The sequence below is a fragment of the Macaca nemestrina genome, chromosome 12, assembly GCF_043159975.1.
Source record: "Macaca nemestrina isolate mMacNem1 chromosome 12, mMacNem.hap1, whole genome shotgun sequence".
In the NCBI taxonomy this organism is placed as follows: Eukaryota; Metazoa; Chordata; class Mammalia; order Primates; family Cercopithecidae; genus Macaca; species Macaca nemestrina.
Genome location: NC_092136.1, coordinates 102896179 through 102957126, shown reverse-complemented (window position 1 = coordinate 102957126; position 60948 = coordinate 102896179). Strand labels below are relative to the sequence as shown.

Here is a 60948-nt window from a genome sequence, read left to right as displayed (position 1 = left end):
AATGGAGTATTATATGACCATAAAAAATGAAGTACTGATACATTCCACAATATCAATGAGTCTTGAATACATTATATTGAAAAAGCAAGTCACCAAAGATCACATATTGTATGATTCTTTTTATATGAAATGTCCAGAATAAGCAAATCTGTGGAGACAAAAATACATCAATGTCACCAAATGAAGGGGTAGGTGCACCGGGGAATGACTGCTTAATGGTTTGGGTTTTTCTTTCTGGGATGATTAAAATATTTTAAAATCTGTTAATGTACTGGAAACCAATGAATGTTACATTTTAAAAGGGCAAGTTTTACAGTACATGAATTATATCCCAATAAAACTTTTTTTTTTTTTTTAAAAGAAAAGCAGAGCCTGTAGTTCAGGGATTCTTTGCTATTTTGTGCCATAAATTCCATTGGCAGCCTAGTGTTGAATCCCTTCTCGAATATTTTTAAATATGAAAATAAAATGCATAGGACTACTATCTTAGTTCGCTTTCTGTTGCTTATAACATAATACCTGAAACTGGGTCATTCATAAAGAAAAAGAATTTATTTCTTACAATGATGAAGGCTGAGAAGTCTGCAGTCCAGAGGCTGCATCTGGTGAGAGCATTCTTGGTGGGGACTTTCTGAAGAGCCCTGAGGCTGCACAGACTTTCACGCGGCGAGGGGGCTGAGCCTGCTGACATGCGGATGTGCTAACATGCTACGCCCAGGTCTCTTCTCCTCTACCTAAAAAAACACCGATTCCACTCCCATGAAAACCCATTAATCCATTAACCCTTGAATTCATTAATTTCTGAATAGATTAATCCATTTGTGAGAGCAGAACCTTCATGATCCAATCACCTTTTTAAGGCCCCACCTCTCAATGTGGCCAAATTGGGGATTAAATTTCAAGATGAATTTTGGAGGGGACATTTAAACCACAGCAACTACAAATGAAGGCAATGAACTGAAATACATTTCTATTTGCAGACTCTTCCTCCATTGGAAATATTGTCAAATCATTATCTTCAGTGTTACTGTTGATTTTGAACTCTAATGCAGAGCTTTGTATTTCTTTTTGTTTCATTTCGTCTTGATTTTTTTTTATCTCTACGAACTGTTAAGATCTTTATTATTACTGCTATTTTTATTCCACATATACCCCTTTTAACTTTGTTGGAGGTGTAATAAACATTCCTCCATTTTCTCCATCTGAATCATTGATGGGAATGTTGAAAAACATGTGGCTAGGTTCAAACATTATCGCCCTCACCTAAAAACTTTTTTACAGTTTAAATATGAATATAAATAAACCTACACACACTTCTAATAAAGTTGTTTACCGACAAACAACTAAAATCTCTGTTAGTCTACTTTAGACCACACACCAAAATTTTACTCTACAAAATGTAATTCATTTATCTATTGATAAATGATGCGCTAATTAAATGCCTGCCAAAAGCTAGAACATTTGCTAGATGATAGAACTATAATGGTAAAAATGACATATTCTCTACCCTCAATTTTAGTTATTTAGTTGGGGAGACAGATACATTCTGTTTGGCAAGGGGAGGTGTAGGAGACTTTAGGCTACCTCGGGGGCCAGATCACACAGAGCCTAACAAGGCAAACTAAACATGGCATATTTTCATATCCTAAGCGACTTCAGTGCCCTATGATATTTATGTGATCTTGAAGTTTAATAAACCTGTCAAAAAATTGAAGTGTCTGAATTTGGCATAACTTCTGTTTCTGAAGCATTTTTATCTTCCAGTCCACCTTTATTTCTTCCCAAGTGCTTAAAAGCCATAGCTTTAGTAACCTGTTAAATAATTTTGCAGGAATGTGACACATGGATTGAAGACCAGAATAAACTATGCACAACAAAAAAGCATACAGCCAACTCGGCCGGTCGTGGTGGCTCACGCCTGTAATCCCAGCACTTTGGGAGGCCGAAGCGGGCGGGTCACGAGGTCAGGAGATGGAGACCGTCCTGGCTAACACGGTGAAACCCCGTCTCTACTAAAAATACAAAAAATTAGCTGGGAGTGGTGGCGGGCACCTGTAGTCCCAGCTACTCGGGAGGCTGAGGCAGGAGAATGGCATGAACCCAGGAGGCGGAGCTTGCAGTGAGCTGAGATTGCGCCACTACACTCCAGCCTGGGCGTTGGGCGAAAGAGCAAGACTTCCTCTCAAAAGAAAAAGAAAAAAAAAAAAAAGAATACAGCCAATTCGCAAAGAGAAGACCAGGGAGAAAAGTACAAGTGAGACAGGCAGTGTTCAAAACTGAGTTTAAGTTGTTCATAAGTCATTCTTGGGCATCATGAGACACTGAGCTGTATGAATTCTTTTTCTTTCTTTCTTTCTTTCTTTCTTTCTTTCTTTCTTTCTTTCTTTCTTTCCTTCTTTTCTTTCTTTCTTTCTTTCCTTCTTTCCTTCTTTCCTTCTTTCCCTCTTTCTTTCTTTCTTTCTTTCTTTCTTTCTTTCTTTCTTTCTTTCCTTCCTTCCTTCCTTCCTTCCTTCCTTCCTTCCTTCCTTCCTTTCCTTCCTTCCTTCCTTCCTTCCTTCCTTCCTTCCTTCCTTCCTCTCTCTTTCTCTCTCCTTCCTTCCTCCCTTCCTTCCTTGAGTTGAGTTTTTGAGACTACTATTGAAAGACTTCTAGCTAATACCGATATATTGCCTTTTGTACTTTCCTGAGAATGTCTACCTTCTTAAAGTACAGTGTGAGCTCCCCTTCTATGAGCTCTGTTTCTTTCCAACAAGACATGTTTTTGTCTTCCATTGCTTTCTATCCATTTCTTTTTTTTTTTATATTGTTTGCTTCATCAGGAACACGTTCCTCTTCAAAATCTCAACCACCATTCAAGTCTCACATGAAATAACTAAACCACAAAGCCTTTCCTAAACCTAACCAATAAAATGTAACGTTCTTTGAACTCCCCTTGTATTTCATTTGTACTTCTGTTTTGACCTTCCTTTTAGAATTAAATGTTTTGAAGACCAAGCATTGTGCCTTCATTTCTTTTTTATCTGGTCTCACCTAGAACAGGCCAGGCTTAGTTCTTTGTCTATGTAATAGTACTTGCTCAGTGTATTTATCGTTAAATTGACAAATTAAAAATATGCTACCATATATCATTGTTTTGCAAATGGTAACAAATTGGCTAACAAAAGTTAAGTGATTAAGAAAAAACAGCTATTAAGGAGCAGGGATGAGACTAAAATGGTGCCTGGTGATTAGTAAACACACAGTGAAGATTGTTTAATAAAGTTTTTCATACCGTAACAATTTATTGAGTTCCTACCAGGCATCAAGCACTGTTCTAGGTACTAGAAATGTGTCAGTGAATAAAATAGAATATTCTCTAACAGTATGGAGCTCATATGCAAGTCAGAGAGATAGAGAATAGGTAAATAATATAGTTTTGTGGGGAAAATCTGGAAAGGATGGCTAGGATGCATGTGGGGAAGGGGATTACAATTTTAAAATAGGGTCATAAGAAAAGTCTTATTTAGCTGCTAACATTTGAGTAAGATCTGAAAGAGTTAAAGAAGCAAGCCATGCAGATATCTTGAAGAAGAATGTTCTAGGAAGAGGGAAAACCATGAGCAAAGGCCGTGAGGCAGAAGCATGACTGCTATTCTAGAAATTGAAGACCTTTGTGGCAAAGAGGAGAAATTATGGTGGGGAAAACTGCAGGATATTAGATCAACGAGCTGTCCATGGGTCAAATCAAGTACAGTCTTTTATGCCCTTAGGTGCTTTGGCTTTTACTCTGGCAATATGGAAAGCAAACCATTGGACAGTTTGAGTAGAAGAGTTTTATGATGTAAAATTTTAAAGATCTACCTGGGCTGCTGCATTGAGTGAATAAATTGAAAAGCAGACAAGGGCTAAATTTGGTAAATGAGTTAGAAACCTATCACAATCATCTAGGCAAGAGAGATGATGGAAGCATGGGTCAGGATAGAAGCAATGGCAGTGATAAGAAGGTATCTGATTCTGAATATCTATTTTAAGATTAATTGCCCCAATTGCTTACCCTAAGGTAGCAAATCAGCAAATTAGAAAGTTGAGTGGAATTGCTTCTAAGTAGCCCTTATAAATTATACTAATAATCTAAGAAATAATTTGTAACACCAAGGGATTTTAGTAACAGATAGGAACCCCTTTCCTTCTACCTGAGAAGCAAAATAGGGACAGTCAACAGTATGAGTCTACCGCTGGTAGAATGGACATAGGCTTTAGAGGTGGGTACGCTGGAGCTTCCATCCTTCTGCTTTCATTGACTAGCTGTGGGACTCAGGCAAGAAACTCAAGGGCTTTGTTTTCATGTGTCGGAGAGCCATGATGATTACATAAAATAACGTGCATAAAGTGTCCAGCATAGTGTCTGACAGAGAGCAAATATACACTCAAGTTAGTGCCCTCTGTTTTCTCCCTTTCCAATTCAGCCCTCCAGCTCTGCCTACGAACCTTTCCTATAAACTCAGTGGAAAATTTAAATCTTAGGTGTGCCTTTTGTCACTTTTATAAAGATGGAAAATGCATTTCAGAAACAGAATAGAAAATAAATATTTTCATGATGTGCTTTCTGAGAAAATCTGTTTGAATCTAATAAGAACTATGCTATTTAGTTTATTATCAAAGGTAACAATTTTCTTAAGGTTTTAAATGGAAATAGTCCTACTCTTTTCTAATGACTCAGAAGTAGAACTGTCTTCCAACAAATTTTATAGCGTTCATCAATTTTATTCGTCTTGGATAAATATCCCTTTCCTGAATACTAAGATTTCAGAAAGGTGAAACAAAGTTTAAGAAACTTGCAGTACATTTGAAAGTTAGGCTAGGTCATTTTACATTCTGGGAATAAATTAAGAAAATATGCCAGCCATCACTTCATCACTTTAAAAAAAGCCAACCCTATAACACACAGACCTCCACAATTTTCTCTTACATTTATGTACACACCACATTTAGATCTTAATCTCTCTCTCTCTCATACACACACACACACACACACACACACACACCCTAATAAGCATGCTTTGAGGAAGTGTAACTCTCATATCCCAAAACATTTTGTTTGGCTTAGGTGACTTTTAGAATGTCATGTCAGAATAACTTCCCTACTCCATACTTTTTTTTTTCTAATGCTTTTGTTAGGTAGCTTTAAAAGTTACTATTATACCTGGATAATAAATTAATGGATAAAAAATTAATTCACCTAGTCCTTTTTGTCTGAACAAACTAAAAAAACTTGTTAGTTTCCCCCACTTACTAATTTTTAGACATCTTCGCATTGCCTGCAAAATTGATCACCTGGTCCTTTCCTGACTAATGATACCCATTTCCTGCTGTGATGGCACCTCCCCCTGCAGCCAGGCAAAGCTGCTAGTTAGTTATGCGCATGACTCATCCACTCCTTCCTTTTAGTCATTTTCCTGACCATACCCTAGCCTGAATTTTTTCCTTATGTCTCTATCTCATGCCATTTCCTTTATTGTTTCAAAATACTCCTCAAAACTCCATGCGCCCTTCCCAGATGTCCTGCCTCTAACAATTCCAATAACCCCTTTGAATGTACGTGTCTATATTAAAAGTGATGCTACTAAGTGTCTTATCACATCAAGAAATAGGTGATATTTTCTAGCACAGAATCTGGGAGTGAAATACATCTTAGAGGTTATCTAGTTTAATTCCTTCGTTTTCTAGATTAAGAAAACAGGTCTAGAGATCTTAACTTTCTCAGGACCAAGACTCCAGTCTCCTGACTCCAAGTCCAGTGTACTTTCTACCACCCCACACTATTCCCTCTACTTTCCCCTGTCCAATTATTTTAATCTGGTTACTAGAACAACTCAACTAGTCCTGGGATAATGTTAAAGTTTCTGTCTTCCATCATTCCATCCAGCTGTTAATATCCAGAAGTTACTAAACCTCTCTTAGTCTCAGTTTCTTCATTTGTGAAATGGGGACATTGATAGTACCCATGTCATGGATTCACTTTGAGGCTTAACTGAAAAGATCCAGGTACCTGGAATATGTCAGATGCTCAGTAAATGTTAATGGTGGTATTGATTATGATGAATATAATGATGAATGTAAAATAATATTTGTAGTGGGTTGATTTTGTTTGTTCTTTCAATGGTCTCCTGGTTCTTCCACTATCTTTCTCAAACTTACACTCTTCCTTATAAGGCTCTCATAAAAATGATTTACATTCTTAGTTTCACTTATTGTATGAAGATCCAGAACAAAGGAAGCCATCAATATTAGGATCAGCCACAGAAGTAGGGAGTAGGTGTGGACCATCTGGCTGAGATGATAGAAAAATGAGTGACATTTGATTTTTGACTTCGGAGAACAAGAAATTTAGTTTGCAAGTCAGATTTAAAACCCCAGAAATGAAGTATAATTAACCACCCAATGCTGAAGTGACTTGAGGTGCAGTAGCTGGCTGGAGAAAGAAGATTTAAGCCTGGACTTGAGAAATCAGGGAAGACTCCTGGTGACAAAGCACTTGAGTCAAAGCCTCGGGTCTCAGGTGGTGTAGAGGAGAGAGCAGGTAATTCGGAGAGTGGATATGGGGCAGAATGTTCTGAGAAAGCTGTGGAAAGTAGCATGGCTGGAAACAATGGCATCGCTATTCAATGCTCCACTTACTATAGTGCAAAGCTTTGTTCTTAGACCCTCCCTTCTCTCAGATGTGCTGATCTGACAAACTGCTGAGCCCTATCCTTCAAAGTTTTTTTTTTTCTTTCTATTTCCACCACTATTTCCTGCATCCATGCTCTTGTATTCTTTTGCCTGAAGAGTTGGTAGAATATCCTCTGGTCAGTTTATCTCTAATTTCTCCTGGCGTCTGCCCACCCCTAGCACCACTATCAGATACATCTTCCTAAAACACAGCACTAATTATACTAACCAACAGTTACAATGCGTTGAGCACTTAATCTATAAATAAACCCAAAGAATATTTATCCCCTTTATCTAAGTAAAGGCTCAAACTTAGACATGTCAAATGATTGGGCCCAAGGTCCCAGTGAAAGTTGGACCAAGAATTGAAACCCACATCATTCTAACTCCAAAGTTCATGCCTTACCTCAAATTATATGGCCTATATTGCTTAAAATAAACCAAATACTGCAAATTCATGACAGTGCACTTCCTTATGATCTTCTCTGTCTCCAGTCCTGTACCCTCGTATGCTGTCTCTCTTGTGCCCCTCATCACTGAACATAAACCTGTGCCCTTTTCCCAGATTACACTCCACTTGTGCATGCATGCATACACATGCACACGCACACACACAAACACACAAATCCATTTGCACACAAACTGAGGATTTTATGAGCTTAATAATATTTGAGTTGTCAGCAAGAGTTTCACAGTGAACACCCGCATCCCTCTGCAGCTCCTGGCTTCCGTTTGTTCTCTTTCCTATTTCAATCATAAATGCTTACCCACTCCAATCTTAATTCTGGGATCAACAAGAAAACCTCTCCCTTGTCCTGCACAGAGCGGCACCACCCACACTCAGACCACAAAATGACTTATGCTTAGACCCCAAGAGGAATGTTAGTGAATAGCATTTTCTCCCTCTTCCTACATCGGGAAGAACAAACCACCCTACAACTCCAAGATCATTGTTTTATAGATAGAGTTACAAGTAGAAAAATAACATTAGACTTTGGTTTAAAATATAATTACTTCCTGTATTCTGAGACCCTTGTCTTTAAACTAGTTTACTTGAAAAGTTTAACAGGGAATATACTAGGAGATATAAAGATGAATAAGTTCCCATTCTGCCCTTAAACTGCTTAGTCTTGTGGGAGGAAATAGACACATCCACTTGTAATAACACTATGTTCTACATAGAAGTATGCGAAGAGAAGGTGTACTTTACCTTGGAGATCAGACTTCTTGTAAGAAATGGTACTCCAGTTGAGCTCGAAAGATACCTAGCAGTTAGCCATACATAGAACGATGGGGAATTACATTCAAGGCAGAGGGAACAGCATAAGTAAAGGCAAGGAAGAGTAAAAGAATAACAAGTTGTGTGTTGGAAAGGAATGATTAACTGCTCAGAAGTATAGGAAGACGTATTAGTCCATTCTTACACTATAAATTACCTGAGACTGAGTAATTTATGAAGAAAAGAGGTTTAATTGACTCAGTTCTGCAGGCTGTACAGGAAGTATGTCAGGGAGGCCTCAGGAAACTTACAATCATGGCAGAAGGTGAAGGGGAAACAAGCACATCTTCACATGTTGGAGCTGGAGAAAGAGAGAGAGAGCGAAGGGGGATGTGCTACATGCTTTCAAACAACCAGATCTCGTGAGAACTCTGTCACAAGAACAGCAAAGGGGAAATGACCATGATTCAGTCATTTCCCACCAAGCCCCTCATCCAATACTGCGAATTAGAATTCAACATGAGATTTGGGTGGGGACACAGAGCCAAACATTTCAGAATGCATGGCTGGAGAATTTGGAAGGTGTCAGATCTTAGGGGGCCTCATTTGTCATGCTCAAGGGTCTGGAAAATTCCCTCCAGTTAATGGAGAGACAGTGATGTGTTCTAAGCCAGGGAATGGATAGTCAGGTTTATAACTTTTGGTAGAACAGTTTCAGTCAGAGTCTCTGAAATGGAGAATAGATTTGAGAGGAGCAAGACTGGGCAGAGAGTTCTGGAGGACAATGCAATTGGGCAGGTTGAGATGGACTGGGACTAAAGCGTAAAACAGAGGAATGCCGAGGAGGTCAACCTGAGAGGTCTTGGTAATCAACTGAATGTGAGGGCTAATGGAGAAGGATAAGGTCAAGAAGACTCGAGGGACCCGTGTGTGCTGGTGCCTTTCACTGGGATTACAGGGTTCCCTGATTCTCATCACTGAGAACAAGAATAATCAATATAACTTTAAACATGCTGAGTTTTAGGTAACAGAGAAATATTAATTGTTCACTGTTTAACTTCCTTAAGGTCTTTACTGAAATGTCAACTTTTCAGTGAAGTCTTCTCTGCACACTACTCTCCCCAGCAATGACCATTCATCCCCTCCACCCCTCCATGCTTTTCCCATAGCACTTACCACCATCTAACATATTTATTATATTTTAGTTATCTGCCTTCCCTTACTAAAATGTAAGCTCCTTGAGGATGAGTGTCTTTTGGTCTATTATGTTTACTAGTATACCCCCAGTACCTAGAAGAATCTCTGGTTCATTGTAGGCACTCAAAAAATATTTGAGAAATGAATGAATGAATATCAGTGAATACAGGCAATTGATTTATGAGTTTTCCGGGCTTGCTGAACAGCTGCCTACAGATAGTGACTTCTTGGCAAGTATCACCTTTTATCTGCTTTGATATGTGCTTCTTCCTCCCCTTTCCTCTTAAAAAGAGCTCTTCATCTTGCTTTCCTATTTAGTTTCATAATTTTATAATGACAGTGGTTTTGATTCCCGGCAAAATCGAGACCTCTGAAAATCTAACCTATAGTTTTCTAAGTGTACAGACATCCTGGTTAACTCTTGTTTACTTTATCTTTCCACAGCGGGGCCATATTGGAGTTAAATAAATAAAAAAGTATGCTGTTTGTTTGGAATCTGAATAATTGGTCTGAATACTTGCCATTATAACCAGTGAGAGAGAAAAGCCTGTTGAATCAAAATGTGACAATGATTTTTAAAACATGAAAATATAAAAGGTAATATGATTATTTGTATCTTTACTTGTACTTATTTCTCTTGCCTGTCTCAGAAGAAGCATTCATTTTTCCAAAATGAGTGCTTCTACCTGTACACTTGATTCCATTTCCTCCTGGGCATTCCGTCATCCTGTGATCCCTTGCCTGGACTGTTGTATGTAATTGCTTTCTACCTGGACTCCTTGCCTCCAGGCTCTATTTACTGTCCACCCAGGGCTCACACTATTGCCAGAGGTATGTTTCTGACACACCACTCTGATTATATCATCCTATGTCTCTGTTTACTTATATGGAAATTATCTGTGTACCTGTTGCGCTTGACTAGAATATGAACTCTTAGAAGGCTAGTATCACTTTATACCAGTGACTAATATGGCACCTGTCACATAACTCTATTCAAAATCTTTTTTTTTCCATTTTCTAAATACTAACTCACTTAAATGTTATTCCAAGTGCTCTGTAATTTTACCCAACCTGCTTTTTCAGAAAATTACTATCTCCTTCTTTATGCCTTCCATACTACCCAGCGTATAAAGCAGGGTGTTCTGAACAAATCTGTATTCAGAATGGTTATGTCAGAATGTCACTCACTATTTTTAAATAACCGGGTAACCTGGACAACAGACATCCCTGCTCCCATGTTTGGCACTCATATCCTTAATTGTGTCTACCCTAGTCTTGAACTTTACCCCATCCTGAGCCATGATAAAGCACATTTGCACACTGCTTGACAATTTAAAAAGGTGAAAGTTGCTTGCCTTTTAAAGCAAGCTAAAAGTTCTCCAAATCCAACTGGTCGCATAAAATGACCTGTCTATACTGCAGAATACTTGCTGTTCCCTGAACTCACTGTGACTGCTCACACTGGTACCTTGAGCCATGTTTTTCCTGGTACCTTGCACTCCATTCCACCCCACTATTCCACTCCTTGTTAGAGCTTTTCTACTCATCCTTCACACCCAGGTAAACAGCTGCCTCTTCTATGCATATTTTACTGCTCTCACACTAGTGTTAATTCTTTCCTCTTTTGTGTCTCCAAATGGTGCTGTTTGTACACCCTTTAGAAAAGGTCTTACAGTCAGAGCTCTGTGTGTGTCCCACTGGGGGCAAATGTCGCTTTCCTGGCTTCCATGAGGAAGCATTTTCCCTTAACCTTCTTGTCTTCTTATTCCTCCTCCCTCTTCTCCCCACAGAGAAATCACCTGCTTGGTGGATGATAGCTTTTTGTCCATGTTTCTTAACTGCGTGGAATTAATCCTTTGGTGGTCATGAGATCACATATTTGGTCTCTTTTCTTGTTACCTTCCACTTTGACCAGTGGGAGGTAAGACCTGAGTTAAGTGTGTCTACTTTGAAAACTCCAGTCTTGCCCTCTGTTGGGCTGTTCCAAGGTCTAGACTGGGAATAGGAAACCCAATTTGGCTTTTACATGTTTATGCTTCAACCGAGTCTCTGTTGGTAATAAAGCTGATATATTACTTATCTATTTCTCTGTTTTATCTTACTTCTCAATTTGTCCAGAATTCTAATGGGGAAGATAATGCTAGTTTCCTAGGCCCCTTCAAACTTGTCTTCTCTACATTATCTATTAATATTTTAGGGTTGAGGCCATGTCAGATTCATCTTGTAGCTCAAGGACTAGCACATGGTAAATGTCTAATACATATTTTTTTTATCGAATTCAGAAAACGTTCAAATGAGAAGCTTCAAACTATGCTGAAACAGAGAAATGCTGGGTTGTCTTCCTGAACATATTAATAATGAGCACAAGCATTTCTTTGTGTAATTTCTTGTATGCGTCTGGCATTATTTACCGTTGAGTCAGAGAATTACTCTAAAGCGGTCCATGTGTGATAAACATGACAGAACCTTGAGGAGAATAGCAAAGGTCCCAGGGATGGCCAGGTGTCCACACTGACAGCTGAACTGTGCAGTTCTGTGGCCCTGAGGTCCCAAGTATAACCAGGTTGTGAGACAATAACAGGTCAAATTAACATTGCTATTTGAATCTCACCAGCACCTGGTCCCCACCTGATCACTTGGGATCCAGGCTCTTCATGTTATTTTGTGTGTTGTCCAGGTGGTTGAATATCACCTGTACTCAGGGATAAGCTCACTTTGTGTGCTTTTGATGTAGCCATCTCAAAGGCACCTGAACCACTTTCTCTGCTGCCACTGCTTTGCATGAAAACATTGGTGTTGAGACTGCTGACTCCTGATGTTCCCAAAACTCTCAATCCTGGAGTCGCCAAATGAATGCAGCAGTGTTTGGTCCTGTGCTGCATTTTGTCTTTATGGAGGTGGTATAAAGAACTGAGCCCAGAAGACTGTGGACATTGACAAATGGTTACACTCAGTGAAAGGGAGTAAGAAGAAAGGGGACGATGACCAGTGGGAGAGACCAAATGGATGAAAGTTTCCAGAATTGGTTTGGCAGGGAAGCTCAAACATACTTAAAACTAATTTTTATTTGCAATTTGTTTGTAAGGACATCTAGCCTCAGAGATCCTCACAGAGGTTTGTGCATATGGATGTTTACTCCAACAGTGTGTATATGAGTCACTTCCAGAGCACAGTTTTGGTCAAGTGGCAGTGGCAAAGCTCAGATCGCAGCCACAAGTGAGTGGTGAGAAAAGGAGGCAGTAAAATTGAGGAGAGAAATGGGACAGGACCATAAAGAGAATAGCAAAAGTCCCCACTTGGAAACTCAGGGAAGTCAATATGACAGGGCAGCATGGAAGACAGGGTGGGTGGAGAAGGCGCTGGGCAGGATTACCCAGGACATCTTCAGCCAGGGATGGGGGAGGAGTTTTATTTTGAATGAAGTGAGACATAATTGGAGGATTTTAGTGAGAGAGTGAGATTATCTGGTTTTCTATTGAAAAACATTTTCTGAGCTGGGCGTGATGGCTTATGCCTCTAATTCCAGCACTTTGGAGGGCCAAGGTTGGAGGATTGCTTGAGGCCAGGATTTTGACAGCAGCCTGGGCCCCCGTCTCAACAAAAAATAAAGTAAATTAGCCAGGCATGGTGGTGCACATCTACAGTCTCAGCTACTTGGGAGGCTGAGGTGGGAGGATTGCTTGAGCCCAGGAAATTGAGGCTGCAGTGACCCAAGATTGCACCATTGCACTCCAACCTGGGTGACAGAGTGAGACACTGTCTCAAAAAGAAGCAAACCAAAAAAAAAAAAAAAAAAAAAGGAAAGAAAAGAAAAACATTTTCATGTGCTACTTATTCTTACAAGAATAAATTTTATGGCAAAAAAGTGGAGTCAGTAGGGACCAGTTATCAGGCTACTACAAATGGTTGAAAAGACAACACCCAGCTCGAGTTTTACTACAACTGTATTTCTTCCTGATTACACAAATACAGCAATAAATATAGGAATGTGATTTTTCACATTTTAGGTTATTACCTTCAGAGAGAATTCCTGAATTAAACTAACTGAATTTCAAAAAATCACCATTTTTTTTCCCTTTAAATGTAGCCTATAATAGCGCTATTCACAGTAGCCAAAGCATGAAAACAACCTGGATATCTACCAAAAAATGAATGGACAAATAAATTTTAGTACAGGCACACAATGGAGTATTATTCAGCCATAAAAAGGAATGAAGTACTAATACATGCTATGAGATGATACACCTCCAAAACGTTATGCTAAGTGAAGAAAGCCAGATGCAAAAAAATCGCATCTTGTTTAATTTTATTTACATGAGCCACCCAGAATAGGTAAATCCATAGAGACAGAGAGCAGATTGCTGGTTATCAGGGACTGGTGGGAGGAAGCATGGGGAATGACACATTTTTTTGTGTGCGGTGAAGATTAAAAGGTTTTGGAATTCAATATACATGGTAATTCAGTATAGATGGTAAACATTGTAAATGCACTAAATGCCCCAGAACTTTAAAATGATTAATTTTATGTGAACTTCACCTCAATAAAAAAAGTGGGTTAAAGACATTCTGTACATTTCTTTACTTTGAGAAACCTTGTAGTGTGTTCACTTGGGCTTTGTAAAAGGAGGCAATTTATCCTAGTGCCAGCAAGGTACAAGAATTCCAGTTTTATTATATACCAACAGTATTCTTTGCAAATAACACTCCAGTTAAAAATTCATTGGTTATTTGTATCTCAGCCACATTTTCTCTTCTAAAAATTGTTTCTTTTTGTCTTTTACTTCTTTGTACTGAAGTCTGATGCTTCTCTTATAATTCCTTATGTCCTTTATAAAATAAATATAATATCTCTTTTTCTGTTCTCTTTGTTGCACATATTTTTCCTCAGTCTGTCTGCCTTTTTAAAAACTATGTATTTTTTTCATTTCTGTATCATCATGCCTACTTGTCTTTTTTCATTGTGATTTATTCTTTTACCTCTAAGCTGAGAGAGTCATCCTTTTCAGGAAGTCTAGTTAATATTTAATTGCTTTTTTTTCCTACCTTTTGTATGGTTTGATCCATCAGGAATTCATTTTTAATAGTTAAAAAATTATTTATAAGGTTTCCCCCGTTTTTTTTTTTTTTTGAGACTGAGTCTCACAAAAAAGACTCAGCCACCCGAGTTGCTGAGATTACAGGTGTGCACCACCATGCCCAACTAATTTTTGTAGTTTTAGTAGAGACAGAGTTTCGCCATGTTGGCCAGGTTGGTCTTGAACTCCTGGCCTCAAATGATCCATCCACCTCGGCTGCCCAAAGTGCTGGGATTACAGGCGTGAACCACCGTGCCCCACTCAAAAATTCTGTATAAGGTTTTCTATAGGCAGATGAGAAGTTCTAATTTCTTGTTTTTATGAGAACAATATCATTTTGAGCATAGTTTCTTAAAATTGAGCAATATGCTGACCCCTTTTTAAAAAAGAATATTGTAGGCCGGGCGCGGTGGCTCAAGCCTGTAATCCCAGCACTTTGGGAGGCCGAGACGGGCGGATCACGAGGTCAGGAGATCGAGACCATCCTGGCTGACACAGTGAAACCCCGTCTCTACTAAAAAAAATACAAAAAACTAGCCAGGCGAGGTGGCGGGCGCCTGTAGTCCCAGCTACTCGGGAGGCTGAGGCAGGAGAATGGCGTGAACCCGGGAGGCAGAGCTTGCAGTGAGCTGAGATCCGGCCACTGCACTCCAGCCTGGGCGACAGAGCGAGACTCCGTCTCAAAAAAAAAAAAAAAAAAAAAAAAAGAATATTGTAGTCTTCAATGATAAAAAAATTATTATGTAAATAAATTCCTGTTATGGGTTGAATTGTGTCTGCCCCCAATTTTTATGCTAAAGTCCTAACCCCCAGAATCTCCGAATGTGGTCTTGTTTAGATATATGGTCATTGCAGAGGCAATTAGTTAAGATGAGCTCACACCGGAATAGGCCTCTGATTCAATATGACTCACTGGTGTGCTTATAAAAGGGGAAATTTGGACACAGACATACGCACAGGGAGAATGCCATGTGAAGATTAGAGCTATGCTGCCACAACCAAGAAACTACCAGCATCCAGTAGAGAGGGCTGGAACAGATCCTTCCCTAGCTCCTCAGAGGATGCATGGCCCTGTCAATCTTGGACTTCTAGCCTATAAAACTGTGAGATAATAAATGTACATTGTTTAAGCCACCCTGTTTTTGGTACTTTGTTCTAGCTGCCCTAGCAAATTAATACACTTACATATGCACAAACTAATACTAGTTATACATGCCATGAACCTATAACTCTTTTACAGCATCAAAGCAAAGTACATTTACAAAATACATAAGGCCAAGTTGAAATGAACTCCATTAAGTTGACATGATGTTCAGTGCAATTTACTGAAACTAGATTATGGCTCCCAATATGAACATGTTTCTGACTTTCCTTATTCACGTATGGGTGTAATGCAATTCTCCCACCCTTTCTCTACCCCAGAATCTTCCTTCACACAGCGCTTATCACATCATTTAGTTTTTACTTTGCCTAGTCAGTTCTCTTCCGTTCTTTCTTCAGTCATCCTCAATAATTTTTAAACATAACAGTAATAAACAGGGACCCTGAAATTATGTCATAGTTCCTGGTTACAAGGTGGTCAGCCAGACAAGTTAGGTTATACGTATGTTGTTTACCTTTAGCTGATCATTAAAATGAAAATGTAAAATAAAAAATTATCATGGGAACACTGCAGACCCCTAAGAATACATGCACAAATTACCAAGCATTCAGAAACCTGGATTTGGGAAAAGTACAATCCTAAGAGATCCTTTTATTTGGTGAGGTTTACCCTGGGAACACTCTCTCTACTCTTCTTTTCAATAATCAACTGGATTATTGGGGCAGAGAGATTTCCTGCATGTTCTCACCCTGGTTTGCTTTTCTATGTTATGGTTGATGACTTGAAGTCCCACCTCCCTCTCAGAGAATTCTGAAGATGCTGTCATTGCTTCCTCAAAGCCAGCTTTTTTGCCACCACAAGGCAGTAAACACCTAAGCTGTGAATAGGGTTCAATACAGTGTTCTCATGACCTAATGCAAAGGCCTATTTAAAAATAAATAAATAAATATATTAACTTCAGGTCAGCCAAGAATGTGAGCTGAAAACAAACCAGTCAAAGACCAACAGGAAAAGATGAATTCATATAAGCATTTACTGAAAAAAAATTAAAATCCCGACAATGTAAATCTAGACTGCTGTGGTCTCACTTCCCAAAACACCCAGGGTAGGAACCGGAAAGCCAGCAAACCACTTCTCATGCTCTGTAATTTGGAAGAGGAGAGAACTAGATTTCACAGCATTTGGACACCTTTGCTCAACTGTACTATAAGCACTTTTTTTCCTCTTCAAATTTCTGGGAAAACTAGCATTTCTCTAAAATAAATGCCAGATTTTACCCAAACCTGGGCCAAAAGAAATAATAATAATAAAAAAAACTTGAAGAATTTATTCAAGGCTTCTTGTAGAAATAAGCATCACAATCATTAAAACATTCTAAGTTAATTTCACCAATGCTGGCTAATGGGATCAGTAGACATGGGATGTGCTGACTTATTCCTTTGCGCGGTGCCACATCCTGGGGCAGGATGAGAGAAGTGATATCTTTAAGCTTGAGAACATTTAGCTGATTGCTTCCCAAGGCAGCTTTGAAGTTGACATGATTCAGCCAATCAAATAGTTTGCATCATGGGGAGACTAGAGAGAGTATGTGGCATGGAAAGGAAATCTAAATTTGAATCCTGGAGGACTTTAGATAGATAAGTTCTTATATTTTCTTAGCTCTTGCTTTTACATGTGTAACTTGAAGAAATTGACCTCCTTTATAGGATATTATAAACATTAATTGAAGTAAAATATGTAAACTACTTTGGTCTCACATACACACATTATATACATTATATACTCAAACACAAATATTAGGTAGAACCATTAGAAATGGATATTAGTCATTGTTGACCTACAAAAATGGCAATTACATGTGGTTTGACTTAATATGTATGTAAAGAATTATAGGCAATAGCAAAAAAGTAAGGAACATCACCTCTTTGAGTTACACAAGATGTTTAAAATATGAAGCACCCATACTTTAAGACAAAATGGATAGTGCAATAAGACATATAGGTGCTGCAGTGGGAGAAGAGAAAACAAAAGGGCAGAACAATAGCCATGTGTCCATTCCTAGTGCATGTCGAAGAAAGGGCATAGCAAGAGAACTGAACTAGGCCCTAGGCCCATTTTAGCATATATACGCTGTGCTAACATCAACTCTTCAAAAAAAAGTAATTTATGAGCTAAAAGAATAGAATATGCCGAATACACAAGGCAAATTAAAAATACACTTTGATTTGTCTTGATACTTATTTTTTAATTCAATTAACCCTGCGGCGTTGTTTAATGTTGATGCATGTTGATGCCAGGATGTGAGTCATAATATTTTGCTCATTAGCCCTTATTTGCTATCCTAATGGAATGAGCTAGCCCTGAGACATGCAAGATTACAGTTGTTTTTCAACTTTTCAGACTAGTAATGAACAATGTTCTATCAATTTGCCACCCCCACATTTGGTCTCCTGGAAGTAACTTGCCCCTTTCAAGTTTTGTCTCCAGATTAGTGGTTTAGATCTTGACTTTTCAATTAGGTGACTTTCCTACCTGGTGGCCGGATGAACCCTGTGGCTTTTTCCAGTTAGGAGACAGGGTGACCACTAACAGGAACTGGATCAAAATGGTGAGAGAGAGTATGTGGCATGGAAAGGAAATCTTATTTATGGCAGACAGCAAAACTAAAATGAGGTCAGAAGGTCAGATTAGTAGCTGACTTGGAGTCTTACCTTTGGGGCTTAAGAAAAGTTCAAAAAAATGTAGCTTCATGGGAGCTGGAATAGGGGATGACCTAATAGAGCGAAGAACTCAAGAGTGGTTTACATCCCTATATTCATTAAATTCATGAGTTCTTCTGGAATTATGAGTTCAGGGAAACCCTCCAACAGTTTAGCAAATACAGAGATTTCATCACGTTTCCCACCAGACAAGTACAGACCGATGCATTGCTCAATGTCTGTATGGTAAAATTATATGGTGTGGTGTATGTAAAAGAGGAAAAGCCGTAAGTGGAGGACATCTTATTCCCCATAGAGCGGTGCCAATTTTGGTTGGTAGCACCACTGTGGCTTCCAGGAATCTAAATAAAAATAAAAATATTATTTTAAATGGTTTCCCTAATGTGACACATTTACTTCAGAACAGAAACAGTAAAATGTTTGACTCAATAATGATATTCTAGACCTTATAATGGAATCTTGATGAACCTTTAATTATTATAAAATTATTCTCTAATTATTTTTGCTTATTTTCTCTTCTTTTCTCCTGATTGGCTTATTGTGGGGTTTTTGTTTTTTGTTTTTTCAAGACAGAGTCTCACTCTGTTGCCCAGACTGGAGTGCAGTGGCAACCTCTGCCTCCCAGGTTCAAACAATTCTCCTGCCTCAGCCTTTGGAGTAGTTGGGACTATAGGCATGAACCACCACACCCAGCTAATTTTTCGTTTTGCTAGAGACAGGGTTTCACCATGTTGGCAGGCTGGTCTTGAACTCCTGACCTCAGGTGATCTGACCACCTTGGCCTCCCAAAGTGCTGGGATTACAGGCCTGAGCCACTGCGCCAGCCTTATTGCAAGTTATTTTATGAGAATGAGGTCTGGGTAACAAGCCATCTTTATTTTGACTTGGAATTTTTTTCTGCCCAAGATTTGAGAAACTCTGCCCCAGTAATTATTTAGGATATGTTTAACCAGAGGTTGATTAGAAGTGTTGTGTGGAGATAACATGCCAAATATAAATGAGTATCCACTTTGGTATGTTATTTATTTATTTTATTGATTTTGAGACAGAGACTCATGCTGTTGCCCATGCTGGAATGCAGTGGTTCAATCTCAGTTCACTGCAACCTTTGCCTCCTGGGTTCAAGTGATTGTCCTGCCTCAGCCTCCCGAGTAGCTGGTACTACAGATGCCTGCCACCACGCCTGGCTGATTTTTGTATTTTTAGTAGAGATGAGGTTTCACCATGTTGGGCAGGCTGTTCTTGAACTCCTGACCTCAAATAATCTGCCCACCTCAGCCTCCCAAAATGCTGGGATTACAGGCGTTAGCCACTGCAACTGGCCTGGGATGTTACTTTTTATCTAAACAAATTGGCTACTCCATAAGACAAAATCTGTAGTAGTAGTAGAAGTAGTAGTAGTAGTAGTAGAAGTAGTAGTAGTTAGTAGTAGTAAAGACATGGTCAATTTCAGAAATATGTAATACAATTAAATGCACACTTTATTTTCAAGATGCCTATTGGTGATTATTGTAAAATGTTTTAGTGTGTATCAGTAGGTGAAAAGCATTGGAGTAACACCTTACTTAGGAAGTTGCCTGAGCCCGGGACAACTTCCTTTTTCTTCTAGCTTGGTCCTTGAGATCATTTGTTATTTGCTGGTGAAGGGAAGCAAGGTATGCCACACCGAAATATGCCACTTTGACATAAAGATTATTTTTAGCTAAAGGCAATTGGGAAGAAGCAGACACAAGAAAGGTCTCTGCCTTCCTCCTATCTGCTTAAAAGTGGGATATAAATTTGTCAAGGTTTTCCCCATACCTCTCTACCAGGAAAGACAGAAGTTAATCACCAGAGACCACTCTAGACCTTTATCATCCTGAAGACTGCACCCAGAGTAGTCTACATAGCAAACCTTACTAACCAGCCTTTATCTATAATTAATTTCCCTATATATTTGCTCTCCCACAATTTGCCACCCCAGAAACTCAAAGTACTTTTCCTTTGTTTTGTCACTTCTCTACAAATTGTTCTTTTGTTAAGATGTGATCTAACCCCAAGTTCTAATCACCTCTTTGAATTACTCATCACTGACTGCTCCTTTGTGTATACACAATGCACATGCTAGCAAACTTCTGCTTGTTTTTCTCTTGCTAATCCGTCAATTGCTAGTCTAACTTACAGGGCCCCATTCTCCCCTTCATTGGTCTGGGACTCTCTAAGCAAACAACTCCATTGAGTTATCTGTATGAATTGTTAACAACAAGCAGAAAGTGATTTGGCTGACTTTTGTCCCCAGATGGGTTAAGGGCACCAACCAAATGTTATATACAGATCTGAATCTTTCAGTCGTGAGTGTTTACTTCTTGATATTTTCCCCCTTTTGACCTTTAGTTTCACGTTCTTTCTGTGGGATATGCCTCTCTCTCTCTCTCTTTTTCTCCTCAAACTCTGAATTTCAGTTTCCTTATCTGTAAGAAGGAAATAATAATAAATAATCACACCCATTAAGTATTATTACATAACTAAATGAGGTTATTCAAGTTACAAAATAAGCATTAGCTATTATAACCATTTGTGTATAACCATTCTTCTTATTTAATTTCTATGTCAGTGTGTATAATGCAGAATAGTGGTAGAGGGACAAATTAGCCAAAAAGAAACTTTCTTAAAATAAAAGTGATTGATTTAAGGACTATTCTTCTGGTCAATTTCAGCAAATATGTAATACAATGCACACTTTGTTTTCAAGATGGCTACTGGTGATTATTGTAAAATATTTTAGTGTGGATCAGCAAGTGAAAAGTGTTGGAGTAACACCTTACTTAGGAAATCAACCTAAGTGATTTGGGAATTGTTAACTTTGACTTTCTCCCTCTTTGTTCATCCTGCATTATCTCTTATATTCTTTTTTAATATATTTTAAGTCCTGGGATACATGTGCAGAACGTGCAGGTTTGTTATGTAGGTATACATGGGCCACGGTGGTTTGCTGCACCCATCAACCCATCATCTACATTAGGTATTTCTCCTAATGCTATGCCTCTCATTGTCCCCCCTCCCCCACCAGGCCTCAGTGTGTGATGTTCCCCTCCCTGTATCCATGTGTTCTCATTGTTCAACTCCCACTTACAAGTGAGAACATGTGGTGTTTGGTTTTCTCTTCCTGTGTTAGTTTGCTGAGAATGATGGTTTCCAGCTTCATCCATATCCCCGCAAAGGACATGAACTCATTCTTTTATATGGTTGCATAGTATTCCATGGTATATGTGTGTCACATTTTCCTTATCCAGTCTATCATTGATGGACATTTGGGTTGGTTCCATGTCTTTGCTATTGTGAATAGTGCTGCAATAAACATATGTGTGCATGTGTCTTTACAGTAGAATGATTTATACTCTTTTGGGTATATACCCAGTAATGGGATTGCAGGGTCAAATGGTATTTCTGGTTCTAGATCCTTGAGGAATTGCCACACTGTCTTCCACAATGGATGAACTAATTTACACTCCCATCAACAGTGTAAAAGCGTTCCTATTTCTCCACATCCTCTCCAGCATCTGTTGTTTCCTGATGTTTTAATAATCACCATTCTGACTGGCATGAGATGGTATCTCATTGTGGTTTTGATTTTGCATCTCGACCAGAGATGATGAGCTTTTTTTCATATGTTTGTTGGCCACATAAATGTCTTCTTTTGAGAACTGTCTGTACATGTCCTTTGCCCACTTTTTGATGGGGTTGTTTGTTTTTTTCTTGTAAATTTGTTTAAGTTCCTTGTAGATTCTGGATATTAACCCTTCGTGAGATGGGTAGATTGCAAAAATTTTCTCCCATTCTGTAGGTTGCCTGTTCACTCTAATGATAGTTTCTTTTGCTGTGCAGAAGCTGTTTAGTTTAATTAGATCCCATTTGCCAATTTTAGCTTTTGTTGCAATTGCTGTTGGTGTTTTAGTCATGAAGTTTTTGTCCATGCCTATGTCCTGAATGGCATTGCCTAGGTTTTCTTCTAGGGTTTTTATAATTTTAAGTCTTACATTTAAGTTTTTAATCCATCTTGAATAAATTTTTGTATAAGGTATAAGGAAGGGGTCCAGTTTCAATTTTCTGCATATGGCTAGCCAGTTTTCCCAACACCATTTATTAAATAAGTAATCCTTTCCCCATTGCTTGTTTTTGTTAGGTTTGTCAAAGATCAGACGGTTGTGAGGGAAGAGAGAGACCCTCCCATATTGTTTTATATTGTTTTATACTCAGAAAAGGAAAGAGAAGCGAAACTAAAGGCAGGTAGCCTGGCTTCTAGGAACCAGACCAGAAACGAGTCCTCGGCCTGCCTGACCTAAGCCTGATAGTTAAAATTCCACCCCTGACCTAGCAACTGATGTTATCTATAGATTCCAGACACTGTATGGAAGGACATTGTGAAACCTCCTGTTCTGTTCTGCTTCACTCTGACCACCGGTGCTCGGTGATCGCAGCCCCTGTCACATACCCCCGCCTGGCTTGCTCAATCGATCATGACCCTCTCACGCGGACCCCCTTAGAGTTGTGAGCCCTTAAAAGGGACAGAAGTTGAGCACCTGAAGAGCTCGGCTCTTGAGACAAGAGTCTTGACCGATGCCCTCGGCCAAATAAACCACTTCCTTCTTTAACTTGGTGTCTGAGGAGTTTTGTCTGCAGCTCGTCCTGCTACATTTCTTGGTTCCCTGACTGGGAAGCAAGGTGATTAATGGACGGTCAAAGCAGCTCCTTAGGCGGCTTTAGCCTGCCCTGTGAAACAACCCTGCGGGAGATTTCAACCAGCGGGAGCGTCACAGATCCTGACAGCACTCCCGGGTAGACATTTGCCCCATGGGAAGTCTCGCCAGAGCAGTGTGTGGCAGGCCCCCGTGGAGGATCAACGCAGTAGCTGAACACCGGGAAGGAACTGGCACTTGGAGTCCCGACATCTGAAACTTACTAAGACTAGTCTTTGGAACCTGCCCACTCCATCTGAGTGGAAGCGTGGCCTGATCACCCATGGTGTGCCTGTACCCGCACTTTGGTTTTTGTTTTTGACTTGACTTGGATTGCTTGATACTTTGGTTTTGGTTTTGACTTGGCTTGGATTTCTTGATACTCTGATTTTGGTTCTGATTCTGGTTTGGCGTAAACTGTAAAAGTGTGTGTGTGCCCTTTTTACGTGTTCTTTCTTTTGTAGTGTGCGTGTGGCGTGAGCGTGGTGTTTTGTCTCGAGGAGACATGGGTCAAGCACAAAGTAAGCCCATCCCACTAGGAACTATGTTGAAAAATTTCAAGAAAGGATTTAAGGGAGATTATGGTGTTACTATGACACCAGGAAAACTTAGAACTTTGTGTGAAATAGACTGGCCAGCATTAGAGGCAGGTCGGCCACAGGAGGAAGCCTAGACAGGTCCCTTGTTTCAAAGGTATGGCACAAGATAACCTGTAAGCCAAGGCACCCAGACCAGTTTCAGTACATAGACAGTTACAGCTGGTTTTAGACCCCTTCCCCCACCACAGTAGTTAAGAGAGACAGAGAGGAAGCGACAGAGAAACAAAGAAGGAGTCAAGAAAAGAGAGAGAGAGAGAGAAAGAGAGAGGCAGAAAGAGAGGAAGAGACAGAGGCAAAAGGAAAGTCAAAGAGAGAGAGACAGAACGTCAAAGAGAGAAAGAAAAAGAGAAGAGAGAATTACAAGTAGTTAAGAAAAAAACAGTATATACCCTATTCCTTTAAAAGCCAAGGTAAGTTTAAAACCTGTAATTGATAATTAAAGGTATTCTCAGTAACCCTGTAACACTTTAATACCACTTTGTTGTCATTGTAAACAGGGGCATATGCCGAAAGCACTGAGGCCTTCCTATAAAAAATCCTTAACCCAGTAACCCACGGATGGCCCAGATGCATTCAATCTACAGTGGCAGCTGCTTTGCTAACAGAAAAAAGAAAAAAAAAAAAAGAAAAAAAAAAACAGGGGAGGCAGAATTTATGTAAAAAGAATATTATATGGTAAATTCTTGTCCTGAAATAAATTAACTGGTTGTTTAAGGAAAGAAATGTTTGTAATAATTCAGAAAGTTCAGACATGTCAAAGAATTGTCTGTGAAAGTCGTGAAACAAAAAATGTTACAAAAAAAATTTATGCCAAAAATGTTGCATAATTTAAAAGTAATAAGGCCTCCTGAGTACTATTGAAGGAACAGTTTATGTGCAAGGTGTATAAGGAAAGTAAAATACACCTTTGGTAAAATAATTATAAGGAGGCATAAGAATGTGGATTTTTACCTACATGAAAATGTTTTTAAAAAGTATTGCTTTGAAAGTTTAAGCAAGTTTTAAAACGTTAATGGTAAAGAAAATTCTGTGTTAGCTAAAGTTAAAAAGGTATGATCCATTTTTTCTGTGAACTGGACATTAAAGTAGAAACGCAACAGGTTTTTCTTAAAGCACTAACCTGCTCTTTAACAAAGATTAAGGGAGCCACAGTGGCTCAGGCCGGTTGTCCTGGCACTCGGGGAGGCGAGGCTACATGTTCACGGCCAACCTGGTCAACACTGATTAAAAAAAAAAAAAAAAAGATTAAAAAAGGTTAGAAAGAGTCTATGAATATCTTACCTTATAGTCCAACATTAAAAATTGAATAAATGTGTATACAAAGTTTTATTAAAACTAACATTAACCTTAATAGCACACTAATATAAAGGTGAAATTTAGCTTATCTGGTATAAAAATCATACAAGAAACATTATTAAATATAAAATGGTGTTTAGCTTTCTTTGGTCTAAAAATTAATAAAAATAGGTGGTAAAGGAAATATTCATTTTACTAGAGGATCATAGAAGTTAAAGACTTGAAACAAACTTTGGCAATTAAGACAGCATACCAAGATGCAAATGCCTGGTTGGAATGTATCAAATATTCCATCTGCACGTTAAATAAAAGCAATTATTATGCCCATGCACATGGCAGGCCAGAGGCCCAGATTGTCCCCTTTCCACTAAGGTGGTCCTCCAGTCGACCAAGCGTGGGCTCCATGGTAACTCTTTTCCAGGATTCTACAGCCTGGTGTAATAAGTCATGCCAAGCTCTCTCTGCTATATCCCAAAGTCTGGCACCCTGCGGGTCAGCCCCCAAAGGCCATTCAGCCCATTCCATCTCCCAACACTAAGTTCACTTTGTGTCTCTCATGACAGGGAGGAAACTTAGCATTACTTGGAGACCTGAAGGAATGCAATGAGCTTAAGAATTTTCAAGAGTTTATCAATCAGTCAGCCCTTGTTCATCCCTGAGTGGATGTGGTGGTATTGTGGTAGACCTTTACTGGGCACTCTGCTGAATAACTAGAGTGGCACTTGTGCTTTAGTCCATTTAGCTATCCCTTTCACCCTGGCATTTCATCAACCAGAGGGAGAAAAAATAGGACATCGTAGAGCGAGAGAAGCCCCTTATGGGTCTTTCAACTCTCACATCTATTTAGATGCAATTGGAGCCCCGCAAGGAATACCAGATCAAGTTAAAGCTTGAAATCAAATAGTTACAGGATTTAAGTCATTATTTTAGTAGGTGACAGTTAATAAAAATGTAGATTAAATAAACTACATCTATTACAACCAACAGCAACAAACTTACATGAGTTAAAAGAAAAACTCATGTTGGCTCCAGCCCTGGAGCCCACTAATAAAAAGTGACAGTCTCAAAGAGGGGAAATGAGGGAAGAGAGAGACCCTCTCATATTGTTTTATATTGTTTTATACTCAGAAAAGGAAAGAGAAGCGAAACTAAAGGCAGGTAGCCCGGCGCCTAGGAACCAGACCCAAAACCAGGCCTGGGCCTGCCTGACCTAAGTCTGGTAGTTAAAATTCCACGCCTGACCTAGCAACCGATGTTACCTATAGATTCTAGACATTGTATGGAAGGACACTGTGAAACCTCCCATTCTGTTCTGTTTCACTCTGACCACCAGTGCTTGCAGCCCCTGTCACGTACCCCCTGGCTTGCTCAATCGATCATGACCCTCTCACATGGACCCCCTTAGAGTCATGAGCCCTTAAAAGGGACAGAAGTTGAGCACCTGAAGAGCTTGGCTCTTGAGACCGGAGTCTTGCCTGATGCCCTCGGCCGAATAAACCACTTCCTTCTTTAACTCGGTGTCTGAGGAGTTTTGTCTGTGGCTTGTCCTGCTATAGTTGTAGATGTTTGGTGTTATTTCTGAGGCCTCTGTTTTGTTCCATTGGTCTACATATCTGTTTTGGTACCAGTAACATACTGTTTTTATTACTATAGACTTGTAGTATAGTTTGAAGTCAGGTAGAGTGATGCCTCCCGCTTTGTTCTTTTTGCTTAGGATTTTCTTGGCTATACGGTCTATTTTTTGGTTCCATATGAAATTTAAAGTAGTTTTTTCTAATTCTGTGAAGAAAGTCAATGGTAGCTTGATGGGAATAGAATTGAATCTATAAATTACTTTCAGCAGTATGGCCATTTTCACGATATTGATTCTTCCTAACCATCAGCATGGAATGTTTTTCCATTGGATTGTGCTCTCTGTTATTTCCTTGAGCTGTGGTTTGTAGTTTTCCTTGAGGTCCTTCACACTCCTTGTAAGTTAATCCAGGAGCTGATATTTTGAAAAGATTAACAAAATACATAGACCGCTAGCCAGACTAATAATGAAAAGAGAGAAGAATCAAATAGACACAACAAAAAATGATAAATGGGAGATCACCACTGATCCCATAGAAATACAAACTACCATCAGAAAATTCTATAAACACCTCTAAGCAAATAAACTAGAAAATCTAGAAGAAATGGATAAATTCCTAGACACATACACCCTCCCAAGTCTAAACCAGGAAGAAGTTGAATCCCTGAATAGACGAATAATAAGTTCTGAAGTTGAGGCTATAATTAATAGCCTACCAACCATAGAAAGCCCAGGACCAGACAGATTCACAGCCGAATTCTACCAGAGGTACAAAGAGGAGTTGCTACCATTCCTTCTGAAACTATTCCAAACAATAGAAAAAGAGGGACTTCTCCCAAACTCATTTTATGAGGCCAGCATCATCCTGATCCCAAAACCTGGCAGAGACACAACAAAAAAAGAAACTTTCAGGTCAATATCCTTGATGAACATCAATGCGAAAATCCTCAGTAAAATACTGGCAAACCGAATCCAGCAGCACATCAAAAAGCTTATCCACCATGATCAAGTTGGCTTCTTCCCTGGGATGCAAGGCTGATTCAACGTTTGCAAATCAATAAACGTAATCCATCACATAAACAGAGCCAATGACAAAAATCACATGATTATCTCAATAGATGCAGAAAAGGGAAAAGGCCTTTGATAAAATGTAGACAACCCCTTCATGCTAAAATCACTCAATAAACTAGGTATTGATATTTCAAAATAATAAGAGTTATTTATGACAAACCCACAGCCAACGTCATACTAAATGGGCAAAAGTTGGAAGCATTCCCTTTGAAAACCGGCATAAGACAAGGATGTCCTCTCACCCCTCCTATTCAATATAGTATTGGAAGTTCTGGCCAGGGCAATTAGGCAAGAGAAAGAAACAAAGTGTATTCAGATAGGAAGAGAGGAAGTCAAATTGTCTCTGTTTACTGATGACATGATTATATATTTAGAAAATCCCATCGTCTCAGCCCAAAATCTCCTTAAGCTGATAAGCAACTTCAGCAAAGTCTCAGGATACAAAATTAATGTGCAAAAATCACAAGCATTCCTATACACCAACAACAGACAAACAGAGAGCCAAATCACGAGTGAACTCCCATTCATAGGTGCTAGAAAGAGAATAAAATACCTAGGAATATCTTTTATATTCTAATTAGCCAACCCTAGTGGAGGCTGTGAAGCAGCTGAGTATTTTGGGGAAGTTAATGATTTGCTCAGCACATACCATGCCTGCAGCCCCCTTTCCAGGAGTGACTCCTTAAACGCTGGTTTTACATGTCTATTGACCACTGTAACGTCATCCTGGCCACCTAATTTAACCAGTACCCCTGACCCAAAGGTAACCATTATAGGCTTGCCAGAAAGCTTTATGCAGGAAGAACAATTCTGTATTGGAGAGCATCTAAATTGAATTAATCAGATTCTTTGTGTTAGAGCACATCACACACACACACACACGCACACACACACACACACACACACACGCACCAGAATAGGTAGAAATAGAAAGGCTGAAAAGCATATATCTAAAAAGGTTTTACGAGCAGACACTTTGAAGCAATAGAAAGCATAAATAAACAGAAACCAAGAATGAAGGAAAACTAGGACAGTCAGGGGTCAATTCAGGCAGTAGAGTTAAGCAGGAGCAAAGAAACAGAAGCAAAGAGGCATGAGTGCAGCAGTGACCCTAGGCTAGTCTTGGGCTTTGGTGGGAATATCAACCAGAGCTGATTGGACAATGAGAATTGCCAGGGCATTGGGAAAGAACTTTTAATTCTCCATGAGCACTACCTAGATGGTGTAAATATTTTAAAGGTAATGAGGCCTTCATAACTCCTTTCAAGTATTCCCAGATAGCAGCCACTTGGTCAATCTTTGGGATAAGCTGGCCCTTACAGGCGACCCTACACCTCACATTCTGACTTCTTTCTCTCTCTTTTCTTCCTTTCTTTTCAGCTAGCAGATAACCTGCCAACACTTAGTGGTGTCTGTACCTGAGCATCCCAGCAGCACTCATAGCTTAAACATGTGTCACATCTTCAGGCACCTTTCAGGTTGGCCTTTACCATAAAACCTCAATGCACTGTGTACTCAAAGGTAAAGCCTGGTGAGGAGAAAGGTCAAAGAGAGGACCTATGTCAAAACAAGGAAGAATACGATTTATCAACTGGAAAACAACTTGTTTATCTCTGTATATTTACCATATATGCCATTTTCTCTACTCAGATGTTATTCATCCTTTTTCTGCTAGTCAAAGTCCCTCACCGTTGTTAGTGGCACAATGTCAGATGTAATCAAGTTCATGCACGTTTGTGTGTTTTTACAGGGTCAAGTTTTTATCGATGCTGTTTTCATCATTAAAGTCATGAGCTGCATGAAATTCCCAAGGAGGCAATTTTCCTTAGAGCTGCAGGCACTCAAGCCGATCCACCAAGTCAGTCAATATTGTAAACCATACATAGTAGTGTATTTAATCTATATATAAATATTATACATTAAATAGTTCACATTAAACAAAGCGATATTTAACATAAAGAGAAAAGGGGAAAGGAAAAAGCGTTTAATGAACCAACCCAAGGAGAGTAACATGAACAAGAAGAGTGTCTTGGACTGATCCGAATGGTCCTTAGCATCTTGCAAGGAAGAGTCTCTGATTTGGTGACAGCCTTTGGCGGCACAGGCCGGGTTTTGATCATGAGTGACAGCAAAACAGTGTCTGTTAACATGGCCATCTTGAGTTGGTGAAGTCTTGTTTTTTTCTAAATAGCCCTGGAGTCCTCTGGTGAGGACTAATAGTAAAGAATGTGTGTAGTTATATCCTTCTCTGGTTGGGTGCGGTCTCTATTCATTAGGTGAACATTTGCTCCCTGTTGGCATAATGTCTTTTGAAATGTAAAACTGAGTCTTTTTCTAAGATAGAGTTACTTATATCAAGGGTGCTCTATACACTCGTGAAATCCCTGCAGTAGTAATTAAAATTCACTACCTCCAGGAAGTGTTTCCCAGTTCACTGATTTCTACCTCATCTGCCCTTAGCTCTTGATTATTTCTGTTGCCTTATATTAGAATGTGTAAGAGAAACGCTACTTGGTAAAAAGGATTCTGATCATTTATTTTCCCTTGTTTTGTGTCTGAAAGATTATGTCTCCTATTTCTTGCATGTCTCCTAAAACTTTAAGTACTCTGTGCATAGTTAATGCTCAGTAAATATTAACTCATCTTCAGTAATAAACAACAGCAGAAAGTACTGACACCAATGAAAATTATTGAGAACCTATTTTGTGTCAGGTGAGGTATTTTTGCTTGACTTATATTATCTCTATTCCTCATATTGATATTAAAGGTAAATATTTTTCATTCCTAGTTTACAGATGAGAAAAACGAAACTCAGAAAAAGGTTAAACAATTTGCCAAAGTCACATAGGTTTTAAGTCATGCCATCAAGATTAAACTCAGTGTTTCTTTCCATTACACCACTGGTTAACATTTTCAGGTATTCTCTTCTACTTAAGGGGACTCAGTGTCTCAAGGACTAGTATTGCCTATAGCCTAAAACATGAGTTTTCACATTAGTCTACTTTATTTTGAAAATATTTTGTATATCTGAATTAAGAATTTTCTTCCTTAAATGACTTTTGAGGAAACAAGTCACTTATTTATTTGTTATCTATAGTTTTTTTTCTTTCTTTCTTTTGTGGTTGTGGAAAATCCAGTGGTGATTCATGAACACAAAATAAATTTCAAAGGTTTTATTAAAGGTATGCAGCACCCTTCGCCCTGCCTCGAGGGCATGACTCACAAACTCTCCTTATCATTTATATTTTAATTTAATGTAGGCCACAAATATTGTCTAGAGTTGAAGCCAGAGAACATGACTCACATTATTCGGTGACTCTTTGTACCTTAAAATCTTTTCAATGTAAAAAATATTGTAAACAGCTCCTTGAAATTGTATGTGTTAACATTAATGGTATAATAATATTTAGCTTACTAATATTTTAATTGAATGAGGTTTCTTACTGTTTAAACTGGATTTGGGTCTAGGTGACTTTTCTGTTTAATCCATCCACCAATCAAGTAATCTTTGAGCATTGACTTCATAAATTCAAGAGTTAAAAAAATAATTGTAAGTAACACGTGCTCACAGTAAAAACAGTTATGAGGAGGTTAGGTTCACAGAGAACTCTCTTCAGACAGACAATTAAAAATAAATCTTTAGAGCCTCCTCTATATATGTTCTCCTCTCTATATATTCTGATTAGAGAGTTGCTTGTGCCATACTGCTGTACTTGTTTTCCTGGGACTGAAATATGTGTGTACTAAAAAAGGCAATTACATTTATATTATGAGGCAAAGAGCAGATAAAAGCATGTTGTAACAGGTAATCAGGGTTAGTCTGGTCTAGGATGGCAGAGAAGTTACATAGCTGAACTAGGTTAGCACCATTTGTCCTCTTATATCTCTACCACTCTAATATCCTTTACCCTAAATATCATCTTTAGATCATGGCAATTCAATATAGACCAGAGCTATTTACAAGAAACTGACAAATCAGTGTTCCAATGGTCATTTGGTTTGAAAAACACACTGCTAGGCAAAAATATGATTATTAAAGAATCATATCCAATAATATATCTATTCTTTGCCATTGAAAGAAATGTATTAAATATATGATAATCAAGAGCAGGACTTCTCTTAGTTTATTTGAAGGCAGAATGAAGGGCTATGGGTGATTTTAAAGGATGGTTCTCTTAGGCCTGCTGTGTTACTCTTTCCTCCCTTACAGGTCAGATATTCCAGGGAGAGCATGCTAGATATTGCTGCAGACAAATCTGTCTGTATGTCAATCCTTAGTCTGCTTAAATTATAGAAAACAAATAAAAATTGTAAAACCCTGCAAAAAACAAGAGAATGAGAGAGTTCATTATTACTTGAGAGATTCCAATACTTTTCTGAAACAAACAAAATGATAATATTGATGTTTCAGAGTTGATTTCATAAAAATCTGTGTTTAGTACTGATTTTATTTATTTATTTATTTATTTAAGACAGAGTCTCGCTCTGTCGCTCAGGCTGGAGGGCAGTGGCATGATCTCGGCTTACTGAAACCTCCACCTACCGGGTTCAAGTGATTCTCCTGCCTCCATCTCCCAAGTAGCTGGGACTACAGGCATCCTCTACATCCTTCAAAAAAAACACCCAGCTAATTTTTGAAGTTTTACTAGAGATGGGATTTCTCGATGTGGAAAGGCTGGTCTTGAATGCCTGGCCTCAAGTGATCTGCCCACCTCGGCCTCCCAAAGTGCTAGGATTACAGGCATGAGCCACCGCGCCCGGCCCTGGTCTTTTATTTTTAAAAACACTTTCAGGGTTTATAACATTAAAAAAAAATCATTGAAATTCAGTAGTTAATACATTGCAAATAAAGAATATGAATGCATTATAGAATATCAAATTTATGAACATTTGTTAAATATGTATTATCTTTCTCAATAATTTGTTAAATGTGTATCATCTCTTCTACATTTGTTAAATATGTATATTTTTCTTAAAATTAGTCATTAAAAGGTATTATTAAAATAAGAAAAATATAACATGAAGAAAATGGAATTAATTATAAAAAATTAAAATAAAATAATATTGTTAGATTATTTTTAAAGGCTATTTAAAAAAATCAATTCAAAGGTTTTATGCCTGAGTCATGAAAACTGATAAACTTTCCAGTGCTGAAATAGCTCTTTCAGATTCTACACCAGTTTGGGAACAATTGAGGAGATAGCTATAAGCTGACTCCAGATATTTTCCTCTGATACTCTGAGCTTAAAAAAACACCACTATTTATTTCATAACTTTGAAGATATCTCTATTTATTTTAGTTGAGACTGGGTCTTGCTATGTTGCTGAAGCTGGTCTCAAATTGCTATCTGTGATTACAGGCATAAGCCACCATGCCTGGCACAGGTATCTTTTAAATTAACCTACCCCAGCTGAGATTGCAATTTTTTCACTGTAGTTTTGCTTTCAAAGAAAATACTTTATGTTCACTTTCATAGTCTTTGATTCATCTACAGATGAAGATTTAGTATATCGAGTTTTCTGTATTAATTTCAATACTACCATGTTCATGCTTTACATTTTTGGAAAATTTTCTACTTTGCTATCATAATTCAATAAAGTATCTCCACTAATTGTGTAAGATCAGTTATGAGGAATAATAATAAAGTGCTGACTTTATCTTAGTAATTTACATTTTAACATTTATTTCAAATTCTAGTTTTTTGTTTTTTGTTTTTTTTTTAAATAAAGTCAGTCTCACTCCTTTCTAGTATGTTTTCTTAGAGAGAAAGAGGTAGAATGACAGCTGGTGCCCTGTGCAGTTCAAAGACGTGCGCACATGTCCCACCACCTGGGACAGCAGAAAATAGGTTGAAAATGAATGAGCTTACTTAGATCTCATTGGAAAACTATCTTTGGTCACCAGCGGTTTCTGGGACCCATTTCTTGAGTTAATGCTTAAGTTTTGAGGGGCTTCATTTCAGTTTTTGGATTGTGATGTGCCTCAAACCCCATCAAGTGACTGGATTTTCTAGAAAATGAGTAATGGTAGAGCAAACAGATTCAAAGTCATTAATTCAATTTGGATATGACAAAATACCCTGAGAGCAAATGAAAATTAACATAAATGTCTCAATTTCTAACAGTTATGCAACATTCTTACATCTTCAAGCTGAAAGCACTCTGAAGTCAGCACAAACTGACAGGTGTAGGACTTTCCAAAATGTGTAAAGCATTTCCTCCTGGGGGAAGAATGGATCAAATTCTACCCCTTGCTTGATCAGATTCATCAATTTGCATATTTGTACAAGAGGGGATCCAATCTGCCTAATCATTTCTGTTTGCCGATGTTTTGGAAAGTTGGGAAATAATTTTGGTTTTGAAAAAATGTAACACAAATCCTCAGTGATGATTTACCAGGCAATGACTGAATTCCTACATCTGGATTATATTATCCCACTTGGGATTAGACTAATGATTAAAATCATCCTGGCAGCAAGGTAAATAGACGAGTTCCCACACTGAGGCAAACTCATAGCAAAGGCCCTTGGGTCATGACTTTTTTGGGGAAAATTCTTCCTAGTCTTATAGCCCTGTCTAGTTCTGTACATATTCATATCTAGGTGTCTGGGACAGACTCACTGTAGTAAATAAGAGCGAAAACACAAGGACAGTGTCTGGCCCATCAGTGACTTGATAATAAATGCCACTTCCCTTCTAAACCATCTCCCTTCCTCCCTTCCTCCCTTCCTTTCCTTCCTCTTTCTTTTTCTATTCTTTCCTCCCCTCCCTCCTTTGCTCTCTCCCTCCCTCCTTTGCTCTCTCCCTTCCTCCTTTCCTCTCTCCCTCCCTCCTCCCTTCTCTTTCTCTCTGTCTTTCTTCCTTCCATGTCAAGGGACAAATTACAAGCTGCCTACTGCTAGCTAGTTTTAGAGATGAAATCCTCAAAAAGGCAAAACTTACATTCTACATTTAAGGACATTAACCAAGGAATGAAGCCTTTGTTTTTAACCTATAAAAACTTTTACTTTGGACAAAAAAGTGTGCTGCACATGCTCTGTACTTGAACAAAAATTAGTGCAAATAAAGTAAGGATAAGAAATGAATCTTGTGCCAATCCCTTTGACCCTATAAAAGCATCTCAGTGAGGCAGATGCCCATGTTATCACCCTCCAAGTGGCAGAGAAAATTGCCTCTGTGCTCTGGAATCTCATTGTCTGCTGGCTGCTACCAGTTCCCTTATGTACTTCTAGAGAATGAGATATCCTAACCCATGTGGAGTGGAATTGCATCTTGCAGAGGTAACAGGTCCTTCCTATTGGTGTTTCCCTAATTGAGCATGTAGTTTTTTCATTTAATGGCCATGATCGTGTGCTTTCTTTCTAGCATTATTTGAAAGCCTTTTATCAACTTCCTTTGAGATCAACACACAGGCAGAGGAGAAACTCCAAGCTCCTGCAGAACAGACCCCAGCCTATGGCAGGCCTTCTTTGGTCTAGAATCAAATGGCCAACTGGATGATGAAACTTTAGCCCTGGTGATGAAGCCAAAGTGTGAAACTCCTGATGCAGTGGAGTATAATTTTTTTTCCCTCAGAAAATGAAGCAGCTAACTGGTATCTTGACCTACAGGTGAACGTGTTACTCATAATTTTTTCTCTATACAATGTGTCATGTTGCTATAGCTGCCAGGGTTCGCTTTTGCAGATCGCATCTTCATGTGTTAAGAAGTAGTTTGGGGTAATACAGAGCATTCTGGGCTATCCTAGCCAAGTGTCTGTGATTTTAATTCCTGCACCAAGTTTATCACTTTGTGTAATTTTAAGGAAGTTTCTCAATGTCTTTTAACTGTTTTTCAATGTAATATAAAGGAATTAAGCTAGATGATCTCTGGGGGTATTTTGAGGATCTACAAGTCTATATCATCCACTAATCACTTCTGTGTATTCCATATCAGGCTATATCTCTGCTACTTGAATCCTGAGTTACTAAGTCATTTCTAGGTGGCTTAAAATACCTTTAAAATAAAAATTTTAAATTACAAAATATGACAGAGTACTAATGGTTTTATTTTTTTTCTTGTGTAATAATTATCAATGAGAATTGAACCTTAGGAAAAAGCTAAAATTAGTTGTCTCTTTACTGTAGTAGCTAGGTACAACAAATCATCTTCCAAATTTAGAAAGTTCAGAATCAACAAATATTAGCCCATATCATTGAGTGGAGCTGATGCTTTCTCAAGTGAGATTCTATAACAACTCAAATGAAGTGAAGGATTAAGACATGAGCTAATTCTAGCAAAAAAAAAAAAAAAAAAAAAATCTGTAGATAATCTTCTTGAGCCTTTCCTTTGTCTCCATTTATTTTTTCATTTGTTCATCCATTCAGCACATTTTAATATAGTGCCTAATATGCAATAGGCCTAGGGCTAATCTCTAGGGATATAAAGATGAACAAGAAACATTTTTGCACTCAACTTCAAGTACATCTGAAAGATATTTCTCTACTAGTGAATGTCTTTTAAAGAAAAATCTCATTGATTTAAAGGCTGCTAATAGAGTTGAATATTTTATATACTATGCATAAAACTCATTTAGCAAAATGTTGGAGAAAGGAAACACTTTAAAGTCTTTCTGTGTTGATGCTTAATTTTACTCAAAAAGCAAATCAAAGAGAGTGAAAGCTAATTCTTTCTAAGGGTTTATGAACTTAATGATTCTTTTACCTTTTTTACAACAATTTTTTTTAATGTTGTGTCTAAGAACTCGGAATACCAATTCAACCTTTTAGTATATCACTAGTTGGTCTGTAGTACAGACTGAATGTTAATTTATTAGTTGTACTCAATTATTTCTTGCCTTGTACTTCAATATAAAATACATTCAAACATTTTATAATAAATGGAATTGTACAACCTTTTTTAAAATTACTAATGACTTATTAAGTTTTTCAACCTTGGGTGATTATAGAACAGTTTAGATTTTCTTAAGCCAAGGACAATCATGAACACATAAAAAATAAGGCTGTCTCTTAAGAAACTTTAATATATCATGGTGTACCTTAGATTTCTGATTCCCTAAGGAACAAAAATAATCACCAAAGAATTTATTTTTAAAAATGCAACAATATTTAAAATGTCATATTTGAGGCTTACTGAAATGCCTCTCATGTGTATGTATGTCGGTCAGAATAGGGAATTACATGCCAGATTTACCCTCTGAAACTGTGGACCACACCGTCCAAGCAGCATTCAAGGTTTGGAGTGATGAGACCTTACTTTCAATAGACTTTTCTGGGACACTGCTGACATCATGATCTTCTTCGGAAGCAGAGATAAAAATGAAGAAACGATTTTCTTTATTGAAGATATCCCGAATACCCTCTATGTGAAGTGATAGGCTTTGTTATTGTCTTGATGATTTTCCCACAGTTATTTTCTGAGTTCTTTCCCTTCTAGAACATGGTGATCTCTCCCCATTTGATGGACCATTTTAGACAGCCAGCTCATGCCTTTTCTCCTGGTAAGGGTCTGAAGGTGATGTTTACTTAGATAATGATGAAATCTGGACAAATGATTCCAAAGGTAAAGATGAATATTCTTCAGTTGGGATTTAATGTGGTCATTGAACTTGAAGAGTGGTTAAAGTTACAGAAATCTCCCTTTTCAGAGAAAACTGCTTTGTCCATTTTATGTACATAAGTGGTCAAAATATTGGGATTTCTAGCTCCTATCCCTAAATGGCAATTAAGGCAACAAAACAGAGTCAAACAAAATGCTTTTTGAGGTCTTGGAGGGTTAAGCTAACACCACGGGAATTGTGTGGTAACACTATAAGGTTTGACTTGACCCAGTTTTTTCCCTCAGTGGTTGAAGAAAGTGTAACAGAGTTTACCAATTGTCAATCATTTAAATTGCAGTGTGGTGAAACTATTTACAGTGATTCACAAACAAAACATATTGTCATACATTCAGATATAAGACAATAGTCTTTATTTCATGCTTGACTGTTTTATTTTATATTCCTATTCTTAACTGACATTTTGACTAAGTGTTATATTAAGAGGTAGGCAACACAGACATTAAATATCTATCTACAATGTCTCTACTTTTTTATTAGGGACAAAAGTGTCATTCTGATTATGAGCTGGCATACAAAATGTTTCTCATAGTAACCTAATGAGCAGTAGAAAAGCTTTCTGTAAAAATTCCCCAAAGTTGGGCAAATGTGAAATTAAGAAGGTGTGTGTGTGTATGTGTGTGTGTGTGTGTCTGTATCAATTACATACAATACTTACGTTTGCCAAGTACTTTCTGCCTGATGGCTTGCTGACTCAATAAGAATTATTGTAATTGACATTTTTATTGTTTTTATGTGAATATTGCTAAATACTTTGAAACAACCTAAAGCCTCAGATTTGAATTACTTTTGTGTGTCTATCTATTATTGCTGGAGAATCAGCAACTGTTTTCACAGTGCCAAAATAAACATCGAATAAACTCCATTATCATTCATTCAGAATTTAATCTTTTTAGCTACCACACATTGAGCATTTCCCATTTTCCAGGTGCTTTGATATGAATAATGTAAACAACAACAAAAGCTCATTACCACTGCAGTTATTGAGCTCTTATCATGTGCCAAGTGCTTTACACTAACCCTATAAGACTAGTTTTATTATCCTCACTTCACCTTGCGAAAGGAGGGCTCCTGTCAGGATGTATGCAGGCTTTTCCACATCTATCGGGGCACACTGGTCCTGCTAGTCTCAGTTTGCTGGATACATGGAAGCCGGACAGCCCCAATTATGTTCCCCATCACAGTTAGGGTGCCCTTCATCATGTCTGGAATTCCATTATTAGACATTTGATTCTTTGAAGCTTGGAGGCTTGTTATCCTTTCAACAATTACAAATACAGCAGGTGCAGTGGCTCATGTCTGTAATCCCAGCACTTTGGGAGGTCAAGGCAGGCAGATTGCTTCAGCTCAGGAGTTTGAGGCCAGCCTCAGCAACATGGAGAAACTCCATCTCTACAAGAAGTAAAAAAAAAATTAGCTGGGTGTAGTGGCATGCACCTGTGGTCCCAGATACTCAGGGGGCTGAGGTGGGAGGATTGCTTGAACCCAGGAGGCAAAGGTTCTAGGGAGCCAAGATCGTGCCACTGCACTCCAGCCTGGGTGAAAGAGTGAGACCTTGTCTCATAATAATAATAATAATAACTACAAATATTTGCAAGAAGAACAAGGCCTATTTTAAAGTTTCCATCATTGGTTGGTGGTAGTGTAGGGAGGTTAAGACAGCTAAGGCTAATGTTCTGAGACAACAGAGGGCAGGACAGGAGATAGTGACGATGTAGAGATGAATTAACGAGGTGAGGGGAGAGAGATGAAAATTGATTGAAAGATACTGAAGAAGAATATGTCATCCCTTGCACTAGAATGTCGGCTTTTCAAGAGCAGGAATTTTTGTCTGTTTTGGTTACAAACACTTATCTCTAGAACCAAGAACAGTTTCTGACAGTGAATGAGTGAGCTAATGAATGAACAAATAAATGAATGAATATAATAAACCTCTTCACAGGAGCCACGTATTGAGTTTAGTTCTTTACCCGTATCATCTCATAAGAGCCTTCATGTGACCCTTCCTTGACAGAGGAGAAAGGGAAGGTTTGTGAAAATGAAACGAACTGCCCAAAGTGAGGGAGCTCATAAACGGCAGAGTTGGAATTTTGGCTGGTGCATCTGACTGCAAGGCCTGGCCTGTGCTCTTAATCCCTACATGGCTCCATTGGTTTAGTTGAGGGCTGGATCACTGGAGAGGTAAAAAACAAACATCCATCCACACTTCAAAATATTTCTTTTAATTTAGAGTTAGTTTATGATGTTTCTTGCCTTACATATGTTAAGATAGACTATAGGCTAAATATATCAATAAATCAACTTTAAGGAGAGAGGTGTGTGTATGTGTGTGTGTGTGTGTGTGAAAGAGAGAGAGAGAGAGAGAGAGAGAGAGAGAGAGAGAGAAAGAAAGATGGTCCTGACATATTATATATGAGTACCCCATTTTTAAGAGAAAAAAATGAATTTGTTTTCTTTTTTCTTTCCCCTCTACCTTTTTCTTTCTTTCATTTTTTTTTCTCAGATGGAGTGTCACTCTGTCACCCAGGCTGGAGTGTACTGGTGCAATCTTGGCTCACTGCAACCTCCGTCTCCTGGGTTCAAGCAATTCTCCTACCTCAGCCTCCCGAGTAGCTGGGATTACAGGCAACTGCCACCACGCCTGGCTAATTTCTGCATTTTTAGTACAGACAGGGTTTCACCACGTTGGTCAGGATGGTCTAGAACTCCTGACCTCAGGTGATCTGCCTGCCTCGGCCTCCCAAAGTGCTGAGAAAACAGGTATGAGCCACCACACCCTTATCCCTTTTACTTAGTTTTTTAACAATGCAATTATAACCTTTACCTTCTCTCTACCAGGCACAGCAAGGTTATCTAACTATATGTTTACTTAGAAGTTCCACAGATGAAACCTTGAAGCAAATCTGGTCTCTGGAACTCTCTTCCACCAGGAGGTTGCTTCAATTTACAGCTTACCTCTGCCTGCGATGGCTCCAGGCAGACCACCCAACAGATAAGACATCCGAAGCAAGTCCCGTAGACCCCACACCTCATTGTTTCCTCCCCTACATGCTACTCATGCCAAGCCCTCCTTTTAAAAGCCCCTGTCTTCTGCCTGAAGACTGAGGTGGTGCCCTCAAGGCAGGAGCCTATACTGACTCCCCTCAGCTAGCTCTGAAATAGGGTCACTTTCTACCAGGACTCGCTCCTTTTAACTGGACTCTGCAAGCAGTGAGCAACTGGACTTGCACTCCATTACAACATGATGGTTCAACTTATGATTTTTTGACTTTACAATGGTGCAAAAGATATATGCATTTAGTAGAAACTGTACTTCAAATTTTGAATTTTGATTCAAAATTCTTTATAATAACTTTATTATAAAATGGGCTTTGTGTTAGCTGATCTCACCCAATTTTAGGCTAATGTAAGTGTTCCACGCATTTTTAAGGTAGTCTGGGCTAAGCAATGATAATTGGTAGGTTAGTTGAATCAAATGCATTTTTGACTTATGATATTTTCAATTTATTATGGGTTTATTTGGACTGTAACTCCATTGTAAGTTGAGGAATATGTATACACACACACATACTATATATGTGTGTATGTAGTGTGTGTGTTTGTGTGTGTGTGTATGGAGGAAGGTTATCTAAAATATCTTGAGCTGTTACAGTAATTTTTTTCTTTTGAGAAAAGTTTTTATTTCCCAAATATTATGTAATAACATTACACTCTGTTTTTGTATATTACTTTTTAAATCAGAGAATTTGCTTTTAAAAAAATATTTAGCGACTTCCACTTTAGTGAATTAAGGTAACAAGGTGAGACTAAGTTGTTTAAAAATAGACATTTGCTTCATTGTTTAAACATTAGGGATCCTTAAATATAATAAAATTGCTTGTTGTTAAAACCACTAAAGCATTTCACCATTTTTCTAACTTGTTTTCATTTCTATTATTCACTACCAAACAATCTAGATTTTTCCTTTTTCAAAGACATTTGGGAGGGATTGGGCTAGAATGTGTGTTCTATTCTCGGTTGTTTTCTCTTAGAGTATTTGGTTAATTCTGGCCAAGGTGGACATTCAGTAACCACTCTTTTCTAACCAAACACACAAAAAAATTAAAATTCTTTAGGAGGGGAGCCCAGGAAATTAGGACTTGACTTTCAGATGTTATACTCCAATAAGAACCAGAAATAATTTCTTTTACTTCTTGTAAATTCTTTTAGTAACTTTTGTGGATCAATCCAGTATGAGTATAGCATCTCTGAAGAGCATGCGATTCAAATGTTGAAAGTAAATGACCTCCTAAGTTGCCCAACCTTTTCTTTGTAGCTACAGCATCTAAAATGAGCTCTTTTGTTTTGTTTCACACCTGTGGATGATGCCATGACTGCACAAAAGTAGTGCTTAAGTTCAAATCTAGAAGAAATTTAGCGTTCCTTTTTTTTTTTTTTTTTTTTTTTTTTAAATGGGGCCTCCCTATCTGCCCTAGGCTGGCCTTAAACTTCACTCCTGGGCGCAAGGAATCCTCCAACCTCAGCCTCCTGAGTAGCTGAGACAACAGGCATGCCCTGTGCCCAGCTAGTTCTCCTTTTTAGGACCATTCAAGCCCAGTTTGTGAGGTTATGAAAGAAAAAGAGAAATCAGAAGGTAGAACAAAGCAACCATCAGAGAGTGTCTACAAAAAATTATTTCTTCATGCACTTGCAGAGTCAAACCACTTACATTTTAGAAAAATAAACATACCGCTAAGTGCCATCAACAATGAGTTTTTACTATACCCTATAATGAAGCCAACATCTTGATCTTAATGGTTCTTCAACTTCAGGATTTTTCATAATTTTAATTCAACTCAGATGACCAGTTGTTCATGTTATTCCTAGTCTGGGACCTCCCTGTGCTTTAGTATCTGGCTGTTCATAGACATTTTTGGTTCCCATTTGGGTGGCGTTTTGAACTCAAAAACTGATGATGACCTATGTTGTAAAAAGTCCCATATTGCTAATGTCTGAATCAGCAGTAAATACATAATTTTAATTTAGTCCGGTTTTGTTTGTTCATTTTACAGGTTTTCAAATTTCCCAGTGATTTGGAAGACTTGTTAGAACCGTTTTTAAATACCAGCTCAGCCCAGCCCTGTTGTGTTAAAGATGACATCTGAAACCACAAATCATTTCACTGTGGTAACCAGAAGGCTTGACTTTGAGTTTAACAATTAACAACTGATAGAAGGACTTGCGTTGACAAGCAGTTTGCCAACACATTACGATGGATGACACAGCCCTATCACCATCTAAAAACACTTTTCCATGAACAATATTCTATAAACCAGCAGTCTGATTATTTTCTTAATAAATTAATGTTTATTTTAATCTTTGGAGGAATTTTTATTTATTTCTACTTAAGAAAACTACAGAACATATAATAGTATGTTCTCATTAACCTTTCCGTGTTTTTTTATTTTGTGCTGATTATGTTCTCAAATGGAATGAGAAACTAGTAAATTATTACAGTTGTTTGATAATAAACATTATTTTTAAAGTTGAAAAATAGTGGCATGTATTTATTTTCATTTTTCATGGAAAAGGTTTTTTTTTTTTTTTTTTTTTTTAATGGGTGAGGTAATATTGTAATGATCCTAAGAGAAAGGCCCTCATCTTACCCTTCATTTCATTTCCATAGAGACTAGCATGGTATCCCATATGGCTGATGCTCAATTAATATATTCATTAAATTGATAGATAAAAAAGCTTCTTCTAGTTTGAAGTGATAACATTTCTACAAATATGTGAAAATGTGTAAGAACAGTTAGCCTACTCGATTCTTTTTCTCCACTTTCAAATGTTTAATAAAATGTCATTTGTTTTCCAGCTTCTTAAGCACTTTTTATTATCTAATGAGATTTTAATATATTATGAAAATTTATTTGTAAAAACAAATGCTTTCTAATAAACTAACTTTTATAAGTTTAGTAGATGAATCAAACTTTTTTGGATAATTTTTCACTCAGTCTCAAAATTAAATATTATGATACACAGAAGCAACTTAAAATAAATTATTGCTTTGCATTTCTGATTGAGCACAAATCTAATCCTGAACTCACTGGAAACAATCTATTTGAAAGGGTATATTTGGCAGTATTTTGTTTGGATAAAGGCATATAGTAAATTTCCCTCAAATGATCACATATATGTTGTAGACTTCTCTGATTTTTCTCTAAGGCACTGGCTACTCTAGATTACATAGCATTTTACTCATGTGTTAGAATACCCATTTCGTGTTCACCCTAAAGCTGTATTCATGCTTCTTCTCTTTGTCTTAATATGTTTCTGACCTGAGCATCATTTTCTTTCTGACTCTTAGTCACTCAAATTAACTTGCATTTCCAATCATTTATTTAAAGAAGTCCAATAAATCCAAAGATCATGGCCTATATTGCTCTACCCATTTGCTTCTGCAGGGGACCAAAGATGGCACTTTGATTTCACCGTACTGAATGTGTGATGTTCTGAAAGGAATAATAGGGTAGAGGCCCCTACGACTATTTTCCTGAGTGGTTGGACCAAGAGTACTTCTATTATTCAAACTTAAAATTAAAAATTGAGAAACTTGAAATTGGCCTACTGTAGCCCTAGTTTTCTTGGGCACTCCCTGAGGCGTAGGAACCAAACAGCTCAGCTTTTAAGAAAATATCTGAGAATGGAAAGGGTGGAGGTCATAAGTAGACAGGGATGGTGGTCAAGAACATTGAGTTTTGAGTTATTGGTCTAGGTTCAAATCATGGTATCATTTATAAACTATATGACTGTATACAAGTATTTAACTTCTCAGTGTATCAGATTATTCCTATGTAAAATGGAAAACAAGCTTTCTGACAGCACCTATGTGGCTGTTGTAAGGATTAAATGAGATAATGCCTTTTAAACCTAGAATGCAGTAATCCCTGTTTGTGCTAGCCATTACAGTCGTTGTGTTCCAATGTAATTCTTCTACCTCTGTCTGGATCTGTAGGGAATTTATGCAGGACTACATATTCGTTGAGAGGTCTTGCCAGTGTGTTTAAATTCCAACCATGGGGCTCAATTCTGTGGTTGTGCTATAGCACCTCCAAGTCTTCGAGCTTGGTTTTGGTCCAATATCGTGGGATTCACGCAGACACAAGATATCTTTCCATAGTTACTCTAGAGAAAATGCAGTTTATACTATACCAGGCTGTAGTAAACATTCTACAAGCAGTACTAAGTTTCTCTTTATGGAAGTAAACATGCCATCTTGATACACTTATATTTTGAAGAAGTAAAAGTAGCTAGTTTCTTACAGAAGGAAAAAAAAAACATTTTTGCTAAGTGAAGTAAAAAATGTACTACTCTCTGCTTCTTCCCACAGTATCCATGAATATGCGGAGGCCGTTTATTTTGCCAGATGGGTTTTGAGACCCTGCTGAAACAAGAGATGCTGTCATTTATATTTCCCTCAAATTCTACCACAAACCACACTTGGGAGGGAAAAGAAAAAGTCGCCATGTAAGCATGTTTACCTTCAAGTGACTAGGAAGTGGAAACCTATCCATAAGTGATGACTCACCATTGCAGGCCTATAAAAGTAAAGGTATTCTCTGCGGAAGGACAACAGTCACCAGGCATCACCATTCAAGATGCATCCAGGGGTCCTGGCTGCCTTCCTCTTCTTGAGCTGGACTCATTGTCGGGCCCTGCCCCTCCCCAGTGGTGGCGATGAAGATGATTTGTCTGAGGAAGACCTCCAGTTTGCAGAGGTAGAGTATCTTGCCAATCCTGATGATGCGGTTGGTACATCTCAGAAATGTCCTTCTCTTTGAAACGCGGTTCATTTTGGTCTCTTTTCTAGCGCTACTTGAGATCGTACTACTATCCTACAAATCTCGCGGGAATCCTGAAGGAGAATGCAGCAAGCTCCATGACTGACAGGCTCCGAGAAATGCAGTCTTTTTTCGGCTTAGAGGTGACTGGAAAACTTGACGATAACACCTTAGATGTCATGAAAAAACCAAGATGCGGGGTTCCTGATGTGGGTGAATACAACGTTTTCCCTCGAACTCTCAAATGGTCCAAAATGAATTTAACCTACAGGTAATTATAGACTATCTTTCTTTCATATTTGTTAGCCTTTTCTTGTTGTATTAAATGTCTAATATTAAGTAGGCATTACTATTTAATAGGCAGTTAAATTCCAGAATAGCTTTAATGTGGTTGCCGAGATTGCCTCATAACATCTATTATTGTCACAGTAACCCAGCATGATTTTTTAGTGGGCATCTCAAAGTATTTCTTTTAGAAATGAAATCAAAAGAGAAATAAAAGTAGATTAAAGAAAATTTGCAAACGTAGTGCATTAGGTGTATTTATCACAATGGTTCTAAAGATGAAGAGTGCCACTCTTTCTAGAAACTTTACAGAGCTATTTCATTTATTTGGGCTTTATCAATGTAATTCAAACTTTTAGCATGCAAAATAAATTACATTAAACTTTGGAAAAATTTTAATTTCAGGTGCCACATGGTCAGATATTCGGAGATACTCAAATGTCTGAATTTTTGACTTTTTATTCTTGTATGGCATCATAATTAATACATTCTTTGAAACAATAAACCTCTAGTAGAACTTTCAAAGAAATTATTGCATTTTGAATTGAAGAGCAATATACCAAGAAAATGTATTCTAAAATAGCTGTCACTTTCCAAAAACTTAATTGAAACTTTCTCTGTTAAATAGAATTGTGAATTACACCCCTGATATGACTCATTCTGAAGTTGAAAAGGCGTTCAAAAAAGCCTTCAAAGTTTGGTCCGATGTAACTCCTCTGAATTTTACCAGACTTCACGATGGCATTGCTGACATCATGATCTCTTTTGGAACTAAGGGTAATGATGCACATTTATTTTTAAAACATTTTTATATTCTAATTCTTAGTTGGTTCCATTTTAAAATTATTTCTTTCAGTCATTCATTACTTTTTAAAGCATTCAACACCAATTTACCAAACACCTGTGCTGAGTACTCCTGGATGTGATAAGACTCCTAACCCTTGCTTTTGTGTGTAGAGCATGGCGACTTCTACCCATTTGATGGGCCCTCTGGCCTGCTGGCTCACGCTTTTCCTCCTGGGCCAAATTATGGAGGAGATGCCCATTTTGATGATGATGAAACCTGGACAAGTAGTTCCAAAGGTAATGTTTCTTATAAAGATATCATTTATGTGTTGTTAGATTAGACAGTGAACACACTGGTATGGAAGTTAAAACACATAAAAGTTAAATATATTTGGTATTTGACTATATTTTCTTAAATAAAGTTTATCTTAGACATATTAGTGTCTCTACAAGTGACATTTCTACAAATTGATATTCAACATTAAAAAATGAACAAAATCTACTTAATCTGTCACTGTGGCTTGAGGGATACTAATGAACTCTGAAGTAGGACCAAAATGTTTATGTTTGTCAGCCAATATGTTATTACTGCAAATTACCTTTTGGCATGTTGAAGAAGCACAGTTTATTATAAATATATAACTAAAAACTACCAGGGTTGGATCTATGGGTCATACATGAATTAGATGTGAAATGAAATAATTTTTTCCTTGGTAGAAATATGTTCAATCAAATTTCTGTTTCCCATTATATGAGTTGCTTGATTCAGTCTTGTCTGTATATGACAAACACCATTCTTAAAAATCTAGACAGAGTCTTACCCCAAACAGCATGAAACAGACAAAGTGGCAGTTGTTTTTACAAGAGCAAAATGAAATTGCATGTTGAATGAAATCAGTTAGTAGTTGAATCTTCAAGTCTCAAAATAATTGGGAATGTTAATTTAGGAAGAAAAGCCATAGATTGTTCTAACTAGGACTTAGTTATGACAAGTAGAGGTTGTCTTCATAGACAGCTGATTTTATTATTCATTTAAACAAGAAAGATTATTTTTCCAAAGAATAAAACTGGGCCTTACATGTTCAGTGTCTCAACTCTAATACCTAGAATCTGTCTGTGGAGGGAAAAGTGAAAATTTACATATTTATGTTCTGGGTATTTCAGAGGTAAGAACGGTTTCAGGAAGAAGGAATAAGATACAGCATTGTTAAGGCAGAATCACAATAAGCCTCAAATGTAGGTTCCTTTGTAAATTCTGGGTTTGAAATACTTAACTGAAATGAATGAAAACATCCACAAACCAGTCTGGATTCATTTTTCAGTGGAAGGCCAAGAGCAGTACCCATTACTAGTCATTTGATGAAGAATTGGCACTCAGATTATGCGACCTCTAGTTGCTCTCATGGTCTGCAAGATTTGCTAGGTTGGTTCATTTTCTTCATGCACAGGCTGCAATAGCAAAGGAAATTTAAGGTCAAATGGAATCCACTGGCTCTAGTTTTCAGGTAATCTAAGCACAAGTAACAACAATCCTATAGCCTTACACTTCTTGTTTTTCTTTTAGTGTTTTATTCTCTTTTTTCCAGTTTGAAATACCTGTATTAGAAGGCTCAAAATTGGCAGACAGAATGCTTAGAGGGAGCAATGTAAATACAGTGACATAGTGGTCTTCTAGAGTAAAGATGGCTAATCATGTCTAGAGTTTCTGTTTCTTCAAATCCCAGAGTCTAGAGACGTTCTAGAAAGAATCATTTGGTTGGAATTTGCTCCCAAGAGTATACACAGAGAATCTATTTAGTGCATCCTCCATCCTTGGTACGGTCCCTTTGGGTGCTGCCTCCTGATTGGAGGATGTTCTGGGCAGAACCCTAGCTAGGTACCACCCTATGTGATTTCCCCACTCCTCGTTTAAGGTAATCTCTGTCCACTTCCCTCACTTGACCTGAGAATACTAAGAGCAAATCAGGAGTCCTAGTGTCTTCATGGTAAATCCTTATTAGTTACTAATTACATGAGAGTAATCTGTTGACATTCTAATTGTGTAGGCAGCTATAATCAAAAGAACACTAAATTATTTATAAGAATTAAATCAATACTTTGAATCTTCCTTCAAGCAACTGAATACTGATATTAAAAAGTAAGAGAGTGAAGAAAGAGAAAAGAAAGAGTATATAGCGAAGAAAGAAACATACCAAATAGATAAAATGATACTCCTTTCATTACCTGGTCACTGGAATTCCTTTTTTTCTCATTGTTTCTTTATTTTCTTACAGGCTACAACTTGTTTCTTGTTGCTGCCCATGAGTTCGGCCACTCCTTAGGTCTTGACCACTCCAAGGATCCTGGAGCACTCATGTTTCCCATCTACACCTACACCGGCAAAAGCCACTTTATGCTTCCTGATGATGATGTACAAGGGATCCAATCTCTCTATGGTAACTCAGTTATAGAAATAGAATATGATTGGTTATAAAAGCAGAAGAAATCCATGCATTTATTTTCTAAATAGCAGTCATGCTGCATAATGATGTTTTGGTACAGTGAAGTTCATGTATGACAAAGGTTTCATAATACTATAATACTGTATTTTTAATGTACCTTTCTTATGTTTAGATACACTTAATACTCACCATTGTGTTACGAGTGCCTGCAGTACTCAGTACAGTAATATGCTGGACAGGTTTGTAGCTTAGGAGCAATAGGCTGTACCATATAGCGTATATGTGTAGTAGGTTATATATCTAGGTTTGTGTAAGTATACACTACGATGTTCACCCAATGACAAAATCTCCTAACAACACATTTTTTAGAATGTATCCTTGTTGTTAAGCGACACATGACTCTACTAACTGAATTCACCACTGCCAATGCTGCTTTCTTGGTGTTGTTACTAAAACCTAGGAAAACACACCCATTTTTTCTTTCCAAATCTAACTACCCACTCAAATAGAAAATACTTCATTCTCCAATTTTTTGCAGACTATAACTCCCTGTATCTGTATTTTATACATTGCAATGTGCATTTGATACCTTCAAAACACCTCTGCAATAAGAAAGAAAAATATTTTATTCCCCATTTAACCAATGAAGAAACAAAGCCATGTAGAGTTTAAGTAGCATACCTATAGTAATATGGTTGGTGGTGAAAGTGAGTTCCTAAAGCTTTTAGAAATTCCAAGTACTCTTTCAACCAGTCCAATTTGGCACAGTAGAAACCTCTCAAGTGGCCTGTGGTAGTTTTTAATCAACATCTACAGTAACCATTGTAAAAAAAAAATTCTTCCTTTTCACTTACCCCCCAAATTTTCAATAATATTTACAAAATAATTAAACTTCAACCCAAATATTTATTTATAGATGACCTGTTATAAATAGAGTTAAAGCCACAGTGCACAGTCGTCAGTGTAAACATTTCTAGAGCACATAGTTCAGCAAACTTGCTCACATCACCCAAGCCATTCTTTTCCCTTCTAAATTTGAATCTATCACAGTAACTAGCATAGCCATGGGCATGAACTTGAAGATGGCAAAGGGAATTTGCAAATTTATTTTGCAGTTATTATTTCTACATTATTATGACTCAGGGACTTATGAAAGAACTAATATAAACTAGACAGAAAAAAAAAAACCAGTGTAGGATTATTATTGTGTACTGCACCCCCATCCCGTCTGCACTCATGGGAGCTGGTTGGAAAGTTACCAACATTTGGCAAGTCACATAAGTGCTGAAGGCCTGACTTGTCACAGCTGAGATACAGCTGCACCATGGCAAACTGGTGAAGCAACATTATTTGATGTTGATAGCTGGTAAAATAGTCAAGAGGAGGAGGCAAGATGAGGGCTTTCGCAGGAGAAATACACCATCAAAAATGGCTTTGAGGGGAGTCTAGTTTTCAAGAGCAGTCTATCAATAGATTGTGCAAGGTGTAGGGAAAATTTCTTCAAAGTCTGTTGCTTTTTTCCCCTCATTTTTATCATCAACCTCAGGAAACCTAAGTTTATAGTTCTAAAGAATCTCGAGAGGTCTTGAAGGATGGAAGTAGAGGGGAGGAAGGAAGGAAGATTACATGGTACTTGCACCATAATGTAGGAGCCCCAGGACCTACTGCTTTTCCTGGAGAAAACCCTCTCCCACTGTCCATCAGCAGATCGGCCTGTTGTGCTGTGACCCAGGTTTTCAGTAATGTCACATTCATAACTTCTCTCTTGCCTTTCACGACTGCAGGTCCAGGAGATGAAGACCCCAACCCTAAACATCCAAAAACGCCAGACAAATGTGACCCCTCCTTATCCCTTGATGCCATTACCAGTCTCCGAGGAGAAACAATGATCTTTAAAGACAGGTACTCTTGAGATTCTTTCATAAAGTTTGTATGCAACAAACATCTGTGAAGCTGTTTCTGCATATCGCCAAAACATCCTGTCAGACTTCCAAAGGCAAAGTTAACAGTAAAAATGGGCAGGCAGCTTACTTCCATATTTCAGACCAAATAAATGACTGATGGATAAATGTTTTACTTTTCAGTGTACAACCTTGGCATTGTGTAGCTTGTTTTTACATCTCTAGTTATAGTCTTTCTTGTAAATATAACCAAGAAAATCTAGAAATCGAATTTATTTTAAAAACAGACAAGCATTGAAAGTAATTGCTGTATTAATAAATGGTTACTCGTTAGGCCCACGCGGATTCGTTTTGGCATGGAAAGACTTTGATTCTGGATACATATGTTGGAATTCGAGAGATAGAATGAAATGAACCTAGAAATGCAATATAAAATTTTAATTTCTACATTGTTCTAGTATGCGTATTTGTTCATTCATTCATTCATTGATCCCTCATCTGTGATCCAATAGCATGTTTACCCCCTCTATTATAACTCTAACTACAATTGTACTCATGGGACGGGGTGTGGTTCTCATGTATCAGTTTTCCCAGGCCATGAGACCGTGGAAGACATAGTTCATGTAACTCATATCTTCTCTCTGGAGCCCAACACAATGCCTGGCAAATTTGTTTGCCCCTAGCAAGATACCCAAAATTGAGCAAGACAATTTCAACCCACAAAGAACTTAGAGACCTCGCAAAGGCTCTGCGAGATTTCAAAGTTGAATACCTTACGCTAGTTAGGATAGCACAACTTGTCACTGGAACTGAAAGGGTAATGGAATTTTTTCCCCTTCACAGGTGGGAGGTATTGGTTGTATTTAACTTATCTGTGTTATTGTGGAGAGAAGCGACTAGCAGGATAGTAATATAGCACTTAAAAATGTGACAGAAAACTCCATTTTACTTTTGTGTTAGATTCTTCTGGCGCCTGCATCCTCAGCAGGTTGATGCAGAGCTGTTTTTAACGAAATCATTTTGGCCAGAACTTCCCAACCGTATTGATGCTGCCTATGAGCATCCTTCTCATGACCTCATCTTCATCTTCAGAGGTAAGCTTTCCACAGAGGAGGCCTCGCACAGGACCAGGGGAGGCAGTGCTGAACTTGATGCCAATAGAGATTCAGTAAAATGATCACCACTGAAAATATACCTAAATTAAAGACCAAGTATTAAAAAAATGAAAGCCAGAAAGTACCTGAAACCATTCTACCATGAATCTCCAAATTGAACATATAAAAGGTCTACATTGTTAGACTTGTCATATCCACTCTTTCTTTCATATGAATCATGTCAGTTTTTTCTCTTAGTTCCTCTTAAAAATTGTTTATTGAGAAAACATTATAACAATATATATTCTGAAAAAGTGGAAAAAATATTATGAATCATTCTTCCTTCTGAATAGTCAATTGATTTCATTTGTTCATTTTCATTATGTAATACATATTTTAAAATATTTATTTTCATAGTACAGATACATTTTTATAATCTACTGCTTTCCTTGACATAAAATTATGACCAATTTCCAAATTGCTACTTTACCTTTATGACCATAATTTAAAATGGCTACATAACTTTCTGCTGACACTGTTTCTATTGTTCAACTATTTATAATATTAATGTTATAATAAACCTACTTTTCAGAGAAGAAAATAACTTTCAAACTGGTATAAAATTTGAGTTTTCAATCTAATTAACCCTTCCTACTGTGTTGTTTATTCATGTAGAAATTTTAATGTGTTTTTTACCTAGCTTTAAACTTAATATTCAGAACCAATAAATTGCTAAGTTAATTGTGATATTTGATTAGCTATATTCATAACTGGGAAATTAAGATCCTAAATTTTATTTTTTTGTTTCAAGAATCCTTATATTTTTATGTTTCATAAACATGATGACTGTAAATACTAAATATTTTATTAATATTTCTAAATGTATAAATGGGCCTGCCCTTAAGCACATGTCTACCTAGGTAAGTCTTAATAGATTTCCCTGGATAATAAAACTGTTATTTCACTCATTCCAGGTAGAAAATTTTGGGCTCTTAATGGTTATGACATTCTGGAAGGTTATCCCAAAAAAATATCTGAACTGGGTTTTCCAAAAGAAGTTAAGAAGATAAGTGCAGCTGTTCACTTTGAGGATACAGGCAAGACTCTCCTCTTCTCAGGAAACCAGGTCTGGAGGTATGGCAGCAGGATGTACTGACACATCTGTGTCATAGCCACAAACTGCCTCAAATATCTGTCACTACTAGAAAATATTCCTACACACTACTGTAAATGTCATACTAGTCATTCACTTTTATTCCATGTCAGCTCTTTCAGGCAGCCCCTCAGATATGCATTTAAAAGTCTCAAGCTCTCTTGAACACACACACACACACACACACACATATATAATACTCAAACATTCCTCTTCTCGAACATTCTTTTCTTAGCCATTTGTTATGCCTCTCAACCATCTTTGGCACCCCCTCTTTCTTTCTTTCTTTCTTTCTTTTTTTTTTTTTTTTTTTTTTTGTTTTTTGAGACTAAGTCTTGCTCTGTTATCCAGGCTTGAGTCTAGTGGCATGACCTTGGCTCACTGCAACCTCTGCCTCCTGTATTCAAGCAATTCTCGTGTCTCGTGTCTCAGTCTCCCAAGTAGCTGGGATTACAGGCATGTGCCACTACACTCAGCTAATCTTTATATTTTTAGTAGAGATGGGGTTTTGCCACATTGGTCAGGCTTCTGGCCTCCAGCAATCCACCTGCCTCAGCCTCCCAAAATTCTGGGATTACAGTTGTGAGCCACCGCACCCGATTGACACAATCTCTTTCTAATCTTTCTCCTGTATTCTCTTTCTTGTCACTTTCTCTTAATTTACATGTAGCTCCATCTTCCATGGCCAAAGAGGATACCAGCATGAGTACAGGAAAAGATTAGTTGAGAGAGAAAGCCCTCCTCTCTGCGGAGTTAGCTGATCCACTCAAGAGGTTGACCAGGAAGCTGACAGGCCCATCGTTTATAAAGTGAAACTTTCTGAAGGGCAAGTGAAGCTGGAATATTTAAAACATATGTAAAGATTCAGGCAGCGTTGACATCAACAACATTTAGGAGTCCAGATTCAAGTCTATATTTGGAAACGGGAATATCTCATCAGTACCCTGCATTCGAAATGTTTAAAATGGAAACTTTCCTCCATCTCTACATACACACAGTTACACACACACATGCATACCCACACACACGCACATACCTGTATATATCATCTTTGCCTTTTGACTTATTTCTGACAATGACATTTACAACATTCTAAAAATCACTGCCAGCTTCTACCAGGTACTGCATTTCATTCCCTACCCTCCATAAGAAGTATGTGGTTCAGTCAGGATTAATTGCTTACTGCAGCTCAGATATGCTGTTCTTTTGTATTCCCTTACGCTTCTCTTATGCAATTTTTTTTTTCTTTGACGAGGAGATCCTTCCCTGCCTCTCTCCCTCTTGAAATTCTGCCCATTGTTTAAAGTTCATTCAAAATATCATTTCATCTACAAAGTCTTCTTTGATTTCCCCATTCAGGGGTTATTGCCCGGTTTCCTGTACCCCCATGACATTTCATGATTACTCTCTCATGCTTCACTTCTGTTGCCTGGTGTTGCAGTTATGTGTAAACACATGCCTTAGCTTTATTGGTAGTTCAGTGGTTATGTTTTACTTGTTGGAACATACCTTCAGGATATTCAAAAGCTCTCATCAGTAGCAGTAGTGGCACCTTATGGGAGCCTGTTTTCCTAGGTTAATTTTAGGATATGTTTGCTTGGTTAGGGTGTGGCTGCGGGCAGGGGAGAAGGAGCTTGAAATATGCAGTTATGGAAGGGGAAAACTATGCTTCCCTTCCCACCTTTATTATTACCATATGCCCCTACAACTTTTTACTACAGAAATTAAACCTTAAATATTTTTGTAGCCATTACTGTGTTTAGCAAGTTGTCTTACACATAGTGGGAAATCAATAGCTAATTGTTCAATGCACAAACATGCATTTATTTCATGCTTAAGAACACGTTCCTAATGACATACTTTTATAACAGATACACCATTTGTGAAATGGAAATGAGCTTGTAACTCTCTTTAAAAAGATGGCCTTCGGGCAAGTCAACAAATACTCGTCAAGCAGCCACTGTACACTCAGTATTCTCATTCCTAATGTTAAAAAGCTACCAGACGTTTTAAATGGACTTAAAATTTTTAAATTCTTGTCAATTTTGAAAGATGCTATTGTATCTATTGTATTATTTCTAAGGTACTTTCTAAGAAATATAACTGACTTAAGAGTATTTTTTTCTTTAAATAGATATGATGATACTAACCATATTATGGATAAAGACTATCCGAGACTAATAGAAGAAGACTTCCCAGGAATTGGTGATAAAGTAGATGCTGTCTACGAGAAAAATGGTAAGTAGTTACATTACATTGACTTTAAAGAGGAGCTTCTGTAGCCCCTGAAAACTCTTTTCTGTACAAATCGTTTTTAGATAGGACCTAGATGTGTTAATAAATGTATGGCAGTTAAGGAATTAATCGTTCCTATGTGACTACCTACAAAGACAGCAAACCAAAAATATAACATGCCGAGAATAAATGAGAATTTTACTTAATGATTGCTAATTCTATAAATACGAGATGCTAAACCTTCAACACTACCGTAAGCTACGCTTAAAGATGCAAAAATGCAAAAGATATTGCCAGAATTCAAACTGGGTGTGGAGTGGGAAGTAATTCATACATAAAGACTCATAACTACCATAACTATGTAGTGACCTTTTACTTTAATTATGTTCTCAGCCTTTTATTTTTATTTGTTTATTTATTTTGACAGAGTCTCACTCTGTCGTCCAGGCTGGAGTTCAGTGGCACAATCTCAGCTCGCTGCAACCTCCACCTCCCAGGTTCAAGAGATTCTCCCGCCTCAGCCTCTGGAGTAGCTGGGATTACAGGTGCCTGACACCATGCCCGGCTGATTTTTGTATTTTTAGTAGAGATGGGGTTTTGCCATGTTGGCCAGACTGGTCTTGAACTCCTGGCCTCAAGCGATTCACCCGCCTCGGCCTTCCAAAGTGCTCAGATTACAGGCCTGACTTCACTGACCTCCTTTAACTATGAAAAGAGATATTATTGATAACTTATAACAAATATCAGTCTAGGTGCGGTGGCTCATGCCTGTAATATAAGCACTTTGCAAAGCTGAGATGGGCGGATCACTCGAGATCAGGAGTTCAAGACTAGCCTGACCAACATGGCAAAACGCCATCTCTACTAAAAATACAAAAAAAAGAAAAAATAGCTGGGAATGGTGGCATGCACCTGTAATCCCAGCTAGTCAGGAGGCTGAGGCAGGAGAATCGCTTGAATTTAGGAATCAGAGGTTGCAGTGAGCCAAGATCACTGCCAGTGCACTCTAGCCTGGACTACAGAGTGAGACTCTGTCTCATATACACACACAAAAATCGATAATCGGCCGGGCGCAGTGGCTCACGCCTGTAATCCCAGCACTGTGGGAGACTGAGGCAGGTGGATCACGAGGCCGGGAGATGGAGACCATCCTGGCTTAACACGGTGAAACCTCGTCTCTACTAAAAAAAAATACAAAAAATTAGCTGGGCGTAGGTGGCAGGCGCCTATAGTCCCAGCTACTGGGGAGGCTGAGGCAGGAGAATGGCGTGAACCCGGGAGGCGGAGCTTGCAGTGAGTGGAGATCGCGCCACTGCACTCCAGCCTGGGCGACAGAGCGAGACTCGGTCTCAAAAAAAAAAACAAACCAAAAAACCAAACAAAAAAAACCCGATAATCCAAGTAGCAAAACTGTCTAGGAAGATTCACACCTTAAAAGAACAACTAAAAAATAAAAATAAAAAGATAAAAAAATTAAAAAGGAACAACTATGAGCAATACATTAAAGCACTAATAGAGTTTAAAAAGAAAAAGGTTGAGATTCCTACAAACGGGATCTAAGAGATTGAACCGTTAATAGTAACTGGATTAAAACCTTATTATTTTCAAACTCTGAAATTGTCTTTATGCTTTTTCCTGTAGGTTATATCTATTTTTTCAACGGGCCCATACAGTTTGAATACAGCATCTGGAGTAACCGTATTGTTCGCGTCATGCCAGCAAATTCCATATTGTTGTGCTAAGTGTCTTTCTAAAAATTGTTATTTAAATCCTGAAGAGCATTTGGGGTAATACTTCCAGAAGTGTGGGGTGGGGGAAGGAGAGCTATCAGGAGAAAGCTTGGTTCTGTGAACAAGCTTCAGTAAGTTATCTTTGAATATGTAGTATCTATATGACTATGGGTGGCTGGAACCACATTGAAGAATGTTAGAATAATGAAATGGAGGATCTCTAAGGAACACCTGATTCTTGTTGCTGTACAAAAGCAATGGCTGATGATATTTCCCACACCACAAATGGGACACATGGACTGTCAATGAGAGCATAATTAAAAAATATATTTATAAGGAAATTTTACAAGAGCATAAGGTAAATCACATTCATATAATGAATAAATCATTCTTACTAAAAAGCATAAAATAGTATGAAAATGGAATTTTTGGAGAGCCATACATAAAATAAATAAACCAAAGGAAAATGTCTGTAATAAATAGACTGTAACTTCCAAATAAATAATATTCATTTTGTACTGAGGATATTCAGATGTATGTGCCCTTCTTCACACAGACACTAACAAAATATCAAAGTCACTAAAGACAGGAGACAAAAGAGCAGCGGTGAGAATAGTAGATGTGGCCTTTGAATTCTGTTTAATTTTCACTTTTGGCAATGACTCAAAGTCTGCTCTCATATAAGGCAAATATTCCTTTACATATTAAAGAGGATAAAGAAGGATGATATCTTTTTGTTAAAATATTTCAGGTTTTTCAGAAATCACACATTACAAAGTTAAAATTGTTATCAAAATAGTCTAAGGCCATGGCATCCCTTTTACATAAATTATTTGATTATTTAAGACTAACAGTTGCATTTTAACCCTATTTTACCTAGCTAATTATTTTAATTGTTCAGTTTGCCTTGGATATATAGGCTGTTTTCTAAAGACTTGTATAGCATGAAATAAAATATATCTTGCAAAGTGGAAGTATATATATATTAAAAGAGAGACATCCAAATTAAAAAAAAAAAACACAGTCTACTAGATTGTGATCCCTTGAGATATGGAACGATGCCTTTTTTCTCTGCATTTAAAAAGGTCCCCCAGCACTCCCCACAGTGCCTATTGATACTTGGGTAGGGTGCTTGGCACTTATTGAATATATATGATTGGCCATCAAGGGAAGAACTATTGCTCAGAGACACTGTTCATAAAAACTCAGGCAAAGAAAATGAAATGCATATTTGCAAAATGTATTAGGAAGTGTTTATGTTGTTTGTAATAAAAATATATTTTCAACAGACAATTGCTATATGGTACATTTTGTCTTTAGGTATAATTTCAATTTTCCTCACCCAAAGAGGGTTCATTGACAATATTTTTATTTTTGGAGACAGAGTCTCGCTCAATTGCCCAGGCTTGAATGCAGTGGTGTAGATGCAAACTCTACCTCCCGAGTTCAGGCGATTCTCCTGCCTTAGCCTCCCGAGTAGCTGGGATTACAGGTGCGTGCCAACATGCCTGGCTAGTTTTTGTATTTTTAATAGAGACGGGATATCATCATATTGGCCAGCTGGTCTTGAATTCCTGATCCCAGGTGATCTGCCTGCCCTGGCCTCCCAAAATCCTGGGATTACAGGTGTGGGCCACTGCGCTGGACACTTCTTCCTCTTTTTTTTTTCTTTCTAAAAAAAAATATTTAGGCCGATGCAGTGGCTCATGCCTATAATCCCAGCACTTTGGGAGACCAAGGCTAGAGGATTGTTTGAGCCCAGGATTTCGAGATCAGCCTGGGCAACATGGTGAAACCCAGTATCTACAAAAAAAAAAAAATAGCTGTGGGTGGTGGTATGTGCCTGTAGTCTCAGCTACTAGGGAGGCTAAGGTGGGAAGACTGCATGAGGCAGGGAGAGGTCAAGGCTGCAGTGAAATGTGATCACACCACTGCACTCCAGCCTGGGTGACAGAGCAAGACCCAGTCTCAGACGAAGAAGGAGAAGGAGAAGGAACCAGGTCCCAGCTACTCAGGAGGCTGAGGCAAGAGGATCACCTGAGCCCAGGAGGTTGACGCTGCAGTAAGCTATGCTTACACCAATGCACTCCAGCCTGGGTGATAGAGTGAGACCCTGTCTCAAAAAATAAAGAAACAAAAATAAAAAGGATGTTTAACTTGATTTCAGAAACATTTTCCCTATGTTTTACCATTTTCTTTCATGATATTTCTCTCTCATGGATAGACAGAAAGACAGACAGATATACATAAAGATATATAGATATAAAGATATACATAAAGGTATATAGAAAAATATATATAGTCGAGATTGTTTCCTGACTTCCATCTTTACTCCAGTCTCAATTCAAAATTCCAAATCTAATTGGTGTTACCTTGATTAGTGTCCCTCCATGGTAACCAAAGCATCAAATTCAAATTATAGCAAATGTCTATTTGGAGTTTACCACTGGGGATAGAGGTAGTATTAAAGAGAGCTGATTATTAACTGAGCAGATGGTCCTAATAGAATCTTCTATGAAATAGGTTACAGGTAAAATACAGATAGCCAGTTTGTATAGATATTCACAAATGGGGTTGAGAAAACCAAATGAATGCTTTATGAGAAGTAATATTATATTCACAAATTAAAGTGAGAGTGCATTTACCTAGAGCTAATGTACTAGGCAAATGCACGGTCTTCAAATTGAATTGCAGCTAGTAACAGCCTCTTCATTAGATAATAAGGGTAAAAGGCTTGAAAAACTCCTCAAAGTGAACCAACAGCATACTTGTATTTGGAATAGGAGAAACTGACAAGATCTTATATTGCTGTAACAAATTTTGCTCTTGGAATTATCCTGGGAGAACTTTTGTATTAAACCAAAAATATTGTCCTGGATTTCCACATCCTCATGTCAGAATAAAAACACCAAAATATATATAGCTGAAAGATAGCCACCATAAAAGCTACCAAGTTTAACTCACTTCCCATTTAGAAAAAAAAAAAAAGTGCAGCTCTCTGCTCACACAGTTTTGTTGGGGCCAACCAGAGTGGATTAAGCCTTGGTCACAGAAAATACTTTGATTTACGGATTCATCACGAGGCTGTGAGATTTACAATACTTCCACTAGGTGGCACCAGCAACACCCTTTTAGAAAAGGTTGAACTGGTCAGAGAATTCAGTTAAGTCACAAAACCAGTGCTTTGTTCTTTAACATAAGGTTGAGGAACTTAGCCACATCGCTGATTGTTTAACTCCTGACTTTACATTACTGACTTTCAAGTAAGATTTAATAGTAAGAACAGTTTGCTCCAGGTTTCCAAGTTTTTGCATATGAGTTCCCCTCGCTGATCTCTCAGAAGTGAGCCGGGATTCTGTTGTTATGCCCAGACCGTTTGTTCCCCAAAGACCACCAGAGTCCAGAGTCAAAGCCAAGCGGCAAGGATCTTTACTACAAGTTCGAACCTGGTCCCTCCATTCCACAGCATACAAGAGGGCCTCGAACAATGCGAGTGCTTGCTTTTTATAGCCCGATGTAAACAGGATATGTAAAGTTACAGGGAACAAGGTAATTCTCTCGGTTACAGCATTACAATTGGTTAACATTATACATTTAGCATTCCTTATCGGAGATCTCCCAGGTGATGTTTTTCTGAAGTTTGAAAGAAATATGGAGGAATGTGTTTGTGCTGGGCTCAGGAAGTTGGGAGATATATGGGGGATGTACCTCATTCCTTTCACTGTCATCCTGATTTGGTGGCTTGATGAAGCCACCAAGACCTGAAGCATGCACCCCTTAGAGCAAGGGCTTGTGAGTCATCACAGGCCCCTGGGTGACAGACTCCAACGTGATCTACAAGATGCACAATGTACACAACCAGTAGAATCAGCACTCCAAAGAGAAAACAAACCAGCACTATTCTGGCACCAAGAGGGAGGAAAATCCAAACTACTAGGCATGATAAATTTTGTTTTCTAAATAAAAAAGTGGGCCAGGTGCGGTGGCTCACACCTGTAATCCCAGCACTTCTGGAGGCTGAGACGGGTGGACACCTGAGGTCAGGAGTTGGAGACCAGCCTGACCAACATGGTGAAACCCCGTCTCTACTAAAAATACAAAAATTAGCCAGGCATGGTGGCAGGTGCCTGTAATCCCAGCTACTTGGGAGGCTGAGGCAGGAGAATTGCTTGAAATTACCAACCAAAACAGTGAACAATTGCGTATTACCTGAGGGCAATGGCAAGTTTAGAGGAAGAAAAGCTTTACAGTTTCCAAAGTTGCTTTCTCACATGGTTTAGTTTTTCTAATTTTTTGGACTTTTATAACCGCCTGGTATATTGAAGTATGCGAAATGCTGATTTAAGATTCCTTGATTTTGTTCTACCTCACTGCTCACAAGACACTCAAATTGAACTGAAGCTAATAATGATCTCTGGAAAATAAAAAAATGTGCTGAGTTTATAGCAACAGCATGGCCATTTTTGTAAGAATTTATCATGATGTCTTAATTGACCTGAATTGCCAAAACTGCCAGAGGTGTGTGAACCAAAGCAACTCCATCTTAAATAGGAGCTGGGTAAAACAAGGCTGAAATCTACTGGGCTGCATTCCAAGACTGTTAAGGCCTTTTAAGTCACAGGATGAGACA

General features: G+C 38.0%; 1 protein-coding gene and 1 long non-coding RNA gene across 2 annotated transcripts; both read left to right on the top strand.

Moving 5' to 3' along the window:
• The first annotated feature begins 23352 nt into the window (after positions 1-23352).
• On the top strand, positions 23353-42373 carry LOC139357370 (uncharacterized). Its single transcript, XR_011610355.1, has 4 exons — positions 23353-23411; positions 29008-29115; positions 36693-36818; positions 41925-42373. It is a non-coding gene; the product is annotated as an uncharacterized lncRNA (long non-coding RNA).
• A 2043-nt stretch (positions 42374-44416) lies between these two features.
• On the top strand, positions 44417-57608 carry LOC105493702 (matrix metallopeptidase 13). Its single transcript, XM_011761562.2, has 10 exons — positions 44417-44630; positions 44723-44964; positions 45607-45755; positions 45936-46061; positions 48038-48199; positions 49990-50107; positions 51067-51200; positions 52175-52334; positions 54488-54591; positions 56230-57608. The coding sequence occupies exons 1-10, from the start codon at positions 44511-44513 to the stop codon at positions 56328-56330; spliced, it is 1416 nt and encodes a 471-aa protein (XP_011759864.1). The 5' UTR covers positions 44417-44510; the 3' UTR covers positions 56331-57608.
• The last annotated feature ends 3340 nt before the right edge of the window (positions 57609-60948 follow it).

Coding starts and splice junctions, on each gene's coding strand:
- LOC105493702 (XM_011761562.2), top strand. CDS start 44,511: ATGCATCCAGGGGTCCTGGCTGCCTTCCTCTTCTTGAGCTGGACTCAT. Junction 44,965..45,606: donor AAAATGAATTTAACCTACAG/GTAATTATAGAC, acceptor TCTGTTAAATAG/AATTGTGAATTACACCCCTG. Junction 46,062..48,037: donor CTGGACAAGTAGTTCCAAAG/GTAATGTTTCTT, acceptor ATTTTCTTACAG/GCTACAACTTGTTTCTTGTT.